Below are 72,089 nucleotides of genomic sequence, written 5' to 3'. Positions count from 1 at the left end.
ATTGAAAGTTGAACTGAATTCAAAATGTTACTTGGGTAAAAGCAGTATCAAGTATAGAAAAATGTATAAAAGAATCACGATGCATAAAAGCACATTTCAAAGTGTTATCATAGAATATTTGGTTTAATGACCATATTCTACAAGTAATAAACCATTAGTTGAGAGTTTTTCCTCAATAACCCTCTAATTAGTGCTTATTTATTGCAAGTAAGGAAGTTGTTGGACATGAGTTTTGGTCTTAATATGCTCTGCTCAATATGGGCCTAATAAGGCAGTAGTAGCACAAGAATAGTAATTCTCCCATAATAACACTTAACAAATATGATCTATTCTTATGTAACAAGACATGAAACTATACAGTAAGTGTTAATTGTGTCTAAAGAACTCAAAATTAGGTATTTATATCTACTAATGGCTTATTACTGGTAGAATATGGTGCTGTAGAATAAGGCATTATAATAAGTGTTTTATAATTACCAATAATGTCACGATCTGTCTTTATGGTGTCTTGTCTTGTCTTGTTTCATGTTTTATTTTGAAAGGTCTTCACCTCCTGTCTTGCCTGTTTCTGTCTGCGTTGTGTCTTGTTTGGATTTGTCTGTGGTTCCCTGTCGTTAGTTTCCCTGGTGTGTCTGATTACCCGTGTTGTGGAAATATAATTATCATAAGACGCCAATTAGTAACATACAGGACAAAACCTTGATGTCTGTTTACCTTCTTTAAGGACACAGGCGGCTTAGCCAATAATGTTATTGTTCCCATTCTGTGACCGGTCAATACTGGGATACAGATGGTCTGTGTTGTGGGTACACTGGGACACTTCCTTCTCTGTATTTGTGGACTCCAAGGTAAAATCTTCGAGGTCATAAGTGTCCGAGGCAAGTAGCTCAGTGTTCCCACACTGTTTAGGCTATCTCCTCAAATATGTTGTTTACTCTCTGCGAAACCAGTTAGATGGGCTGGCAAGAGAGAGGCTCTCCAGAATTGACGTGGCAACTCTACCGTGAAGTCAGAAACCTCTGACTCTTGGACTTGTGATGTGAATCCTCCGGCCGTTAACTCCAAATAAACCATCATGTGTTTGACATCAAAGCTACTGCTCTTCCCGTGTCTCCTTCCTGAGTCGGTGACTCCCACTGCATAGCTACACAGAAGTTTCCGTTACAAATTGGCGTTGTCGGCAGGATGCCAACAGATCTTCAGATTGTGGTAAGTGTGATTTTCAAATCTACTTTGGACATTGCCTTATCAGAATCTGTGATTGACGGTATCCTAAAATTACCTGTGAAACTGATCGGCTGCGTTTCCTTTTGGTTAATGAACATTTGGGGATGATAAACCCAGGGGATCAGTGTGGACTCAGTCCTGGCTTATTTCCTCTGTGTATGCTGCTCGGGACGGAAGTGCCATACAGGCATACACAGCTCATGTTTAGAGATACCTTAAGGAAAGGGCATCAGTGAAGTGGAGCTTCTGTGTGAATTGAAAGCAATGTAAAAGATTTGTATTGGACAAATCGCCGGATTTTGAGGGTCTTAGTGGCTAAACATAGCAGTTGAAAATAAGCAGCCAGATATTTGCTGCTATCACCTCTCTGTAAAAACACGGCTCCAGCTGCAGCCTTGCGTGTGTGTGTAAAACCTCACCGTGTGTGTGTGGGGCTGGAGCAGTGCAGGCTGAGAGGAAGAAAGTCACAGCTTATTGCCTATAGGTTTTAACTCACGGCACCGCCGTCCTTCAAACGGGACGGTCTAAAAGCACTCGTTGTTTAGGACCGCTTTTCTCATGGTTAGACGGGCCAGCGCGAAGTGCGTGCATCACCCGATGCGCCACGGCTCTCTGGAGCAGGTGGCGGTCAGGAGTGCATACATACAATTATAGGCTAATTGATCAGAGGTGTGTAGTGGCAAGCAAGCATAGGCAAACTGTGTTTCACCTTGAGGTGAACTCGATGGCGAGTGTATATAGGCTGGTCGTACGGACTACAGTCAACTGAGCTGTTGTTTGGAGAGAAAGGGCAGGGAAAAAGTCTGTGGGCTCCGATCGGGGGGGCACAGCGCCACTAGAAACAGATAGCCTAGTGGTTGTCGCAAGAGGATAAGCTAGTTATCGTTCTTGGACGGCTTTCAGGCACCGATAAATCACTTGTATGCAAGGGTGAGGCGTGAGAAGACGCCGCACTGGAGAGAATTCCCCCCCCCCCTCTAAGATCTCTAAAATCCGGACTAAATTGAGCTGAAGAGCTTTGCTGTCGCGCTGGTGTTTATTACGAGTTCATGTTTTGTTTGTCTGATTGTTTGTATGGGGGTCTATATTGGTTTGTCCCGCCGTCTTGTGTATGTTTTGTAACAATAATTAATCAGTCCATAGACAGGGTAAAATGAACTAAACTTTAATTATCTCACCAAAAGTAAATGACCTGAGAAATAAAAAAAGTGTTTTTATGTCCTGCCTCTGAGTGCAGGGGAAAATGTAAACAAGAAGCCCACTGTTCAGGGTGAGCGCTAGGTGTAAGAAGAAAATAAGATTATATTGCTTTAAGAATCCATTCTTAAATGGTATTGCTGGTATGTTAAGATATCTTTGTGACCTTGTATAAACCCTATGCCCGTCCTGCGCCCCGAGACCCTCAGAGACCTGCCTGAGGAGATCAGGGTTGCAAAATCTGGTTTTAGGTCAATGTTGTATTATTTGTTTCATTTATTCTTAATCTATATATTGTATAGTAATAATGAATAAAAACGTAATGTATTGAACACATTCCGAAACAAAGCAGATAAGCAGAACAAGACTCAGACATAATACTAATTGTTGTTGAAACCTTTTGCGCTGTTGCAGCAAAATGGAAACTGTGTTAATTATTCTGTTCCAACTGGCCACTGGAATCAGGGAATTAATATAAGTTGAAGTTCAATTACAGTTTTAAAAATAGTTTAACATTCTTTATTAAACTGCTTCAAATTATTTGTAGTATCAACCAATTGGTCTCCAGAGACAATACTAAAATTAAAATAGTTGTTAAACTACTGACAAGTTTTCTGAAACCGAGCTTATGAACAACAGAGTAAAGGTTGCTGGTTAAGCCAGGATCAATATATTTGTTGAAGTTTTTATTGTGTGCATAATAAATGTGTTAAATTAATTGAGCAATTATTTAAAAGTATAATGTTGCAATTTCTTTAAAATAGGTAATTACAGTTACAAAATAGGTGTTGTTTTCCAAGGGCCTCTCTTTCACAGGCACTTTGAATCATAACACTTCCAAGTCCTACAGAGATCAGTATCACTTTGTGTTGCAAGCCAAATCCAGGGGTTCTACTCGAGCCCAATTTTAAATACCATAAAGAAAAGTATTGAACCCAGCTCGAGCTAAATGTCAAATGTATTTAATTAATGTGCAAGTGTTTTGATTTATTTAAAATGTTCCAGTCTAGCTTCCTTCGAGTTTAATATAAACAACAGATTGGTTCTCATAACATTCTCACTGCTGTGCTGTCCCAAATGTTTTAAACCTTGGGCAGACAAGCACACACACACACACACACACTTTGGATGAGTAATCACTTCATCCAAATTGTAAATTGTTGCCTTCTTTAAAGTTATTAGTAATTCAAGATTAATTATTAAATTAAATTAGGTACATAACAATAAACAAAATAACTTTGACTTGATAATTTTGTTCACAACATTAGACCTTGTCCTCTAATCTCTACTAGAATAAGATAAGTGTGCATGTTTGGGTTTTAACACTCCTGTGATGTACCTAATCTTCTTATCCTTTTCATTACAGAGCTGGGGAAATGGTGTATTGCTTAGATTCTGACCCGTGGAAAGTCCAATTATGACTGACTTTAGTTCTAATGTTAATTTGATTTCAACCCATAAGGAATTATTTAGATTAACTCAACATTTCACATGATGGATTAGTGCTCCACATTTTCCCCACTAATTTGTTGTGCAATTAGGCCAATGGTAAAGAGAGACATTGATGACCTTGTGTCCCTTTTGTTGGTACGTGGTTCCATTCTGTCTATGGCCTTGGACGATTTCACTAAGAATCACCCAGTTCTGACAGTCCGGCTGAGTGCAGTCACAGAGATGCTATGGCTGCTCTACATGAAATGACATTAATGGTCTGGTCTGAGAATGGACACCATTACCTGCTTCCAGAGACAATGCCGCTCCTCAAACTGAACAATACTGTCTCACGTGGGCCACTCCCCCCACCAAGCCATGAACTGAAAGAACACCTGGAAGCCTCCCGGTCACACCAGCACCAACCCTTGGGTCAGTCAGATGGGACTAACGGCTTAATTTAGGGCATTTGGTTCAGAAATATGACTCTCGTTACCGCAGAGTGGGTTGTTTTTTTAAGGCTATTCATACTGCTATGCAGAGGATGCCTGTAGGTTGGCAAGCTGTTAAAAGCCCCTACTATTTTTTTAAATAGGCCTAAATGTCAGGAGCCTCTTAATGTCTAGTTCTACATGTATTCACATTATATGGACAATGTTTCCACCTGGTGAAACTGAAGGCTGCACGGTACTCAGGCTACAATACGACCATTCTGTTCTGCTCTAACAATTCAATTGATAGATTCTACATCAAAACAATTAGCTTTTATTGTTTCCAATGATAACGTCATTTTAAGTGGAGGAATGAAAACCAGTTTTCAAATGTAAGGTTTTGAATGTGTTTGACATTTCTCAGTAAAAACACCCTCAGACAACCACTATCATTCATGCTATGCCTTCAGTAGTGACTCAGATGTTAAGGGGAAGAAGCTTTTCCTCCCAAATCAGATATGCTTTGTTTTTTTAACAAAGGTATACAGTTCCTGCATAATATATGTTTCTCACAATTATTTGTTTTTTTGTAAGCTGCACACAGGTGATACTGAGTCTTCTCGAGTAATAGATTACACCATGCTTAAATAGACTCCTAAGTTATTATTTCATATGTGACATATGTAAGAAAGGGGAGGGAAGAGTCAATTATATTGAGTAATTGATTTTATATTGGAACATTTATTTCTCAAACCTGTTTTATGGAAGAGGAAAATATTTCTGATAAACTAATATGTTATCAAACGGTAAATGGTGAATTAATATAACATTTAGAATCATTGAGAAGGGGTGATATCCGCAGGGACTAGCTCACCTTTAAATTACAATAACATTTCTCTACTTTGGACTGATGAGTTTATGATTCTTGCATGTTAAATGACTAACACAAACCTTACATTTATGCATGTGCATGTCTCAGGAAGGCTCCCAAATAATTCTGAGGGGCCTATCCTATTTTTGTATTTAAATGATAATGTGCTAATCCATTACCTTGAGTTGTCTGCACTCAGGAAAACATCCCTATCAAGTGTTAACCCAATAACTACAGTAGGACAGCTCTGAAGGCCAAGGGTCAGAGAGAGAGCTACGTGGGTCCACGCCAGCCACTGCAAGGTCCTAGTCACCAACAAAAGTAGATGACAACAAGTGATGTGTCCTAATCACCAACAAAAGTAGATGACAACAAGTGATGTGTCCTAATCACCAACTTGCACCACACTTGCACTACATACACCAAAACACACTACACACAAGGTGTCACAAGCGAGTGCCAGCTGAGCGGTTCCATATGCCCTCTGGTTCCTCGTTTGTGTTACCGGTGTGCGGAGTCTGACTGTCCGTGTCACAAAATCGACCGAAGGAATACACACACACACCCCATGGAGCATTCCCACCTCGTGATGACGGCTCGCCTGGGAAAACGACAACGCAACCGTGAGCAATACAACTGGCCTGGCCCAGTGATGTGGGGTTTAGCTCGCCACAAGATTACGTTTGGTTGTGCGGCGACAAGCTCTATCAAGTTCTGGCTCCCCTCTGGATAGGTACATGCACTCTAGTGGATTGGAATCCAGCAATCAGGCTTAACAACACTACTCTTTAATGTATTATCCATGCATAGAAAGACCTACAATGATGTTTCAAGTACTGGATTAATTTCAGTTTTGGCCCAAAACAAATATTTATAATATTTCATATAACAATTATGTAGCATATTTGATCCTCAAATTAGAGAAGTATAATTTAAAGAAATTGATATTCTCAACATTAGATAAACACAGAAGAATCCTTTCCAAGTACCATAAGTAGCTCACGTAAGTATGGCTAATAGGAATAATTGATAGACTTCATTTGGTACAGATCAGTGGTAGCATTCACAAAATGTAATAATTCAAGGTTTAAAAATGTTTAATCCTTCCTTTCCAGGTTTTTACAAACGTCTTTGAATATTTGCCTAACTTTTCCTTTTCAGATTTTGAACAATGTACTTGACTAAAATGAATGTATTGATTTCACTAAGTGCCTTACTCTTGACTAAAGCGTATTTAAGTAAACGTAAAAGTAATCCTAAAATTGAGGACACTGCACTTTTGCAGATTACAGATTGATCAAATCACCATTGTGAATTCTATACTCTAACTGTGAATGTTTATCTGGATCTCTTACGATCCTGAGTTTTAACATGCTTTTGACTAGTGATTGCCTTGAAGTAAATCTTTAAAGCGGCAAGCTGGTTTTGTTTTATAGTTTGATGAATGAAATTAACTAATGGTAAATGATAAAAGATATTAGTTTAAAAACAAATATTTAGCCATTGTGCACCTGTGTTTTATGTGTGTTCATTATTAGGCTTTTGACAAAGGATGATCAAACACTGATGAGAGATGATTTTTCTATTATGATTGGCTGTATCAATCATTGTGATTGAATGTTTCAATCTTAATGTGATTGTTATTGATGTAATTGATGTTGTGTAAGTCCACACTCAAATCTGAAGATTCCCATTGATTTAAGTATTGAACTAAATATTATTAGACTAAGGGTTTTAGATTATCAAAATTGATAAAAAGAAAGAAACTTTAGATTATCAAAATTGATAAAAAGGAAGAAACTGTTGTGGAATATTTTCCAAGGCCCATAACTTTGACCCAGTGTATCAGTTCAAACTGCCCTGACTGAGCACAGGCACCTGTAACCTTGGCTGCTGTGCTCTCAGTGTTTTGTCTCCCTGTTCCTGCCTGTTGGCGTCAGCTGATAGAGGTGTTATCATTCTATCTTGTTATGCAGCATGTTGATGATGCTCTCTGAACTAGCTAAATACATGGGTCTGGGGTAGAGTTCTTCAGAATTGACGTGGCAACTCTACCGTGAAGTCAGAACCTCTGACTCTTGGACTTGTGATGTGAATCCTCCGGCCGTTAACTCCAAATAAACCATCATGTGTTTGACATCAAAGCTACTGCTCTTCCCGTGTCTCCTTCCTGAGTCGGTGACTCCCACTGCATAGCTACACAGAAGTTTCCTCTACAGTATGGATAAAGCAGGAGGATGTCATTATAATATAAGAAGCAGACTTTGTTCACAAACTGTTATGCTAGCTGTTAAAGAAATCAATACACAGCTTTGTGTTAATGTGGGCATTTACTTTAACCAGTTTAGCCCTGAGCCTGTTTTTCAGGTATCATGCTCGAAAATGACATTCCCAGAACAAATGACCATATCTTCCCTTCTAAAAGGGTTAAATTAATAATCGTTTTTCTCAAAGTAATGATAAACCTGTGAATTGGATGTAGAAAAGTCAGAATCAATACAGATGTTTTTTTATTTTAAAGAAAATTAAGATTGAACATGGTAAAAAACTGTAAATTATAGTGTCCGTCCAAAAACTGTTTTTACTTATAGTGAGAACTACCCTTGAATGATGGTAAGGTATAATAACAGCTTTAGGAATCCAAAGTACAACATATAATAAGTACCCTGTATCAAGATTGATGCAAAACAAGTGACATTTGACCTTTTTAGAGAGGTTTAGCAAAAAAAAACGTGGAAATGGGGGTTTTATGGAACCCATTGTTCGATTTTGGTGATTGACATCTCTTTCTGACCGTTAGAGCCAATAGAATCAAAGGAGAATCTCCCCACTCACACACATGATAAAACAAAAAGGTGGGGGCTACGCGCACCCAGTTTTGCACCAGAGTAAAGCTGTCTCTGACATCTGAAAACCGAAAAGCAGGTTTATTGCTCATGGATTATCAGAAATCATTTCAAAGGAACACAGACACATTGGATTAACCTATGGATTAACTTCAGCAGCGTTTTTATCGTTTTAATGCCATTGAAGACCACTTTTGACCAGACTACCACACAGGTGAGCCATGTTAGCGTTTTTAGCTACCTAGCGCCATATGTTTTGATGTCTGTTCTTGTTATTATCTCCGAGAGTTCGTATAATTGAGTGATAATGAAGGGTACCCCTCGATTCTGTGTCACCTCACGATGTGAAACGATCAGTGGTGACTGGTCATTAGGGGCAGGTGGGGCACAGCCCCACCTAGTGTCAGCAGAAAGTATTAAAATAATGATTACAACAAAATGCAAAAAATAAATTAAAAAATATATAAAATATATTTTAAGATCATGTTTAATCATCTGATTCGTCTCATTGCTGTTTTAGTATGTGTTCTTCTAATTAGTGTCTACAGTGTGTGCCTATTGATCTGTTTAGAGCCATGTGGGACAAAAGCCATGTGGGACAAAACCCGATCCTGCCCCTCCCTCTCTCTGTCTAAGTGAACGGTGACTGCAAAAACTACACTGCGCATGCTCAGAGTATTTTCCTATTTAATGTGTGTGGCAAAAAATAATGACCATCGGGGCATAGAGCTGCCATCCCCACCCAACACACTCTCACTCCCTAAGCGTCCAGGAGCGACGTTTGGTCAGTGTCCGTGGCGTCCAGTTGTGACGCTCCTAGGCTCCTTCAGCGTCATAAAGGGACGCAAATAGCTTTCAACTGATTGCAATGTATTCCCATCTGCGGCGGGATTTGACGCTCATGGAAGCACGACATTCGTTTGTGTCGGCTGCCCTTAAAGGCAATGTGAGCGTCCATTCCCATTGGATAACGGAGAATTGTACACCCGGAAGTAAGTATTCCTCTTACTGTCGATTGATTTTACAGTGATATCTGCACTACTCATTGACTAAAAAACACCAGATTATCCTTGTTAATTACACAACATTGATTGGTTTAAATTGTGTGCAATGCTTTTGTATTTTTCCCCTTCGATTCGGAGAAACAAATATTTTTTCGGAGTAAAGGATGGCAGAAGACACTACACTACCCAGAATCCCCAGCTATCGTTTGGACTACACCATGTGCTCTGTTTGACAAACCCCATTTTTTTCACTATTCATTCCAATGGCTGGCGTCTATGTCACGTGATCTTCAAATTTCTCCCTGCAGAAAAAAAAAACATGGCCGAACTTCGTTTTATTCTCGGTGGAAAATGCCAATTTTAAAGTTAGTTTGGCCATTAACATGCGTTTTGATGTCATTTGATGCGAGAAATATGAGTTGTTATTTCAGATTATGTGTGCAGTGGATGTCCATGATCTTTAGTTTGCTAGTTATTACGAAGATTACTTCAGGAAATCGCGACGTTTTCATTGTTACCAAGGTGGTTGCTAGGGACGCTGCTATCGATATTATTTCTGTTATGTTGTGTAACTGTTTAATGGTGTTATCTTTATTGCTACCCCCTTCCCCGTCAATGTATAGTGTTGGTCCACAGCGCAAACATATTAGTTTAACAAAATCCGCATCTAAAGATAGCCTACATTATTTTCCCCTGTGCAATTCCAGTCTCACATCTCACAGCACATCGTCATTAACAAATACCGGAAACAGACCGATAACATTTAAAAAAAATTAAATAATACTTTATTCCGAGTGTGCTTGCTTTTCTCTTTGAAAGTCATCACATAACGGCATTGTAATACACGGTTCGGCTGCATTAAATATTACATATCTGCCGTAGTTCTGTATTTATAGAGCCCTGATGAGAAGACTTCTAGACAAACATGAGGAACTGAAAACGTGACGTGGATCATAAATATATCAGCCATTAAACAACATCTTACATTTCTTTTCACACAATACGTCTCCTTGCAGTATCAACACTAATTCGGCTGACTTTTATATTTGATCCAATTTGTAGATAGGCTGTATTTACACCATAAAGGTGCACAGCTGATATAAAGGGACACCTAGTGGTTAAAGCATGTTATTGAATTTCATTATTTTTATTATTAGATATTAATAGGATCCCTATAAAGTATATTCATTACTCGTTATTCTCTACTAATAGTTAATTAAAGACTGTATATAATGACTATTTTGCACATCCCTTTCAAGATTTTCTAAGGTTTATTGACATATCATATAGGCCTACACAACTATGGTGTAGTTCTGCATTGAATGAAAAACTTGGGTCGCAGGTTCCTCAATAGTGCATTACAAGACATCTATCAATATTTGTGTATACCTCCAGCAATGTTAACTATGTTGAAGCACGTATTTTAACTGATATTATACATAATGTATTATACTCTTATAAGATGTATGTAGATATTTCATCTCCGGCCTTGTCAGGTATTGAACAATCAATAAATAAAGAACACAGAATTGTTAAATATAAAACACAGAATTTGTGTGATTATACTAAATGATTTAAAAATAAACACCACTGCATATTTACAACTGTTACACATGCTGATGTAACACAAATGTTCCAACTTGGGATCAATAGAGTATATCTTATCTTAAGCTGATCGATGGCTACTGCCATATTTGCAAAATTTGCCTCTGAACCTTGACAAGTGCATGTTTCAGGCTTATCAATTAATGTAATGTAATGTTATCAATTAACAATAGGGGTCACAAACATAAGACCAGCTGTTAAATAAAGCTCTTCTGACCTTAGCTGGCATGTGTGTATATATATTAATGCTGCCCATTATGGGCACAAGCCATTTTCACCCATTTATTAATTATATGTTTTAAATTTGAGTGTTTCCTATCCCCTAAACCTCCAGGGATGTACACAGTTTAATACTGGCAACTTCTTATTATGGGAAATACGAAAACGTCTTTTAAAACTACAACTCCCAGTAGAGACGTGCCATAGATAGAGAACATGTTGCGAAACAGAATAGCCAGCATGTGTAGTTCTGGGGATGGGGTGGGGGAGGGTGGGACGCGGTGGACCCGTTCAAATCCTATGGTTCAAATCCAGTTTTGGACAGTCTGCCGTGCATGGTTCCATCCCATTTCAAGTGCTGTTCGAGAATGGGCGTAACCCTCGGAGCACACTCTCCAATCACAGAGCTTGAGGACTATCACGGGGTTTGTCAAACAGAGCACATGGTGTAGTCCAAACGATAGCTGGGGATTCTGGGTAGTGTAGTGTCTTCTGCCATCCTTTACTCAGAAAAAACATTTGTTTCTCCGAATCGAAGGGGAAAAATACAAAAGCATTGCACACAATTTAAACCAATCAATGTTGTATAATTAACAAGGATAATCTGGTGTTTTTTAGTCGATGAGTAGTGCAGATATCACTGTAAAATCAATCGACAGTAAGAGGAATACTTACTTCCGGATGTACAATTCTCTGTTATCCAATGGGAATGGACGCTCACATTGCCTTTAAGGGCAGCTGACACAAACGAATGCCGTGCTTCCATGAGCGTCAAATCCCGCCGCAGATGGGAATACATTGCAATCAGTTGAAAGCTATTTGCGTCCCTTTATGACGCTGAAGGAGCCTAGGAGCGTCACAACTGGACGCCACGGACACTGACCAAACGTCGCTCCTGGACGCTTAGGGAATGAGAGTGTGTTGCCCCACCATACGTCATCTCACATCATTCAGAGCTGATTGGCTGTAAGTACGTGTGCCGCGAAAAGTGTGGTGTGTGAAGAGGAGGAGAGAGAGCTGCAGTGAGGCGTCCTAAAACCAGGAAGTAAGCTGCGCATGGCTTCCCTCCACAAAAAAGCAATGACATTTCTCCATAGGATTTTAGAAAATAGCTCAAAATAAGAAATGTGGGAAACGTAGCTGTTAGATAAATGCACGTTTTGTTCAGCCGGATAATATCCACATGTCTACCCTACTTTTATAATTTTCGAATCATAAATCTATTGATTAGATTTATGATAGACTTTTGAAACTACAAGAAGATAAGGAGGACTTTTACAAAAAAGTAATAGAGATTTGTGTCCAGAAGGATAGGCAAATGGACTTCATCTTCAAGTCAAGTCAAGCCCACAATTTTATTGAAAATGGGATCTTACTAAGAGAGAACAATTCAATATTTAAATGATACAATTACATTTTTTGGGTATCCTTCTGTTGAACTGTCTGTTTAAAATTAATTGAAGCATCAGACAAAAAAAAGCTTTTGAAAATAATTTGATTTAGGTCAAAATATAATATTTGTAAACCTGAAGAGTCAGTGCCAGTGCCTCACCAGCCATGAACCTCACTGCAGAAGCTTATATATAGACATCTGAGTTTTTTGTGCCCCACCACTTTTGTACATATAGAAACGCCACTGGAAACGATGGGTTGGATGTGCAGCAAAGATAAATAATAAGGTTTTGTGAGTGAATTTTGGTGCAGTCATCTGTTAGCATTTTTCGCTCGTTGCTAATTCAGAGGCTCAGCGTTAGCATGGTGAGTTTTAAAAAAAAAAATTTTTTTTATATGATCAGTTAGATGAGTTTCTTCCCGTTATATGGATATAAAACATTCATAGTTTATTAAATGAACATGCCCTCATACACTATTTCCTGCAAGATGTTGCAGGAGGGCCCCCAGTACCGGGGTCTCTCAGGCTTAACAGGTTAATAATGTTAACAGCGTGTTCCAGTTCCTGCCAATATCCAGCAACTTGGCACAGCCATTGAAGAGGAGTGGACCAACATTCCACAGGCCACAATCAACAACCTGATCAACTCTATGCGAAGGAGATGTGTTGCACTGCGTGAGGCAAATGGTGGTCACGCCAGATTCTGACTGGTTTTCGGACCCCCCCAGACCCCCCAATAAAGCAAAACTGCATGTTTCAGAGTGGCCTTTTATTGTGGCCAGCCTAAGGCATACCTGTGCAATAATCATGCTGTCTAATCAGCATCTTGATATGCCACACCTGTGAGGTGGGATGGATTATCTCGGCAAAGGAGAAGTGCTCACTATCACAGATTTTTTTTGATTTGTGAACAATATTTGAGAGAAATGGTTATTTTGTGTATATAGAAAATGTTTTAGATCTTTGAGTTCATCTCATGAAAAATGGGAGCAAAAACAAAAGTGTTGCATTTATATTTGTATTCAGTGTACATATGGATACTGTCAACAATGCTCTCACAAAGGACTTCACATCTTGCTTGGACAGTTTTGGATTACAGCAACATATCGATTTTCCGACTCATTCCAAAGGACATATTCTGGACTTTTTTTGTTGTTGTCTTTATTAGGATCCCCATTAGCACTAGCATGAGCATTGGCTATTCTTCCTGGGGTCCTCACACACTCAAAACATACATAAACATACATACAACAAAATTAAAACAAAACAAAACAGCTCATAATTTCATGCAATTTACAGTGAAATGAAGTGAAAACTAAAATGGTCATCCAATTATTGCCATCATAAGGCCAAACAAAAGTAAATACAAATAGGCGTACATAAAAATATATGCATACATAGCCACAGGCACAGTTCAAATGTACTTTGTAATACTTAAATAATTTTTTAGCAACCTTTTGAAATGTACTTGAGAATTTTCCTGAATGATGTGAACCGGTAAAGAGTTCCAGCTGATCATGGCTCTGTACATGACTGTTTTCTGTCCCATATTTGATTTAGATTTGGGTAATACAAACCTTCCTTCTATTGTATGTCGTGTTTGATAGTTATGTTGTGCATATTGCGCTATAAACCTTTGTGATAATATATCTGGTGAGTGAGTCACTGTAATATTTCTGACAAAATGTAATAAAATATAAGTTGACCTCTGTCTGACAGTTAACCATTTCAGTGTCTCCAGCATTTCAGTGACTCTGGTTCTGTAGGAGCACTGCAGTGCACATCGTGCTGCCTTATTTTGTGCTACTTGTAGTTTGTTTAAATCTTTTTCAGCAGCACTAGACCATATAACCAAACAATAATCAAGCTGCGACAGAACCAAAGCATCCAAAACTTGTCTACTGACATCCATAGGCAAATATTTTACAATTATTTTTACAAGTGACACACCCCTTCCCATTTTACATACAACATTATCAATTTGTTTAGACCAAGATAATTTATGATCCAGGGTTATACCCAGGGTCGGCTCTAGAACAAATCGAATGGGGGGGCAATAATTTACCAAGGGGGGGCACACACTGCCGTCAACAACCAACACACAAACACAAACGCAACTTCAATTAAAAAAAACATGCTGTAAAGTCTATTGTCTTTCACACACATTGCAGGGTGTATGTGCTATTTTATAGCGCACCTATGACTTGTGCATACATGCACGGTTGTGGCACAACCACCAAAACAGAAACATATGGACATAGGCCACCATATAAAAAGTGTGCAAATGTATTTAGTATCCTATCCATGTTTTAGGTGGGGGTGGACCTAACCTCCTCTAGGAGGGCATGCTCCTCCGGGAAGATTATTTTTAAAATATTGAAGTTAAATGCATCAATCTGGTGCACTTTGAGAGCAAAATGAAGAGATCTATGGATTTTCATTTATTCTCTTATTTTTTAATAACTATAATGATCATATAAAGGTGTTCTTCGCAAATACTTGTTTACATAAATGGTGACCAAACCGTTTGAGACCCACTGAGATAACTTACACTAAAGTGAACTATCTAAACACTGAGAGAGTCCTTACCTCACTGAGCTGAGGTTATAGGATCCTCTCTGATGTCTGACAGGAGAGAACTCTCCTCCACCTTGGTGTAGAAACAGCTCTTTATATCCGTTAGCATAGCTAGCTAACCAGATGCTAACAACAACATTCCACGTTACCGCTCGCGCACTCACAAAATGCACTCGTGCCACACACACACAGAGCCGAGCTTGAATGAAACACAGAGACCCAGAAGTAGGCTACTTGTACTGTATATCATATTATTTTTGATGGCTTTATCAGTGTAACAGATTAACAGATCGCCACCGGGCTTTCATCTAAACACACAGCTACGTAATGATAACAACAAAAAAGTCGGAGGTCAAGCAACACACCAATCAGAGAGCAGCAGTGAGCACACCTCAGGCTGTGTTTTATATTTGTATTCTTTATTTCTGACGTATTTCACACAAAAACCATTTAGTGGAAACGTTTTCACTTATATGATTTTTTTTTTTTTTTAAACGGCAAAGTGGCAAGGCTTGCCCACCCTGCGTTGGGGGGGGGGGGCACAGTGACTCATTTGGGGGGGCATGGCCCGCGAATGAACCCCCATGACGCCGACCCTGGTTATACCTAGAAATGTTGTCTCCTTGACCTGTTCAATTTCAATATGGTTTAAATGTAGTTGCAATTTTGGTTCACCTTTTAACATATGATTTCATCCTATTAATAACGATTTTGTTTTTCCCGCATTAAGTACCAACTTATTATTTATGACCCACTCTGATATCAGTAGTAGATCTTTATTCATAACATTTGTCAACTCTCTTGTAGTTGATGCTGCATAATATATTGTTGAGTCATCTGCATACATTACAATTTTAGCTTTTTCTAACACTAATGGTAGGTCATTTGTAAAAATAGAAAATAAAAGTAGTCCCAAACAACTACCCTGAGGTACTCCACAAGTGACTGTTTTCATCTTTGAGAGACTTCCATTAAAAAAAAACAGTTTGACTTCGATTTGTCAGGTAACTTTCTAACCACTTCAGCGTTTCAAAATGAAAATCATAATGTTCCAGCTTGTGTAACAACAAAGAATGGTCAATGACATCAAAAGCAGAACTAAAATCGAGTAGTACTGCACCCACTAACTTCCTATTATCTAGTTCGCCCTTCCAGTCATCTGTCATTTGTGTTAAAGCGGTGCATGTGGAATGGCCAGGTCTGTAAGCATGTTGATACACAGTATTAAGTTACCTTCAAAGTATTTTTGTATTTGATTGAAAATGATTCTCTCCATTATCTTTGCTAATGCTGGTAATAAACGTATTGGACGGCTATTTGTACCAGAAAATGGTCCAGCTGGATTTTTTGCAAGTGGAATAATTGTTGCTATTTTCCATGCCTGTGGGCAAATACATTTGCCCACAGGCATGTGGACTTGATCTGCTGTTCTGGTGTCACTCCTCTTAAATGTGCTGCAACTGATCTTCCCATTTCTGATCACTCATTAATATCCTTTACTGTCACCTTAACACTGTCCAAACCAAATCTGTCACACGTTATTTCCTTCCGCAACATCAATGATATTAATTTAACTACTACACTCTCCAGTGGCATTGACAACCTCCCCAGCATAAATTGTTCATCCCTGCCTGATGAACTGGTTTCTCATTACAATAACAATCTTCATAAACTGCTCAATACCCTGGCTCCTTTAACCTGTTAAACCAGACAGACCCCGGTTCCGGGGGCCTCCTGCAACATCTTGCAGGAAATAGTGTCTGAGGGCATGTTCATTTAATAAACTATGAATGTTTTATATCCATGTAACGGAAAGAAACTCATCTAACTGATCATTTTCAACAAAAAAAAACACAATGCTAACGCTGAGCCTCTGAATTAGCAACGAGCGAAAAACGCTAAGAGATGACTGCACCAAAATTCACTCACAAAACCTTATTATTTATCTTTGCTGCATATCTCAACCCATCGTTTCACATCGTGAGGGGACACAGAATCGATGGTTATCCTCATTATCACTCAATCATACGAACTCTCGGAGATAATAACAAGAACATACATCAAAATATATGGAGCTAGTTAGCCAAAAACGGCAAAATGGCTCACCACTTTTGACCAGACTACCACACAGGGTAGTCTGGTCAAAAGTGGTCTTCAATAGCATTAAAATGATAACAACGCTGCTGAAGTTAATCCATAGGTTAATCCAATGTGTCTGTGTCACTTTGAATTATTTCTGATAATCCATGAGCAATAAATCTGCTTTTCGGTTTTGAGATGTCAGACCTAGAGACAGCTTCTCTCTGGAGCAAAACTCCGTGCAAGAAGACGCTATTTATTTTTTTAACATGAGTGTGTGCGGGACGATTTCCCTTGGATTCTATTGGCTCTAACGGTCAGAAAGAGATGTCACATGTCAAAATTGAAGAAGGGGGGCCAGAGATAAGGAAAATCCACCCAAATGGCCCCAGAAGAGGTTATTTTTGCTAAATCTATCTAAAAAGGTCAAATATCACTTGTTTTGCATCAATCTTGACACAGGGTACTTATTATATGTTCTACTTTGGATTCCTAAAGCTTTTAGTCTACTAACCTATCATCCAAGGTTAGTTTTCACTATAAGTACAACATATCTTTTGTACGGACACTATAATTTACAGTTTTTTACCATGTTCAATCTGAATTTTCTTTAAAATAAAAAACATCTATATTGATTCTGACTTTTCTACATCCAACTCACAGGTTTATCATTACTCTGAGAAAAAAAGATTATTAATGTAACCCTTTTAGAAGGGAAGATATGGTCATTTGTTCTGGGAATGTCATTTTCGAGCCTGAGACCTGAAAAACAGGCTTAGGGCTAAACTGGTTAAAAACCCGGTCTGTTTCCTTCACCCATTCTGCTCCTTGGTTTACACCTGAACTACGCCAACTCAAAACAAAAGGCCGTCGATTGGAATGCCTCTGCAAAAAAACTGGACTTGTCGTTCACAAAGAGATGTACAATAACCACATTCTCCACTACAAGGACACTCTCTCTACATCCAAATCATCATACTACGCAGTTCTCATCAGCTCTGGCGAAGGGAACACAAGGGTCCTGTTCTCTACAGTGAAGAACATTCTACGACCACCGGACTCTCTTGCACCTCATCAGTATTCAACTGCCTACTGTAACTCCCTCATGTCATTTTTTAATGACAAAATAGAAAACATTCACCAGCAACTAACTCCTAACACCACCTGCAGTATATCTCTCCCTGTTTTCACCAACCATCTCTCTCATTCTCTTTCAAGTTTCACACTTCCCTCTGCTGTTGTAATATCTGACCTCATCAGTAAATCCAAGCCACCTGTCAGTTAGACCCTCTTCCTACCCCCCTGGTAAAAGCCTGTCTACCTTCATTGTCCTCCCTTATAACTGTCATCATACACTCCTCCCTCACCTCTGGTCTTGTTCCCTCACTTTTCAAATCAGCCGCCATCACGCCCATACTGAAGAAACCTGGTGCAGACCCCAACAATTTTAATAACTACCGTCCCATATCTAACCTATAATTTCTCTCAAAAATCCTGGAAAAAACTGTTGCATCCCAAATCCATACCCAATTGTCTGACAATAACCTGTACGAACAATTTCAATCTGGTTTCCGCCCCCATCACAGCACAGAAACAGCACTGGTGAAAATCACTAACGACCTCCTCATGGCAGCTGACTCCGGACTATTAACTATCCTCATCCTCCTTGATCTTAGTGCAGCTTTTGACACCATTTCCCACAGCATCCTCATTGACAGACTGACCTCCATCGGGATCACTGACACACCCCTCCTCTGGTTTAAATCCTATCTCTCTGGCCGCACTCAGTTCATCCAACTCAAAACCTTCAAATCACAGCCACTTCCAGTCACGACCGGTGTTCTCCAGGGCTCTGTCCTGGGGCCTCTTCTTTTTATCATATATTTACTTCCTCTTGGCAATATCTTCCGTAAACACACCATCCACTTTCATTGCTACGCGGATGACACCCAGCTCTACTTGTCCTCCAAACCAACCACCATCCTCCCTCCATCCTCCCTGTCTGACTGCTTACAGGACATCAAATCCTGGTTTTCCTCTAACTTTCTCAAACTTAACGACAGTAAAACCGAGGTTCTCCTCATTGGCACAAAATCCACCCTAACCTAACCTGACAGTTTCTCCATTACTATAGACAACTCTTCAGTCTCCCCCTCACCTCAGGTTAAGAGTCTGGGTGTCATCCTCGACGGCACACTTTCATTCAAATCTCACATCAGTAATATCACTCGGTCAGCCTATTTCCATCTACGCAACATCAACCGCCTCCGCCCGTCCCTTAACCCTAAGACCACCGCCATTCTTGTTCACACCCTGGTCACTTCCCGCATCGACTACTGCAACTCCCTTCTCTTTGGTCTCCCTCTCAAATCCATCCACAGACTTCAACTGGTTCAGAACTCTGCCGCCCGCATCATCACCAGAACCCCCTCCATTAACCACATCACTCCTGTTCTTCAGCAACTTCACTGGCTCCCCGTCAAATCCCGTATCGTTTTTAAGATTCTGCTCCTCGCCTTTGAGGCCATCCATAACCTCACTCCTCTGTACCTCTCCGACCTCCTGCACATCAACACACACCCATCCGCACACTCAGATCTTCTGCTTCCCTCAGCCTCACTACACCCCCCCTTCCGTTTAACCACCATGGGTCTAGAGCCTTCAGCCGCTATGCACCCCGCCTCTGGAACTCCCTCCCACCTGACATCCGCAACACTGACTCTCTCCCCATTTTCAAATCACGCCTCAAAATACATCTCTTCACACTCGCATATCCACCCTGATCATTATCCATCACACATCCTCTGTTTTTATTTATTTGGTTATTTGATTGATTTATATACTGCATTATATATAAATCAGTCACATGCTGAGTCAGTCCATAGTTATCAAGAACACAAAACAGTTATTTAGCCCCTCTGTCCTGGGGGTTGTCAACATGGATGTTAAAATCATCAACAATGCTAGACGGTCAAAGTCAATACACACCAGTGACGTGCGGTGAGGTTCATGGCTGGTGAGTCACTGACTCTTTCAGAGTCAGATTTACAAATATTATATTTTGACCTTAATCGAAATGTTCGGTTATTTTCAAAAGCTTTTTTAGTCTGATGCTTCGATTAATTTTAAACAGACTGTTTACAAAAGGATACCCCAAATCTAAATATTGGATTGTTCTTTCTTAGTAAGATCCCATGTTCATTACAATTGTGGTCTTACCTTGACTTGAAGATGAAGTCCATGCTATCCTTCTGGACAACAATCTCCATTACATTTTTGTAAAAGTCCTCTTTATCTCCCTCTAGTTTCAAAACAAAAGTCTAGTTTGTTGTTACCGTCTCTGCGTAGAATAACAGTAGCAACAAGAACATGTGGGCTCACGTGCGCCCCCTTCAGTGCGGCAGAGGTTATGGCTGCCTCTCCAGGTGCTTTTATCATTGCCGTTTTATGGTGAGACCAGCGAGCCTACATATCATATATACGTGAAATAAGTTATTTAGAGACTATGGATGGCGAGGATAAATGTAATAAAGGGATCTACAAACATTACATTGGTGACATACAGTGAGATGGTAACAGGCATGCGCTTAGGGCCCGCTTTCCAGCCAGTTTCTGTGGGGTGACGCATTCTGAGGTGAGGCAGAGCTCAGCTGTGCCTCACCTCACCCCACAGTAACGGGCCGGCCACACTACAAGCGTAAAATTCGCTTCCAACGCCCCAAGATTTACGCTTGTGGCGTTTCTTCGAGCCCCGCGACCAACAACCAATCAGAATCTCCATGTGAATCTCCCGCCCCGGACATACAAAGTGAAAAACCCCGGTTCTTCTCCACTATTGCTAAAATGGATGCCGGTGTTGTAGCAAGGGTAAGCAGGGTAACTCGTGTGTGTGCAAGGTTGCATTTAGTGTATACATTGTCTCGCATGAGGCCGTGTAGTGTGCGTCGATTCTGGTACACCCGATACTCCGAAAGCGTCTACAAAGGGGGGAATACCACCTTCTCGTCCAGGAGCTCCGTCTCGATGACCGCCTTTTTCAGAGGTACTTCAGGATGAGCAAGGAGGTGTTCGACGAGTTGCTCGGAAAGGTGGGCCCACTGATTACAAAGGTGGACACCCATCTGCGTATGTCAATCGGCCCCGCCGAGCGACTCGCCATCTGCCTACGGTACGTTTTGTGTATTTCTACTTCTTTAATCTGACTCTGTATAGAAGGAGAGAGAATGCACGAATGATGACTGAAGTCTGTGATTTAGTTCAGATGGGTAACATTAATTAAGATATCTAGGTCTACACAGTATTGCTCCCCTGTGTACATGGCATGTGTGTCTGTGTCTGTGATCAATGTGTGTGTGGGGATCTGTGTGTCTGTCTGTGTTCAATGTGTGTGTCTGTGTTCAGTGTGTCTGTGTTCAATGTGTGTGTCTGTTCAATGTGTGTGTCTGTGTTCAATGTGTGTGTCTGTGTTCAATGTGTGTGTCTGTTCAATGTGTGTGTGTGTCTGTGTTCAATGTGTGTGTCTGTGTTCAATGTGTGTGTCTGTTCAATGTGTGTGTCTGTGTTCAATGTGTGGAGGGGGGGATCTGTGGTCTGTGTGTGTGTGGGGTCTGAATAAATATATTTTGTAATCATGTATATATCTTTTTTTCTCAGGTACCTGGCAACTGGTGACTCGTACGCGACGATAGCCTTCAGCTATCGGGTCGGGCGTTCTACAGTGGCAGTCATTGTCAAGGAGGTTGCGGGGGCCATCTGGACCGCCCTGGTCGAGGAGTGCATGCCGGTACCACAGGTGGAGGATTGGAGAGTCATCGCTGCTGGGTTCCAGGAGCGCTGGGAGTTTCCCAACTGTGTTGGTGCCATAGATGGGAAGCACGTCGTTATCCAGGCTCCAGCAAATGCAGGTTCCCTCTACTTTAATTATAAGTCCACCCACTCCTTGGTACTGCTGGCTGTGGTGGATGCTGAGTACCTGTTCAGGGTAGTGGATGTTGGAGGCTTTGGGAGGAGCAGCGACAGTGGGAGCCTGCGGAATTCTGCATTTGGAGGGAGCCTCCGAGACGGCAGTCTGCAGCTACCACCTGACACCGTCATCGCAGGATCAGAGCGGCGGGGCCCTCTCCCCCATGTCTTCGTTGGAGATGAGGCATTTCCGCTGCTGGACAACCTTCTGCGTCCATTACCTGGACGTCACCTCACCCGTGAAAGGAGGTTATTTAACTACCGCCTCAGCCGTGCCAGGTTGGTGGTTGAATGTGCGTTTGGCATCCTCTCAACCCAGTGGAGAATGCTCAGGCGTGTCATCACCACCAGCCCCGAGGTGACGGAGTTTTGTGTGAAGGCTGCCTGTGTGTTGCATAACTTCCTCCGCAGGAAGACCATTGATATGCCATCACGCACACCTATCGCAAGGTCCACGGATGAAGTTACTCCAACCCTGTGTGATGCACCGAGGATGGGCTCCAACAATGCCACACGGCGATCCATCCAACAGCGGGAGACCTTCTGCTCCTACTTCAACGAGGAGGGGGCAGTGCGATGGCAGGCAAATGTGGTATAGGCCCATATTTGTCTCCAAACCAAAAAGCTCTTTTAAGAGCTACCCATTTTCTTTAAAAAGCAAATATTCCAAATGAGCCATTTTAAAATCAACCATTCCTAATAAACATGTTTCTTGAATTGATATCATGATATAACTAACAACCTTTTTCCTTCAGCCCTGTTTTTAGTGATAAACCACTCATAATTTTCATCAGGGTTTCACCTGAATAATTACAGAAGACAGCACATTATATATCGACATACAAGAAGCTCCTGGTATGTTGTAACTGACAAACCACATGAACAAGTCAAGACACAGTATAGCCATAACATACTTTTAAATAACTTTTATTTATGTGATGTGATGAGTGATGAGTGTAAAAAGATGTAATGTGGATCAGTATCAGTATCAGTATCTAATTAATTATTAATGTCCATTTCTGTGGCCTCCAGGAACGCCTCTTGTAGCTTCATTTTCAGTCTCATGCTGCTCGTCCTGCTCAGCTTTTGCATTGCAGGCCAGAGACTCCTTAAAAAAAAGGAGGTCCTCGTCTTCCACCTCCACCACTGGTGGTGGTGGTGGCATGGCCAGCATCGGGCCTACGGCCGACAGCAGGTTCTCCTCAAAAGGGGACATCTCCCTTCCCCTGCTCTTCTTCCCCCGGAATGCTGGCACACTGGCCGGCACACCGTCTGGCACACTGGCCGGCACACTGGCCGGCTGACTGGCCGGCTGACTGCTACCTGGCTCTGGCTGGCTTTCCAGACTGTCATCCAGGCTGTCACCCATAGAGTCTTCCTCTTCTTCTGCTCCGGTGGGTGGAGGCAGGGGTTGCCGGGGGAAATTGCTGGACGTCTCACGGTCCAGCATGAAGGGCTTTAAAAAGCTCATTACTGCCGCGAGACGGCAGGGCTTAGAAGCCCCTGCCCCGCTACTTTTCCCTTCCTTCTCCAGGATCCTCTCCCTGCGGGACTTCCAACGCTTTTTGCACACTTCGTCTAATAAAATGAAAATGAAAGAATACAGTTAATTTCTTGAATTTCAGAAAATGATTGCTCCATTAATGAAAACCAAATCCCTTTCAATTGCATACAAGGTTTTACATGTCACACTTTATCAGAATCAAAAACAGGTTTATTGCCAGGTAGCTTTGCACATACTAGGAATTTGACTTGATGTCATGGTGCATATATACAAAACAAGAAATCTAATATAAAACACAACATGTATTGTACAGTTAAATTGCAAAAAGATAAAAATTAAATAAAGCAGTAATTTACATGAAATAGAATGCTAAGAATTAATTTTTGCATATATATATAACTAAGAAATGTGAAAGGAGTATGACATTGTGTGCATTAATGTAATGCAATATAGTCTATGATGTGGCAGCGGATGATTAACATGTATGTGATTAATGTCTATGGCGCTATTTTATGCTAAATATACCGGCTATGTTTCATTAGCTATGTTAACATGAAGTAAACTGGATATAAAATCCCCAAACAGGCGAAAACCTACCAGTTTCCCCCACTGTCTCTGCCACCTCCTTCCATGCCTGGTTCCTCTGGTTTCTATCCCGGTAGGTGAACAGGGTCACATCAAATAATACAGGGTGATTCGCTACCGCTACGATTATAACCTCGTCCATTTTATTTCAAATATAGACATGAACGGCGGGATATCTCAGGATATCTCTCCCAGCGTATGCGCGGTTTTTGATTGGCTACGGCTTGAGCTGTCAGATTTTCTGAAACGGGATTTGATTGGCTTACGCTCACTTGTCAGGAACCGAGAGAGCGTTTCGTGCGTAAAAAGTTCAACATTGTTCAACTTTTTACGCGCGAGACGCTCTCAAAGTTACGCTTGCCTTCCCGTGATGCAGTTCGGCGAAAACGTGAGCGGACGTGACGTCACCCCATTCAAAGTGAATGGGCAGACGCGCTAGAGGCGTAATTTTACGCCTGAAACGCTTGTAGTGTGGAGGGCCCGTAACTGGCTTGAGCGCGCTCACAAAATAAGTGCCCGCGCTACATTAGTGCCCGCGCTCTAGCAAGTTACTGTGGGCTTACGTGAGGCAGAGCTCGTCCCTGCCTCACTCCTCTTCGCTCCCATGTAGTTGTAGCGGAGCTCGGCCAATTTGCTGATTTTGACTATAAAAAGCGATTGGAATCATACAGAAATCACAACACAGATCAGTGGAGACATTTTATTATTATTACTATTTCGTTTTTCTTTAGTTGTTTTTCCGTTACATTGGAGTATGACAGGTGAGGCTCTGCCTCCCCTGCCTCCCCTGACTGCACATCGCTGATACACACTATAGACAGCAGTTCAGTAAAGTCATCAAAAAAGCTTGCACAGTATTTGGGTGGTCTATAGATATTTAGGAACAGAGCTCGAGAGGAGCATTTCAGCTGAAGGGCCACATATTCAAACGAAGCAAAGTTCCCATAAGATGTCTTCCTGCATTGAATGGAATCATTGAACAAAATATCAACTCCACCCCCTTTCTTATGCATTCTTTCCTGACTCATAAAACTAAAGTTGGGAGGGGTTGATTCGATAAGAACAGCTGCACTGTTATTTTGTTCAATCCATGTTTCTGTTAAAAACATAACATTGAGATTGTGCTCAGTGATTAAATCATTGATTAAAAACGTTTTACCTGCCAAAGACCTGACAGTTAATAAAGCTAGTTTAAGTTTGTTAAATACACTATTAGTCAAATTTTTTGTGGCAAGCTGTGGCTGACATGGAATCACTGCTAAATTTGATAAACTCACACAAACTTTTGAGCGCTTCCTGTTTCTAAGCTGATTCACCGCTCTTAATCTATTACCTATCAACACAGATGTCGGCAAAGCTACTAGCAGGCAGGGCCCCGGCATGTCCTGGAAAGAGTTGATAGTGCCATACGCCCTTGAGCCTGGACCCAGCATATATCAGTCAGTGTTTGCGTTTTTTACACACACACTCTTATCAGGCTTCGGAGACAGCAGTCTTGAAGGGGGGGAGGACGTTTTGGTCCGGATGATTGTGGTAGGCATGGTGACGGGGGTGTTGGTGCACGTCCAGGGGGAGGAGGTGGTTGACGTAGGCACCGAGACGGGGGCGCGTCTCTGCTTTGGTGATTTTAATGGGCGTCGTTGAGGAGCGGGGGTAAAGGACATGCTGCCAGCCCTGCATATCGCCTTAGTTTGGTTATTGAACTCCAGGAAGGAATCGGTGCCAACCCTCTGTATCTCCTTCATGTGTTCAGCGATCTCCAGGATGGTGGGCGAGGGTGAAAAGGTGAACGGAGAGTAGAGATAGCTGTGGGGTGAAGGAAGAGTATCCTCAGAGGTGATAGGGGGGGGTGAGGGGGGGTGAAGGGCGGTGGAGACTTCTCCATTCCATAATCAAGACATTCCTCAGGCGGGTGCAGTGATAGATTTTCAAGGTTTTCTGAGCGATGTGTTGTGTCTTTCTCTTGTTTTGATTCCTCTTGTTGCTTGTCCTTAGCAGAGGGAACAGATTGATGACGCAGGCAGTTGAATACGTTAGAGATAAACAATTTTACTCCTGACTTGTTCAGGAAAGCTCCATTTGCCTTAAAAGATGTCTGCGGTCCCAGAAAATGTTAAAGTTGTCAATAAAATTGACAGAATGGTCAGTACAGGCAGTTGAAAGCCAGGTGTTCAGTGCAAACAATCTGCTGAATCTCTCCACTCCTCTTCTGACTGGTGGTAGAGGGCCACTGATGAAGACCTCTGCATTTAGAGATTTGACAGTTTCCAACAGACATTTAAAGTCTTCTTTCAGCAATTCTGACTGTTGTTTCATAACATCATTTGTTCCAATATGCAGTACCACATTCTTCACAGTCGGATGTTCAGCCCCAATATGCAAGATCTTCTCAGCCAAGTCAGAGACCATATCCTTGGGAAAACAGAGTACTTTGGTGTTGTTCTTACTACACAGACTTTTTACATCTCTTACAGCAGAATCACCCACAATCAGAGTTTCAGGCCCAGTCGTTAGCTTTCCCTCTAACCTTTTACTTTTGAAGTAGCTATTGGTCCTTACCCTGCTGTGTGAAGAGGACAGGTTATTCAGGTCATCAGATCTCCGGTTCTCGGTCAGTGGATCGTATCTGTTCTGGATTGGCACATTCGGTGGTTTAGGAGGATTGTTTGTAGTTCTCTCTTTAGCAGCTGTCCACGACTGTTTCCTAGAATGAATAGGGGTTGAAGAGGTGCTCTTCCTGGGTGATAACAATGCAGGCCAGCCGGTCGCATCACAGATTTCAGAGCGCTGGGCTCTGCCTGTTGTTCGTCCTCTCAAATCCCATGGAAATTATTTACTCTTCTGCCTTGCACCCAGAGATTTCGAGGGAGGACTACCACTTGTAGATTTGTTACCTGTCGATTTATTACCCGGTACACAGCCCTCCTGTTCTTGGAATCCTTGTAGCTGCTAAACTAGCTTTGAGTTAGCATGCCTTTGTCTATTATTTTGCAACACTGGTAAAGTGGTGTAATTCCAACCTAGTCCATTCACTTCCAAATTAACTTCCAACCGTTGCATTTTCATTTCCAACACGGCCATCTTCTGTTGAAGTTTGTGGAAGTCATCTGTAGAGAACGGAGGCATTTTGCTGCTAACTAGCTTAAGCTAAATAGCATGCTGTACCAGGCTTTAGTTGTTGCTATGCCACGCTACTGTAAGACTGAGGTCGTCGTAAAAATATTGAAATATGGCTGGAACCCTCCATCTATTTACGAAGAATAACTGTCCCAGTGATAAGTTAATGTCCAGGAGCCGCTGCTCGAAGTTTTCAGAAAAAGAAAAATAGAAAAACAGCATAAAAAAAGTAAGCAGAGGCAAGAGCATGCAGAAACGCGTCTGCACTGTAAGAAGGCTGGGAGGAGTGAATGCTTGCATAGTATGGCTAAGAGGTAGTACCCATAGAGTCCAGTAGAGGGTGGAGCCTGTGTAAGATATAACTAAATCACACAGGTCAGAAGGGATTCATTTGGAGTGCAGTCCAGTGACAGGTGATGGACTGTGAACACGCCAGCAATAAAGGACATCCCTGTGTCGCTCTCTCTCTTTCGCCTCCTGTCTGCACCGGTTAAAATAGAAGATCCCTTAATAATGTGTTGATGAGAGGTACGGGTCTGTATAGGTCCGCCTGTTGCTAACCTATGAACCACAACATTAAAATGCTCCTACGTGTATTCATGAGACATAAAAACAGAATCATAATATCTATAATAAAACAACACAATGAAAGGAGCTATTATGCATAATGACACAGCTTACCTCCTTACCTCTCATCAATTCCAACTAAGGCTCCAGTGGGGACCTTGCTCCCTGCGTGTGCCTCTCCACCTCTGTTTCTTACTCTCTTACTTGCTACCCTTTTCCCTCAACCTATCCTAAGGGAGTGCTTGTTCTTCCTTCTGTCTGTCTGTGTCTGTGTATTCTCATGTTCCGATTAACCCAGCCTCCCCCTAATGTTCTTGTTTTGTGTCTATATCTACGCCGGGATCCGGAGTCAAGGCTGATCCTGTTTGCTGTGGTCCTGTACCCTGCATCCCCTATCCTGAGTTCTGGATTAAGTCGTGGACTTTGAGTCGTGGCTGAACCAGTCTCTGCGTTCCTGCCTGGGTCTCATCATGTTGCTTCCCTGATGGCTCCCATAGGATTGTTGTTGACATCTTCGTGGATTCATCTTCTTATTACAGACACATGCATTTCCAAACATTTGGACTACCTATGTTGTAAATGTATTATCTCTTCGATTTACACACGGCATCTATTGCACGTCTGTCCGTCCTGGGAGAGGGATCCCTCCTCTGTTGCTCTCCCTGAGGTTTCTCCCATGTTCCCTTTAAACTGTGGGTTTTCTCCAGAAGTTTTTCTTGTACGATGTGAGGGTCTAAGGACAGAGGGTGTCGTATTCTCATACTGATATTCTGTACAAACTGTGCTGTTGTATTTGCTGTAAAGTGTCTTTACTGTAGGGTATTTTTTATTATATGTACAGCACTTTGGCTCGACGAAAAATCGTTTAAAAATGTGTTATATAAATAACACTTGATTTGATTTTGATTACTGGAACTGAAAGTACAATTCAGTATACTTTCAATGCAGTATGTTTAGATCAAAGTGTTTCTGCGTTGGGGAGGAGAGTAGAGCTGTGTTGTGTTTGGAGGAGGGACTTCATCATTTAAAGAAGTAAGAAGTTTCCAGTAAAGAAAGACAGTCAGTGGTAAACCATCAGAGTCTCAGCATGAAAGTCTCTCACACTTTGATCTGCTTCTTCCTCCTCTTCTGTGAGTACTTCTCTTTATTTTCATGTAAGTAATTGAATAATTCTCCTTTAAAGTATTTATTGAGTTAATGCAAGGCTCCAGCAGTAAGAGATGTTCAAATATTTCAAAGTTAGGCTTTTTTGTAGCTTCAAAAGTATGTTTCACTTCCTCAAACAAAGTGTACATCATCATTAAACCCAGTTATTATCTGCATACTGAACGAGTAAAACTAAGTCACAACGACTGGTTATTTTTTCAAATAATGTACATGCTTGATTTGACTGCTAATGATTGTTTTCATAATCATTTAATCTGCAAAATATTTTCTTGATTCATTTATTAATCTTTTGATTTGTATTCTTGCTATATACACATGCCGCTAATGTTTACTTTTTATTATATTTGTATCTGATTATATATTTTTAAACATTTTTTTGCTTTGGGATAAATAAAGTATATATCTATCTAATTGTTTTGTCGAAGTGGTGTGGACATAAAAAAAAGAAGATGATGTACTATTAGGATTTGCATTAAAGGTGGGGTAGGTAAGTTTGAGAAACCGGCTCGAGATACACTTCTTGTCATATTCCATGGAATGCTCTTAACATCCCGATAGCAATGAATATTTTAAGTGCTTTGACAAAAAATCCATAAAAAAAATTCATCTGTCGAAGCCGTAATACTGTACTGTAAAAAGCACGACCAATCATCTGAGCCGGCCCAGCTAAAGTAACTGGATGGCCTACCTGCCTGTCAGCCTTCCATCTGGGCACAAACTTATCTCGTGCGCTCATTGGTCATGTGCGCGTTCGTGTGTGTTGGAGGAGGGGCTCTGTAAGGAAGTGGCAGATTTTCTCCGGTTGTGTATTTTCAAATTCTTGCGCACTCAAGCTGGTTTCTCCGAAATTACCTACCCCACCTTTAATGTAACGCTTAAAATAAGAGATGGAGACTTCATGTAGTCTTTGTGTCTAAAGAAGTGTTTTGATCAGACTGCAGGATCTTACAGGAAGTACTAACCACTACTAATGATGGTTCATCTTTTCTTCAGCTCTGCAGGGAAACACTGGTCTCGCCAGTGCCCAACTCTCTTTCTATTCAGTAACTGAAGGAGAAGATGTCAGAGTTGTATGCTCCATTCCTTCTTATATAGGCAGGGAGTTCTTCTGTAAGGAAAAATGTGAAGAAGAAGACATTCTCATTGAAACAACTGATGCCAAAGCTTATCAGAGAGGAAGATACAGCATTGATCATAAACCGAAAGATTTTGTTGTGACCATCACTCAGCTGACCAAGTCTGACTCAGGAAAGTACGGGTGTGGTTCGACTGCATCTTCTTCAAGGAATGCATCCACGTGTATTGAAATCATTGTTGTGGACGGTGAGTTTCTACTAAAAACTGAATGTTCTTCCTTGTCTAAATAGTTGTACCTTTTCACCTACTTTTTGTTTCAATTGTAATGCTTTATTGTCATGTGCACATAGCTACAGTTTAGATGTGGCAAAGAAAAACTGAAGTGCAACATGAATATTTACCTCATCTTAATTCTACATCTCTTCTGAAAGTAACGGATAAACCAAAACTGACACAAGTGTATTTGAATATTATTGTAAAGAACACACTTTGTTATTTCAAGTGATATTTTAGTGATGGAGAATTGAATACCAGGAGCAGGAGCATATTGGTTTGTTGTGTGTTTTCCATTGCTGAATGTAGTACAGTCTATGAGGCAGCTCTCTGTTCTGTTGAAAAGTAAGACAATTAGTAATAGATTGAGATCAATAGACGATATTAAAACAGCTGAACTGGTCGTTGGCTGCGGTCGGGGCTTTAAAGGAATACATTAACCCCCAAATTACAATTTTTTGATTAATGAATAATAACTCATGTTTTGAGCACAGTGTAAAATAATGATTTGCTAAATCTCCTTGGAAAATATTTAGTTAAAAAGCTGTTTCATTAAATCGCCACACCTCATCCCTCAGTGACTGGATCAAGTTTGAAAAACACAAAGTTATAAATAATGAAACTACAACTTGTAAACTACAAATAGTAACGATTGATTGTTTTTGTTTTTCAACAGCAAAACTTGTTGCCGATCCTTCTGCAGAAAAAACAATCGATGCTAGAACTGCTGAAAATATTGTAGTTGAATGCTCCTTTACTCGCTCTGGGACCAGGAGGTACCTCTGCAAGGAAGAATGTGAAGGAGACATTCTTGTTGAAACGACTAGTGACACGTATACTAAAAAAGACAGATACAGCATCAGACATGTTAAAGGAGGATTTGTGTTTGTGAGCATCGACCAGCTGACCCAGTCTGACTCAGGATGGTACAGGTGTGGTCTGGACAGACCTGACTCTAAAGATCCATACCAGAGGTTTAGGCTCATCGTCACTGATGGTGAGTTTCTGCTTGATAATGAAAATGTTTGTTCATGTCTCTGAAGACAGTTTTCACTGACAGCTGCTGATGCTTTCAACTCTCAATTTAAAAGAGTTCAGCCGACACACACCCTGTGTCTAGGAGGGTCTAATTTCTCTCATCAGGACTTCTTGCTTGTTTTTGATCACAGCTCTGACCACTTCTCCTCCTTCATCATCCATCTCATCAGCATCCTCAACAACAACAAATCAAAGTGAAAGTTCCACAACTACACCAGCCTCCTCTAAAACTACAGAGCACCCTGAAGAAACTAAAGGTACATCCACAAACTGTGCTTACTAGATAACGTTTCAACAACTTCTGAGACATGAAAGAGCATGAGAATGTCCAAATGTTCACAAAAGTACATTTTAAAATGCTGAACCTCCTAATCAGGTTCACAGTGTTGAAAAGATTTACTTTATTTTGACAATATAAGGCAAATGCTTTTGACCTGTTGTCTTCACCTAAAGATAACCTGTCCCCCCCCTAAAAAACAAAATGGATTATGGGTACTCTGAGTCTTAGATGTCATTGTTTACATTTAACTCTTCAAACAACGACAGGTGTGATCCTGTATGTATCTCTGACTCTGGTCGTCCTGGTCATCGTGTCATCACTGTCTGTGCTGGTATTCTGCAGGAAGAGGATTTGTAAAGCCAAAAGTGAGGAACCAGGTAACACACACACACACACACACACACACACACACACACACACACACACACACACACACACACACACACACACACACACACACACACACACACACACACAAAACCAGATTGGGTGAACGGATATTCATTTACATCATTAAAAATAACCCAACTGCTGCTCAGTCTAAAGGTTTTGTTATCACTGGTTCTTGTAGAGCGATACTCTTTCAGTTGTTGCTAGGAAACAGGTGCTAGATTTATGCTTTGTCAGTTGCAACATCACAAACATACAACATATAGTCTAGTAGTATCTATGCAACTGCACAATAATACAATTCAAAAACAACAACCTACATTTAAATCTATATCACACCTGACTGCAAATCAGTCCGCCATTTCTAAAAAATAAGCTTTTCACAAACACATACAAATAGAGAGAGCTACAGTAAGAGGATAGCTTCCTCTATTTTTGGAGACTCAGTGAATCAGATCGGAGGATTTTTTTTAATTCAATATGCATTTTAGAAACATGTAAAGCCATACAGTAGCTTGTTATTATTTTCATTGAAACTTTATTTTATATACTTATTCAATTGTCTTTAGTAATTGAAATTTGGCAGGATGGTTAATGATTAAATATACTGTATATTCTGTTATTTACAAACTCAAAACACATCTATTTATCTTGTTTTACTCTGATTTTAATGGTTGGCCTAAATATTGGTTCAAATGGGGAATGTGTGATTTCATGTTTGAAAATCTGTTCTGAGTATTTTTCTCAAAGTACTGTTGTGTTTTTCAGAACCTCGTGAGGAAACACAATGTGCTTCTGCACCAGAGGTGAGTTTGAGAAAATCTAAGCATCATATTAATACATTCTTCTGTAGACCCACTAAGCGTACTGTGACGACCCCTGCTTTGCTATCTCCTGTTGTGTGTGTGTTTGCCCTTTAATGTTCTCCCTTTGTCTGTCAGCATTGATTGAGGACACCTGGCTGCTGGTACCGGAGGGTTAAAAGCACTGGCGTAGCCACCATAGGGCCAGGGTGGGCCCAGGCTCATTGGCCCACCCTGAGAAATCTTTGGTGTCATTAAAAAAAAAAAAATTTTTTTTTATTATTATTATAAAAAAATGATTTTATTATTATTATAAAAAAATGTATTCACCCATTGAGAATATCCAAGAATTCAAAGTGAAATTCAAGTGAACAAATATCGAGTTTAATTAATGTTGTAGGCCTATGTGTTTTGTCCTCTGAACCGAACTCATTTACGGTAAAAATAAAAACTGAGTGTGGGTTCCGGCGTGCGCCATAATAACGTGAGAGAGGCAGAGAGCTGCCTGCAAAATAAATGATGGCTCAAGTTCACTAATGAACTTTGGTTTTAAAAAAAAAAAAAAAAACAGACTCCAAGAAGAGCCCCCACTGCCCTCATCTAGCAGCGATCTATACGATCATTTTCTGATAACGATGAAATAGCCCCGCCTCCCTCTCCCCACGTCTCCCTCTCCCCACCTCTCCTGCTGCTGGGCTGTCAGAAGAAAACAAATGTTAACGGAAACTCTGCCGCACGGTTCGCTCGTCCTTTGGAAGAGGCGGAGAGGTGGGTGTTTTCATCTGCTGGTGGACAGTCCGGAGAGATATACACAGGGTTGGGTTGTAACGGAATACATGTAACGGCGTTACGTAATCAGAATACAAAAATCAAGTGTATTCAGCTGGCGTTAGATTTGAAAAACGAGTAATCTGATTACAGTTACTTTCGTAAACCTGAAGTGAATACATTTTGGAATACTTATTGGAATTATTGGTGGAAAAGTTTCCTCACAAAATGTAATATTCATTACCGGCAAAACTGTGTGCACACTGCACAGCGTGTCTGTGTGCGAGAGAGAGATGCAGAGGCCCCGCCCCCGCACGCTTTTTAAATATATTGAAAGTTAGAAACGGAGATGGTTCGATAAAATGTGCAAGATAACGTTTATGTAGCATTTCTTTATTGTCGAAATGATGACATTTATAACGGGATCAAATCAAAGTGAATGGCCTGCTGCTGCTGAATGCATGGGGCAAGTGACTGGAAAAAGTTGTTAAAGTTATTACATCGTTTCAGTAAATAATAATGATAATTCATTCTATTTAGGGGCGCTTTTCAAAGCACCCAAGGACACCTTACAATTCATAACATATTATAAGGAAAGGTTTTAAGACAGTACAAAGAATGCAGTCCGGGTGATGTTTTTTATGTGGGGTGCAGATGAGAGAGCTGTCCAGAATGACACCAAGATGTTGTGTTTGTGCTCTTGATAATAAAACAGTAAAATAAGTGTCTCCTGTTCCCCAAAACATACCCATCTGTTATGGAAAAAGAAAGTATTCCAAAAGTATTCTAAAAGTAATCTGCCACCGGTACCGGCGGGGATTGTTGTTAGCTTCTGTTACGCAGAAGAAAAATCTGGCCCACCCTATTTTTTACAGGCCCACCCTAAAGTACATTTCTGCCTACGCTACTGGTTAAAAGGCCTGAGCCAGACTCTCGATGTCTCTCCGCGGAGGACCTGTTTTGGGAGAGAAGCCTTTTCGTTTATGCTTTTGCCTTGCCTGTTAGTTTTGTTTTACATTGAGTTGTGGTTAATAAATATCTTTTCATATATCTTGTCCTTTTGTTATGGCCAAGAGTCAGGTCGTGGCCCAACATCTATGTGAGATCTCCTGGGGAAATCTCTTCAATTCACCCTTACGCCAAATAAACACAACCAAATTGATACAAAACCGATGATTACTACAATGTTGTCTTTACAGCTAGTTTACAAAATACACCAACAAAAGTTATACACTTTTAACTTAGGGATCACAAAACCTTCGCTCGGTATAGGCTACATTTTTGCACCTGTTGCTGCTTCCTATTCATATTTACTGAGATGCCAGGTTTGATTCATTTCGGACAATGTCTGCAGTAATATAATATGTGTAAATATGAATAAAAGACCTAAACAAACACAACTTTTTTTTGTTTTGATGACGTAACTTCACAACCAAGTCCAGTTGCTTGTTTTGTTCTGTTGTTAAAGACACATTTAATCAAGCAATGTTTTTTTCTCCAGGCTGAAGACGACCCGAGTCAACACACCTACTCTGAGATCATACTTGTCAGCGTCGGCTCGTCCCACAGCGGTTTCCACGGTGACGCTGAGTGTGTTATCTACTCTGTTCCTCGGGTGGAAGCTAGCTCTGATGAGCCCCCTCTGTACTCTACTGTTAACGACCCCCAATAACTCTCACAGTCTGGCAGAAGAAGCTGGTGTGGATTAAGCAGCCGCATAAATATTCTGACACAGAGAGATGTTTGTGGGAATATGTACAATTATCTAACCATTTACTTATTTCAAACCTGCTTTGAATGACCTGCTCATGTGATGATAAGTCCAGTTCTGCTCTAGTTCACAAACGTGCCGCTTCAACAGTTTGCTTCAGGTCAAAGCTGGTTGCACTTATTGTACGTCCCTTTGGATAAAAGCCTCAGCTAAACGATATGTAGTTTAATGTAAAAAGCTCTTTTATGGCTTCAATTTATTTATAAAGTTCATTTTATTACACTTGATATGGTATTAAAGTTATCTCTGTAAGATAGACTGTTCTAGTCAAGTTATCAGATTAGCATAAGATATGTTGCTTCGAATTAGCTTTGACTATTAAATTAACTATTTTGGTTTAAAGAGTTCATTTACAGAAATGTTTAATTATAGCGGAATATAAATAAATAGATATGAAACTATAGATGTGGTCAGTGCGGGTTTCAAGATGCCACTCATACTGTTGCGTAATGTGTCAGACTTTTAACCTGTTTGTATTGTTTATATATTTGGATTTGCACCTTTTTTATAGGGTTTTATTTTTTATATTTAATTGTATATTAGCAATTGTCCTGCTCTGTACTGCATCTGCTGCACAATAGACCTTCTACGTATACAAATACAAATAAAAGTTATCTTAAATTATTTCTGAAATGTGTTTGACAATAATTTAATAATTTAAATGTTAACAGTAAAAGATATTATTTTACTGCATTAAGTTGCAAAGTTTTAAAGTGAAACCATACGTGATACACATGCAGGTGTTAGAGGAGAGTCAAGCTGTGAGTGTTTTATTTTAAGCAGGGACTCCATCGTTTAGAGAAGTGAAAACATGTTGGTTTGCCGGTGAAAGAAAGAGACAGCGTTCAACCATCAGAGACTCGAACATGGACGTCTGCCACAGTTTGATCTTCTTCGTTCTCAGTGAGTACACTTTGTAGTTCTGTCATTTCTCTATAATGTCATCTTCCTTTCTGTATTTAATGTTAAACTCCCCAGCTGTATGATCATCAGCTGTTTGTTTGTTTGTGTGGGTAAAGGTGTGACCAGCCATGAGTATGAGTCACATTATTTGTATTTAATATAAAAAACGTATGAGCATATTCCTAATGTATCTGTAATCAACAACTTTTTTTGAACCACTCAAATCTATTCAACAAAAAATGGTGCTGTAATATATACGCTTTTCAGCATACAATATTAATTAAAGTGAAGTACAGTGCATATATCCCTTATACCCCTTCACAGAAATAAAGTATGCTTTTAAATAAGGTTTAATGAGATGATGGAATCAAAGCTGAACTGTATCACATAAAAAAGGCACATGCTGAAAACCCAACCCCAGAAGGGGGGTCTGGGGGGATTCTCCCCCAGGAGATTTTTAGAAATACTAACATATAAACTACTCATTCTGGTACACTCTGAGAAGAAAATAAATACATCTATTACTACCTGACATATTCATAATATGTTATGCCATTGTTTGTGTTTCACTTTGTTCTGAGGCTGAACCTGCTGCTCCTCACAGAGAGAAGAGCAAAGAGGAGAGAGTCTGTGTGTAAGGAAGTGCAGTTTTCCCTCCTTCTGCTTCTCTTTTTGTTTCATGTTTGTTTGTATCTGTCTGTCTTCCTGGCTGGGCATGGCTGATCTACTTTCAGTTCCCGCCAATTCACCTCCGCAGCTGCTACTCATTATCCTGATTCATCTACTCACCCACACCTGCTTATATACCCGGCTTCCTCATCCAGTATTCACCAGTTCGTCGTCAAAGATACACTGGTAACACGTATTGATTGCTAGAAAGCTAACCTAGTTTCCAAGTCAAGTTATATTCTTAAACCTGTATTTCTCTGCCCAGAATCCGTCTACTCCTCTGCCTGCCACGTCCAGCCAACACCACCTCGTTATCTTCACTACCAGCTCCAGCCTGCTCACTCAATTCAACTGATTCCCCGGCTCATCTCACCCGTGTTCCGCTGCGAATCTCCGAACCCCGGCTTCAGCCTGCTCTCTCCGACATCCTCCGGATCTTCAACTACGGACCTCCACTCTCCCCCTCGTAGTTATTCCCAGATCCGGATTATTAATTCCACATCAGTATTGTTTGAATTTTGAGTTGGAAATTAAATTATTTTTGCTTCCATACTCACGTCTCCTCCCTTCCGTGTTTGTATTGAGGGTTCAGCCTGTAAGCGCTCTTTGAGCTTAACAGTACGAACTGGTCACTATGAACCCCTCAAACACTGGATCGGATCCCTCCGCTGTTCAGCACGCTCTGACTCATCAGGGAAATCTTCTTGGCCAACATGAACAGTTAATCCAAGCTTTGGTGGAAAGCAATCTTTCCATGACTCAAAGCATCACAAACCTTTCTGCCCAGATCTCAACCCTGACATCTTCCGCTGCAATCCCTGCCACCTCAAATCCTCCTCCTGTATCCACTCCATGCCGGGATCATTTTTCAATGCAATAAGGTATTTCGTCAGCGTCCCTTGACCTTTCCCTCGGATGTAACCAAGATTAATTATGTTTTGAATTTGCTTCGTGGCAAAGCATTAAACTGGGCTGAAGCACTGAGTTCATCTGTGGATTATGACACCCTTTCCTTTAGAGTTTTTTTCTGAACAGTTGTCCATTGTTTTTGATCACCCTGACTACTCCGGCTCTGCTGCTAATCGTCTGCTAACACTACAACAAGGGAATCGAACCGTGGCGGATTACTCTATCGAGTTCCGCACACTGGCGGCAGAGGCCCGTTGGGACGAGGCGGCTCTAAGGGCAATTTTTGTTAAAGGGTTGAAGGATCAACTGAAGGATGAGCTGGCTGCACGAGATGAGCCTGCAGACCTCCAAGCCTTAATTACCTTGGTGTCTCGCCTCGACAGCCGGTTGCGGGAGCGCCGTGCGGAGAAAGCGCAACGTTCTCCTTTTGCTTTTCCAAGTAAACCGAGCTACTCACCCAGATTTGCATCTTCTGTTTCCACACCCTCTGGATTCACCTCGCGTGCCTCCTTTGGCTAAGGAGGAACCGATGCAGTTGGGACGTACCGGACTATCTCCTGAGGAACACCTTCGACGTATGAGGTTGGGTGAGTGCCTGTATTGTGGCAAGTTTGGGCATCTCATTGCTGGTTGTCCTGTTCGCCCAAACACAGAAGCTCGTCAGTAAGTTTGGGAGTCCTGACGAGCTCACTTTCCCCATCTATTGTTGCCCCATCCCTGCGCCGATTTCTCATTCCTGCCAGACTCTGTACAAACTCTCAGACCTTGCCCCTCTCTGCCCTCATTGACTCAGGCGCTGAAGATAGTTTTGTAGACCTTGCCAACCAGCTGGGACTTAAGTTGGAATCCTTACAGGATCCTATGACTGCTTATGCCTTAAACCAGGGGTGGGGAACCTTTTTCCTCTCAAGGGCCATTTCAATTTTTTCAACATCCTCCGAGGGCCGTACAAATTATTGACATCTGCTTAAAAATCACAGCCCATTCATTTGGCCTTTCTTTCATGCTGTACAAAGAAAAAAGCAACCTCTTAATCCAGATATCTTGCCATGACTCGCGTATGCATGCACGTGCACGGTTGTGGCATGACCACCAAACAGAAAAATATGGACACAAGATGTGTGCAAATGTACTTAGTTTCCTATCCATGTGGACATGATTTAAGTGGGGGGGGGGACCTAACCTCCTCTAGGGGGGGTCCGGGGGCATGCTCCCCCGGGAAGATTTTTTCTTAAATATTGAAGTTGAAAGCATCAATCTGGTGCACTTTGAGAGCAACATTAAGAGATCTATGGATACATCATATGAAACAGAACTAAGCAGATTTACTTTTTCTTTATGGATATTTTACAAATCACTCTCCTTTCAAACTGTATTCTTGTTTATTAATAAGAACTTTTTTTTACTGTCATATTGTATTTTATACCTGTTTACTTTATTCTCTTGTTTTTTGATAACTATAATGATCATATAAAGATGTGCCTTTACCTCACTGGTTGGAGAAAAAGCTTCTTATATTCGTTAGCATAGCTAGCTAACCAGATGCTAATAACAACAAAGTTATTGACTGTATGATCAGTATGACAGATGAACAGATCGCGACTGGGCTTTCAACTAAGACACAGCCACGCAAAAACTGCAGCATGTGTACGGCGCTGGGTACTGCCATTGTTGAAGTCCCGGAGCGGCGTTCTGGTGCTCTCCGTCAGAACTACACCCCTGTCAGACGAGACATATACCACGTGATGACACGTTCGGCTCGTGTTGTGTTCAAGGACCATTACCGTTGTCAGGAAAAACAGGCACTCGCTTGTTTAATTATTTTGCAGTCTAGATTTCTTTAATTTTTTTCTTTTTTGCGTGTGTTTATAAATTACGTCGAGGGCCATACCAAATGCTCTCGCGGGCCGTATACAGCCCGGGGGCCGGAGGTTCCCCACCCCTGCCTTAAACGGTCAACGCATCTCTAGAGTAACTCAGCAGTCACAACCTGTTACTCTGATTATTTCAGGAAATCACAGAGAACAAATCCAACTTAAGGTTATTTCCTCTCCAACTACTCCTTTGGTACTTGGTTACCCTTGGCTTCGCACCCACAATCCTCATATTGATTGGGCTGGAGGAAGGATCATTGAATGGAATCAGAAGTGTCACCTTAACTGTCTACAGTCAGCTGTGCCTCCAGTTCCTGTTAACCCGTTACCTGCTCCATGTGTCTCTCCAGATGTAGATTTATCCGGCGTTCCTAACGTTTACCACAACCTGGGTGAGGTCTTCTGCAAGGATAAGGCTCTCTCTCTCCCTCCTCACCGTCCATATGATTGTTCCATTGTTTTGCTTCCTGGGGCTCCGTTACCCACCAGCAAGCTCTATAATCTGTCCCGGCCTGAGAGAGAGGCCATGGAGAAATATATCAGTGATTCCCTGGCTTCTGGAATAATTCGTCCTTCTTCCTCCCCTCTGGGTGCGGGGTTTTTCTAAGTGGACAAGACAGATAAATCTCTTCGACCCTGTATTGACTTCCGTGGGTTAAATAACATCACAGTTAAGAATAAGTACCCACTTCCCTTGATCAACTCTGCTTTTGAGCCACTCCAAGGTGCCACCATCTTCTCAAAACTCGATCTCAGAAATGCCTATCACTTGGTTCGTATCCGTCAAGGTGATGAGTGGAAGACTGCCTTTAACACCCCCCTTGGCCACTTTGAGTATCTCGTCATGCTCTTTGGACTATCAAATGCCCCAGCAGTTTTTCAGTCCCTGGTAAATGATGTCTTGCGTGATTATCTCAACCAGTTTGTCTTTTTGTCGCTGCTTTTAATTGAACTATTCAGACTGCACTGTAACTTTTATCCATGTATTTTTTCTTTTAATGTTTATTTTATTAGCTTTTCTTTTTAATGACTGATTTTAAATGCCATTTTCTTAATGTCTTTCATTTTTTGTAAAGCACTTTGAATTGCCTTGTGTTGAAAAGTGCTATATAAATAAACTTGCCTTGCCTTGCCTTGCCTTGCCTTGCCTTTGTGTACATCGACGATATTCTGATCTTCTCCAAGAGCCTGGAGGAACACCAAAGACACGTCAGTCTGGTTCTTCAGAGGCTGCTTGAGAACAAGCTCTACGTCAAGGCAGAAAAGTGTGAGTTTCACCAGGAACGGGTCAGTTTCCTTGGATACATCATCCGGCAAGGCAGGTTGGAGGCGGATCCAGGGAAGATTCTCGCAGTCTCAGAGTGGCCAGTCCCCACTTCTCGGAAGGAGTTGCAAAGGTTCCTGGGGTTTGCCAACTTCTATCGCCGGTTCATCAAGGATTATAGCAAGGTTGCTGCTCCACTCTCCAGTCTCACCTCTATCAAGATCAAGTTCTCCTGGACCCCTGAAGCTAACAATGCTTTTCTTAGACTTAAGTCTCTGTTCACTTCAGCCCCCATTCTCATCCAGCCTGACTCAAGCAGACAATTTGTGGTCGAAGTTGACGCCTCTGACATCGGAGTTGGCGCTGTTCTGTCTCAGACTTCCGGGCCAAACAACAAGCTTCATCCTTGTGCTTTCTTCTCTCGCCGTCTCTCCCCAGTTCTGCTCTGGCGAAGGCTGAAGCACTGAGAGATGCTGCAGAGGCTACTGCAGAGGCAATGGCATTGGGCCCTTTGGCCTCAGCATCAAAAACGCTCCATTCAGCTCGTGCATGACCCAATCCTGCAGATGCGGAAACTCCGGCCTTGGGGATACGCTTACCAGGTTTATCCTCAAGTCCAACTGCATACTTGTCAGTACCTGCATAGGCACCTTTAGCAAAAGCTTTGCGAGGCCGGTCAAACGTGTTGATCATCTCCACTATTCCAGATGGATTATAGGTAACTGCATGGACAAAGAGACATGCATTTAATCTTTATGTTATATAGACTAAACACATATTGAAATATAAGTTCAGATGCTCTTTACGCTCTTAGCGTTACATTATTTTTTATAAATGTTAACACGTCATAGCTTTTTGGAGTAAAAACTACATTTGACTGAGAACTATTGAAAAATAAAGAGTGATTCGTTATTTACGTATTAAGGCAAGTACATCTTTCAAACTCCACAAAGTCACATGACATTTTTTTTACATTTCAAAATGTCCAGATTAATAGACTTAAAGGTGGGGTAGGTAAGTTTGAGAAACCGGCTCGAGATACACTTTTTGTTATATTCCATGGAATGCTCTTAACATCCAGATAGCAATGAATATCTGAAGTGCTTTGACAAAAAATCCATAAAAAAGGCATCTGTGGAAGCCGTAGCGCTGTAAAAAGCACGACCAATCACCTACCTGCCTCTCAGCTATCCATCTGTGCACAAACTTATCTACAGTAGTGCCCTCGTCATGTGCGCGTTCGTGTGTGTGTTGGCTCTGTAAGGAAGTGGCAGATTTTTTCCGGTTGTGTATTTTCAAATTCTAACGCACTCGAGCTGGTTTCTCCAAAATTACCTACCCCACCTTTAATTATTTGTATGTCTCCGATTAAATGCAATGTTCTTTGTGCAGTGAGTAGTGCTCTTGAATGCAGCTCAACCCTGTGCTCCCTTGAGACGAAGATCAGCGCACTAATGGACTGAGCCTCCTCCTCTCTCTGTGGTGGGTAGGGCACTTGAGCCTGTCACTGGCCTCACCCCACCTTAGTTTTTTTCTTTTTTTCTTGTACAGACTTTTAATGTTCCATCAGTCCTTTATCCCCTTTTAACCCTCCTATTGTCTTCGTTTCCCCCCCCTTACTTTGGTGTTCGTGTTCAAATTTGACCGGTTCTGTTTTAACTGCTATTACATTAACACAACAACCATTAATCATCACCAAATTTCATTTAACATCCTTTCAGACTGTAAATATTGTATCAGACTACTGGTATACACGAACAACTGCAGTAAATATACAAAGAATAGAACTGAACATGTATTGCGTGTGCCAGGTGTGATTCACATGGGGGGATGGGCACATAAGGGACACACACACATCTAGAGTGTGTGTGTGTGTGTGTGTGTGTGTGTGTGTGTGTGTGTGTGTGTGTGTGTGTGTGTGTGTGTGTGTGTGTGTGTGTGTGTGTGTGTGTGTGTGTGTGTGTGTGTGTGTGTGTGTGTGTGTGTGTGTGTGTGTGTGTGTGTGTGTGTGTGTGTGTGTGTGTGTGTGTGTGTGTGTGTGTGTGTGTGTGTGTGTGTTTTATCTGATTCGGATGGTTACTAATTCCTTTTCTTTATGGCGGTCATGTGTGACCAGGAACACCATGGGTTTTACAAAGTTGACTAAATCATCCAAAATGCAATGAAAGTTGTGATCAGCAATTGTATATATTCAAATGTCTACTGTGAAGGATATCATAAAGCCTTAATGCAATCGAATGTAAAACAATAAAGTTATGATTGATGAAAGTAGTAAATCGGTTAGATTTGACCTGAAGACAAAAGGAGGGTTAAACACCCAATTTAGTAGGATTAACACTCAAACACATCAGCCCGCCACATTCGTTTGACTAAAGTTAGAAATCAACTAACAGTTAATCCTAAATATAGTATATTTCTTTGAGTGAAGAATGCACTTAAAGACGATGTTGCGTACCTGCCATCCTCACGGTTTATTATTCTCTCTGAAAAACAAAGAGGAAATGTTGGCAGCAGATTAGAGATAGTGTTTCTCTGTGGGAACCATCTCAACTGGAAACATAATGGTAGTCAAGGAAATTAAAATATTAGATTAGGTGAAAAAATGTAGTATTCAGTTCTGAATTAGATGCAAACGTATAAATCACAAATTGGTTTAAATCATGAGCTATAAATCCTATAAAGCATGTATACATGTTATTTGCATAATAAACTTTTCTAAATAGATAACTTACCTGAAGGAGTCTGCTCGATGTGAAGGAGCTCTGTGTCAACGAGTGAGCAAGAAGTTAACTGAGAGCATGAAACCAATAAAAAAAAAAATTAGGTGTGTGGGGTCATAATTAACCGTCCACCATCCGAAACACAGATATAAAAAATATTGAAAAAGAAACATAAAAACAGATAGAAAACAGTCATAGTATGATTCCTGAAAACAAAATGTAGGTTCTTTTTTTTCAAGCAATATAGCCCAACTGACCTTCCTATATTTAGTTTTTGACTATAATAAAATGAGTCTATCTCCTCCTTGTGTAACAGAAAACAAAAGAGAAAACTAAAAGGGTGGATTCATGTGTTCAATGGTTAATGATTTGCTTAACAAAGACACACAACATGTTACAAATCAAACCACCCATGATGGTCATAATTCTCTCCTGAGTGAAATGTATAAAAAGGAAAAGCTGAGTAACTTAAACCTAGTGCATTATAGAGAACATTGACTTTCATGTATTCGCTTTTATTTTATTAATTTTTTGTAATTATCTTTCAAATTCAAGACATGTATAGGGAAAGTTGAATGTTAATGTTGCATGATGTTGACTATAACACATGACCTTTAACCTTTGATATTATCCCTAACACTAAATAAGAACACTTTTGCTTCCTAATGTTGGACAGTACTTTAAAATAAGTACATTCAAGGGAACCTGTTATGATATTTGGGGGCTTTCCCTTTACTGTAGTGTGTTCTATAGGTTTTTGAGCATGTCAATGTTCTGTAAAGTTCCTAAAGTTCCCCCCCTGCCTGAAACACCTCCACTGGACTTCTTGGTTTACTTATGTAACACAGTGACCTAATTATGTAACACGGGTGCTCCTATTGGCTGGCGCTCCAACACATTGTACATTGTAGGAGTCGGGAGGGCTGATAATTTATTCCGGCAAATTACTCAGACCTACTAATTGACCTAACAGAAGATAGCTAATATCAAGTATACATTATTTCTCTGATTCATTAAGAGATGTTTCAGTTAAAAACAACTTCCCCATGGATTTTTTCAAGGGGTTCCTGCATTCCATATTCCTCTGGAATTTCTATAGCCAGCAAGTGGATTGATTCTCCTCTAACTCAGTTGGCCTCTAACGGCAGAAAGCACTGGGCCATAATTTACTCTTATCAGTTTAACGACCTGCCAGCCCTACACCTCCATGCTGTGTGAAAACCAGCAAAAAAGAGGAAGGGGGAGATGTGCTCAAAACAAATCTAATTTAAATGAATACTGCTGTAGGGTGTAGGCATATAACAATTAAAAATAACTGAAGAGAAGAATAATAATGCAAAAATAAAAACAATGAGGTATTCTCCATTCAGGCTCTAATGATCCATATACTAATGGACAGAGTTTCGTCTTGCTTCTTTCTTTGCATAATGCACTAAAGAGTCTAACTTGCACTTGAGCTATTGCTTGTTACTCAGATTTAAATTCACTCTTTTGCTCTATCGAATATCCCTTGGTACAGAATTTACCAAGACACATTCTAAATACTTGCGGGAAGATCCCACAAAAAGCCATCCTCTCCTGTGGAAGAAAGCACATAAACTGCCACGTGTGTGCGCTAAACATGTCATGTGATGTGAGACTGATAGCATCATTAGTGGATGGGTAGGCCGCAGTCATATTCCTATCTGGATTCTAAACTCAGTTGGCTCGGGTGAACCGGTCCTCTCTTCTGGAGTGAAACTACGTTTCCAGAGATTGAGGACACTACATCCAAACCTTCTAATTTAGTTTTAAGCTCACCTCTTTCTGGACTTCGCCCCTTTCTAGTCACCCATACACGATTCCTGAACTTAAACGGAAAAGGTGTGATAGTTAGATATGACCTGACCTTTGCCCTAGGTAGCTTTTCCATACATAGGAATATTCAGCCTTGTCAAATTGATTGGAATGTCCCAATTTGTTTTACAGTTGTTTATGATCCACTCTTTGGCTGCTCTAACACCTGAGACATATGGTAATGACCAGATAAGTATGCTCCCATTATCCTGTAAGAGTGACAAAACTAGGTAATTTTTAAAGACACTGTGTTCCCTGTTGCTCTGGTCAGAGGATATACATGTTTAGGACTCCCTCCATTATCACAGATCACAAGGAAATACTTGTTCCCACTGGGAGTGCGGGTTGGAAAAGGACCTGCTATGTCAGCACTACAACTGTTATTTTATGAAAATGTTCAGGTTGAACTTTCTTGAACCCATCTACCTCATACACATTGATGACATGTTGATCCGTGTGTGTTGTAAGTGCAGTCGTAGTTTTGGTATGAGGATTTTATTGTTGAGACAATATTTTCTCATCCGAATCAGGCGCACATGACGCAAACTGCTGTGTAATTCACGGACAACCTGCGGAGCTTCTACAGGAGGCACGTGAATACTTCCACCATTTTTCCATATACTAGGAAATATGGCAGTCAGGTGGTTAACTCGTCCCCTGCTTTGAGCAAGTGCATCAACTTCAGTCAAAATCTATCTTACTTGTGTGGCTATGAACATGATTCCACTGAATGAACATGCCTGCTCTTAACTCTGCAATAAGACTCCATTGATGGGCATGTGTCAGCGCTTTCACATTGGTAAACTGCCTTTGTTCCCAAGAATTAAGCTCTTCTTTAGATAGATAGATAGATAGATCTTTAATTTTGTCATTGTACAGGTACAACGAAATTACAATAAACCCAAGGTGCCAACACGCAACAACAAGACAATATAAAAATAACAAGACAATATAAAAACAACAAGACACTATAAAAACAATAAGAACAATACATGGGACTTGAAATATACATGATAGGGAATATGTACATAAATAAATAAGAAATTAAATTGCACGATTCCCCTCGTATTGCACGGAAGACTTATATAATTTAAATATTAGCAGCGTTTAGTGCACATATGGCCCTGGGAAAAAAACTGAACTTGAGTCTGTTTGTCCGGGAAGACATGGTACGGAAACGCCTGCCTGAGCGCAGCCGTACAAAGTGCTCGTTACCCGGGTGGTGTGGGTCCTTAAGGATTTTGACTGCCTTCTTAAGGCAACGAGAGCTGTACAGTACCTCCATGGAGGGGAGGGGGCAACCGATGATCTTCTGGGCCGAGTTGATGACCCTTTGGAGCGCACACCTCTCTGCGGCTGTGCAGCTGAGGAACCACACGCAGATGCAGTAGGTGAGGATGCTTTCCACGGCGCAGCGGTAGAATGACACAAGCAGGTCCTGTCTGAGGTGGTAATTCCTGAGTATTCTCAGGAAGTAGAGTCTCTGCTGTGCCCTCTTGACGGTTGCTGTGGTGTTGGTCCTCCAGGACAGGTCCTCCGCCAGGTGAACACCCAGGAAGGACCTGTCGGACCAACACCTTTACCTGCTTTGTAACAATAATCACTATCAGTAACAATACGGATGTGTGTTATTTTACGTTTTTTAGCAAAAAGAAGACCCTCAACTGTGCTGTACCCGGAATCACACCTTTTTCCTTGCAAAGTAATTCACCTGAATTAGTTTTCATTATAAAAGCCCAAGTAGCTGCTTGGTCACCTTAGTTATTTTGGGAGAAGCGGTTTTCTGTAAGGGTTTCATTGTTCCCCTTTGTAATGAAAGGATAACTTTTTGAATCTCCCTCTTTTCTTAACAACTGGAGGCTATTTGAAATCTGACTTGGTTAAGAGCTGATTTATTCATTGGTGAGAGCAAAACTCTTCCCCTTGGCGTGATGGGGGTGGGTAGCCTGCTTTGGGAGAGTTCCTTACAATCTCCAGATCTTCCTCTCTGTGTTGAGGCCATAAAACCTTTTAATGGGTCGCTCTGTGGTCTGTTTAGATTTAGATGTTCTTCCTCTCCAGAGGTCATGCCTGTCTCTGACCCTGTGTGCTGCGTTTGTCTGCAGCACCTCAGGAGCAGAGAAAGGGGGAGGTCTTTTTCCAAAGTGTAAGCTCCCTTATGAGCAACATAGCACCACATTTAACTCTCCCTGACTTGTTTGTAAAGCCTTCTTTAAGGCCTGAATTGAGTCTTCTGTTGTGTAACCGAAAATCCCATTTCCAAAAAGGGGTCAAGAGCAAATAGTTTAATAGATTTTGGTAAAGTATTTGAGCTTTAGCTTCGCGAAAAACCTCCTCATATTAGTTTTGAAGATATTGTTGGGGTTTGATATCTTCTGATAGTTCCCAAATAGGTTTAAATGGTACTTGCGACAGGTATTTGTGGGTCATCACCTCCTCGAGTGACAACCACATTGCCTTCTGACAGTCCTTATCATATTATCGCTCCGTGCTTGCATGCTAGGACCTATTCTCTTTGCCTGAGCTGCTGCTATTCCTCCTGCATGTTTTAGCTTCCTATTAGCAGGGTTCACTAACATGGTTAGTTGATCCAGTTTAAGATTTTCAATATCTGCCATTATTATTTCCAACATTCCTTTTACCTGAATATCATGTCTAACAATGTGTTCTTCTATGAGTATTAGATGGGTTACTCATAAATGGCGTTTGTGAGCTATCATCCGGGTGGAGGTAGGGTCTCAGACATTATACCACCTGCTTGTTGCTCTCGGTCTAAACGGTAGTCTAACAGGAACGTATTTAGGTTGCGGTATGCCCGTGGGTCTGGGCTAAGCTGACCAGGGGGGGCAGAAGGTCCGGATCTAGCTTCTGTGTAATCCCTCCGGACCCCACTCCGGAGTTCTTGTAGTTTAACTCTGTAAAAGTATGACTTCTCACAGAGCCCCACAGTTGGGCGCCATGTAGGAGTCGGGAGGGCTGATCATTTATTCTGGCAAATTACTCAGACCTACTAATTGACCTAACAGAAGTTATTGAGTCTATGTAAGTTTACTGCTTGGCTCAGATCCACCAACGTCAGCAAGATCTCACCTCTATTAACTCCTGAAGAACCAGCTTAAATTAACTGCTGTTTCAATTCAGACGACCCGCTAAATCTGTTTAAGCGATCCTGAAGGATTTTGATATCAGTAATGAGGTGTGGTGGCCCTACCTAAGAGTGAGTGTGGCAGTGTGCAATCTCACCTTTTAAGCAGGAGAGGAGAGCACAGATGTATTTTAAGTTGTCCCAATCCAAAAGGTGGGATCAGTTTATTTGAAGAAAAATGTATCCACACTTATACTGGGTTTCTACCTTCTCTCTTTACAACATGACAATCCTACAAAACATATCATGCTGTGGTCATGTTCTAATATGCAACCCTAAGTCACAGTTTTACATTACACTAAATTGTAACTTCAACTGCCCAATTCAGTTGTGCTATTTAAATCTCCTGATAGAATTTAGAGGCATCTCCTCATAAAAGACCGGTGATAATAAAAAGCACATTCAAACTGTCATTCACCAAATCAATTCACATCAATTCCATACCTATTTCCGCATGAATTCGGAGGACCTTTCCTCACAGGTGGCGGAAGACTAATGTTAGGATATTTTAACCTTGTCAATACTGTAAAGATGTACAATGAGAGTAATCAATAATGAAATGGTGAAAGCAAACAGAGTTGTCTTAGTAGTTCTTTATCCAAGCTTGAATGGTATAGGTCTTGCAAAGAGTGGACGCAGAGGCAAATGTGTGTGATTTATAGAGGACTGTTGCTGTGCAAAAGGAAAGAGATAACACCTTCTCCTAACTGTTATCTTACTATGCTCTCATAAGGAACAAGAGCCTCATTGTTCAAGTACGACCTTGGCAGGAAGCTACCGTGGGATACAACAGGTTGAGCTGACCAAACAATTTATCAGCATAATATCATCATTTTGGATCTGTGAGCTAACCACGCCCCGTTCATTTGCATATAAGAAATGGAAACGTGTCATTATGAAATAAAAGTCCCCTGAAATAAATAAACGTGTCATTATGAAATAAAAGTCCCATGAAATAAATACATCTGTATTTAAATGTACATGTATACATATTTATTGCCTCATTTATTTATTTCAGAATTTATTTCATAGGCATATTTATATATATATATATATATATATATGTATTTATTTAATTATTTATGTATTTATTTAATTTTGGCTTGAATGGCATTCCATAGTTGCTTCCAACTTCTCCTTCAAGGTGATGTCAGTGTTGTTTACAAGATGTTTCTGCTGCCACTAAGCGGTCAAATAAGTTATTGCCACAGAAATAGCCTGTTACAGTAAAGCGTCATGTTCTTTGCATTGTATTTTTGTTGTTGTTGTTGTTCCCATCTCTGACCACTCTACTGGAAATAAACAATGTGCTTACAGGTACAGTTAATAAAAAATGCAAGTTATACAATGAAAACATATCAGTTTCAGCGCTAGACACAAGAAGAAGCTACATCTTCATGATACATTTCGTGACAGGAGGGTTTTACGTTTGCATGAAGCAAGATTTTTTGCATTTTCACAAGACTTGTCTTTGTTTTAGAAGAATGTGTTAATCAGATCAGATCAAATTGTATTAATTGTCTCTTTTCTGTCCCTCTCCCCTCTAAGGTGTTTCCAAAGGGTTTTGGTTGTGTGTGGACCCGGTGGTTTTGCTATTGGCTGCTGTATTGCCACTCCACAAAAAGAGGACTAATCATCACTCTGATGGTGAGTAATCTATAACACTTTAAATAGTAACTCATTCAAGACAGAGAGAAATACTTGAGGCGTTGCATTGAGAGCACCAAGACTGAGGGGATTTCTATGTTCTCTTCCTCTCTGTTTGCTTTTAATTAAGTGCAAAAGCAATGCAGTTTCAAATAATGTTAACTCTCTTCAGATTCATCACTACCAGAAATCCCTTTCACAATTACACAGCTTTTTTGACATGTTTATTAAAAACATGTGGATTATATATGTACTGTACACTAAACGCTGCACTGATCAATATTCCTACATCATCAATGGCTCCCTTTTTCAAAGTGAAAACATTAACTCAGACTGACTAACACATAGAGATCTATAGCTCTAGTGTTTTGACAACTCTCAGGTCATTTCATTTTGCCACTGTACTGGTTTGGTTCACAGTTAAATTCATTATTATACATTTATCAGCTGTGTGCTAATGAATGCTCGTGTTGCTCTGTGTCTGCTGGAGCATAGATGTTTATATGCTAAAAATGATAATGCTTTAGTGTTGAGATTTTGGCATTTTGTACCCAAAACAACAAAAACAAACTATATTTTATTTTAATTTTATTTAGCCTTTATTTATACAGGTGAACATCTCATTGAGACACAGGGTCTCATTCTCAAGAGAGACCTGTTTAAACCCAGAATCAGCACTTTATTTATATATATGTATAATATCCTTATTCAGCCCAAAATCTTCAGAGTTCACTCCTTCATTAAAACAGCAGCTTAGGTCAGCTTAGGTTCACAGAAGTAGTGGACATTTTCACAGAGAAAATACGTTTCAAAATGTCTACAGAAACCTCTCATACCACATTGACACACTCCACACCTCTGTGTGCTCTCATATGTTCCAAACACTCATATTTTCACCACGACACAACAACAGCTTCCTCTTATGTATTCTCATTTTACATGTTGACAGCTTCTGCTTACATATCCCACAAATGCATTTCAAAGAAGGCCTCGACTGTGTTTCCGGTATGTCGTCAATTAGTCTAGGCCTATATATTATTTTTTTATGTCCAAGCCTCGAGTAATAAGGACCAAATCTACTGAATTCTCACTCAGATAAAACTAAAATATGATTATGTCTACAATCAGATAGAGGTTTCCAGTGAATGCACACAGAAGCATTTCTGTTGATTATATCTGTGCATGATATCATTACCGACTTCTTACCGCACTACACCAGTGATGAAACTAACCAAGTACATTAGCCAAGTTTTGTACTTAGAATATAAATTCATGTACCATTTCTGAAATGACTGAAATACATTTTAATAATTCACGCTATATGCTGTGATGCTTAATGTTACATTGATTATTTGTTTTTATTGAGGACAAACATACTTTATTATTGTATTATTTTGATTCAAAGATACTGCAGCAATGGACAATACTCTGTTCTTAAAAAACACATCATTTACAAAAAAACTTGGACTAACATTGAGCTGCCAAAAAAGTTCAAAATTACCAAAATGAGTTGAAGGAATTTGATGGCACTGTGAAGATAAACATGACGTGTATGCCACTTCATGTTACAAACAAACACAGTTCAAATGTCAATCTTCTCTAAATGTTCTAGTAAATGACTTGCAGTTATAAAAATAAACTAAAATAAGAAGGGAGGAGAGTTCAGGGTGTCGTGTGTTTGTGGGAGGGACTCCATCATTTAGAGAAGTGGACAGTTCCTGCTTTGGCAGCGAAGACGGAAGAAAGCAGCTTTAAATCATCAGCGCCTCAAACATGAACGCCCGTCACTCTCTGATCTGCTTCTTCTTCCTCAGTGAGTACGATCACTTACTGTTCCTGTAAATGTGTCTCTTTTTAAAGTTATTTTTCTTTCTTATATTTTTTTTAATTAACAGTCCGTTAAACTTTATAGTGGACGGTAAACGGCTCTCTGTTTCCTCACCTCTCGTATCAGTTTAACATGTCGTTGGTTTCTGTGGTTAACAGAGATGGGGACTCGAGTCTGAGACTCGGACTCGAGTCGCACTTAAGTCGCACACACAGAGACTTCAGACTTGACTTGGACTCCTGCTCAAAATACTTCGGACTCGACTTGGACTCGTGTTTTGGGACTCGTGAACAATCATTGTGTTTTCTATTTTTGGCGTATTAAAGGTGGGGTAGGTAAATTTGAGAAACCGGCTCGAGATCGCTAGAATCTGAAAATACACAACCGGAGAAAATCTGCCACTTCCTCACAGAGCCCCTCCTCCAACACACACGAACGAGCACATGACAAATGAGGGCACTAGATAAGTTTGTGCCCCGATGGAAGGCTGACAGGCAGGTAGGCCATCCAGTTACTTTAGCCGGGCCGGCTATCGGGATGTTAAGAGCATTCCATGGAATATAACAAAAAGTGTATCTCGAGCCGGTTTCTCAAACTTACCTACCCCACCTTTAACATTAATATCATGGTAACACCATGGCGACCGGCGGCACACCTGCAGCTGTACCGCTTGTAATTAGGTTCAACTATAAAAACTTCGAACAAAACGCCGGCTGCACCAACAAAAGTAGCGCACACTGCAAAGTCTGCAATATTAAAATCAAGGATGCTGGTGCAACAACGTCAAATGTCATCAGGCACTTGAAAACTCACCCGGAGAGGTCAGTCACATTAACGCATATGGACGGTTAGCAAACATGTTTAGCTCAGCATCAGCTATGTAATGTTAACTTAGCTTGCTTCTAGCTTTGTAACTGAATATTTGAAAAGATGAGTGAATGTTTGCTTGTCACACTTGTTTGCGTTGAGTGGCGTTGACATCCAACTCTTGACATGACATAAAAAAGGTCGGAAACGTTAATCATTACGTTCCGCTGCCACCATCTACTGGCTAACGTTAAACGTAGAAAAATACATAGTTACATACATACAGTGGCGGCGGGTCATTAGGGGCAGGTGGGGCACAGCCCCACCTAGTGTCAGAAGAAAGTATTACAAATAATGATTACAAAAAAATACTAAAAAATAAATAAAAAAACATATAAAATATATTTTAAGGTCATGTTTAATAATCTGATTCGTCTGTACATTTCTGTTTTAGTCTGTGTTCTTCTAATTAGTGTCTAGAGTGCCGTTTTGAGCTGTTTAGAGCCATGTGGGACAAAACCCGATCCTGCCCTTCCCTCTCACAGTCTAAGTGAACGGTGATTGTAAAAACTACACTGCGCATGCTCAGAGTATTTTTCTATTGAATGTGTGTGGCAAAAAAATAATGACCGTAGGGGCAGAGTGCTCCCATCCCCACCATACGTCATCTCACATAATTCAGAATTGATTGGCTGTAAGTACTCACGTGTGCAGTGCTGCGAAACGTCACGTGTAGTTTGAAGAGGAGACGAGAGAGCAGCATATAGCTAACATCACCAGCGATTAAAAGAAGTAAAAAACTGAAAGAAAATGAATGAAGTTGACCATTTACTGGAGCACACATTTGAGACACTTATCCCACCATCCACCGGATTTCCAAATGGTCCAGACTGCGGGCAAAGTTAAACGTGGGTTTAACGCTGAGTGGTTTGCTAAAAAGAAATGGCTAACGGCGAGCATCCAGAAGAATTCCCTCTTTTGCTTTCCTTGCCTGCTTTTTGGTGAAGATCAAGGTACTTGGTCGAGGACAGGTTACAAGGATTTAAAGCATCTTTCGGAGAGGACAATGAAGCATGAGAGCAGCAACAGTCATTTGGAAAATGCCGTAAAATTGGGATTACTTGGAAGGGTGAATGTTGCAGCTCAGATTGACAGCGCCTACAGACGTGGCATTGATTCTCATAATAGGAAGGTGGAAGAAAACAGGTACGTGCTTGGTCGGATCATCACCTGTATTAAACTGTGTGGGAAATGTGAGACAGCACTGCGGGGGCCACAACGAGTCGGCGGACTCTCTGAATCCAGGGATATTCAGGTCAATTTTCGAGACAATGTGTGAGGCTTCAACGGCACTACGAAGCTCAGCTTGTTTTCAAAGGGACATCAAGCACCATACAGAATGAACTCTTGGACTGCATGTATGATGTGTACAGGGAGGAAATAGCCAAGCAAGTGGACAACACATCATTTGTTGCCGTTCAGGCCGACGAGACAACCGATGTCTCCTGTAAATTGCAAATGGTGATTGTGCTGCGATACATTATGCCTGACCTCACAGTTACAGAGCGTTTTTTGGAGTTTGTGGAAGTAAAGGACAAAACTGGTGTAGGTCTCTCTAACAGCATCAAGGCTGTTCTGGAACCCCTGAAGCTGAAAGAAAAGCTAATCGCTCAGACCTATGACGGGGCGGCCGTCATGAGCGGTAACGTGCGCGGGGTACAGACGGTGATGAAGGAGACGTACCCAAACGCTCAGTTTGTTCACTGCTACGCCCACCAACTGAACCTGACCCTGCAGCAACTGTGTTCAGCAAGGATGAGCATCCTGAAGGGGTTTTTTGCAGATCGAACTGCTTTTTCCACTTTTTTCTCCGGTGCTCCAAAACGTGTTGCAGCTCTTGCAGAGGCAACACAGAGACGCATCCCACGGCCACCGGCTGTGAGATGGAACTTTAAAAGCAGAACTGTGAACGCGGTTTGAGAGACCCGAGATGCACTACTTCAGTGTATGAAGCATATACGCGCACAACCAGGATGGGATGCGGTCACCATAAGTGAGGCATACGGCCTGTCAAAGAAACTGCGGGAACCGAGCATTTATGCAGCTCCTGGAGTTTTTTTCGTTGCTTATGCCAGAAGTGGATGTTCTATACAACACTCTGCAAAAACGAAGCATCGATGCACCTGGGATCAACAGCGCGCTCTGCCGTTTCAAGGAAAATGTTCAGAAAATGAGGCAGAAAACTGATGCATTGGCCGCCACTGCTCATGATGGAACAGACGAGCCAGGCCGACGAGTCAGCAGCACAGCGCCGGTGATGAAGGAGGCTTGTGACACAGTCATCTCACAGGTGGAACAGAGGTTCTCACAGAGTGACCATTTGATCGCTGCAAAGCTTGTTGACAGCTCATTCTTCCCACAGCATGTCCTGTCATTTCCTACACCTGAGCTTGACTGCGCCGTGAAACTGTGGCCTGCGTTGGGAAACAAGGAGAAGTTGAAGTCTGAGCTGACCACGCTCTACCGCCACAGTGAGCTTCACACTGGAAACACTGCCCTGTCTCTGTTGAAATCCATTCACGAGAACAACTTGGAGGAAACGTTTGCTGAGACTGTTATTTTGGTCAAAATAATAGTGACAACTCCGATGACGACATCCGAGTCAGAGAGGAACTTTTCCACCCTCAAAAGGATAAAGACTTTCACTCGCAACACCATGGGACAAGCCGCGACTTAACGCATTGGCCATGCTTTCAATTGAAAGCCAGTTGATCCAGCAACTACAGGACTTCATCCCCAAAGTGATAGACACATTCTGTCAGAGGAAGGACCGCCGTGCCGCTTTTCTTTTCAAGTGAGCCTTCAGCTTTGGTAAGTTCATTTATGTCATATATTTTGTTGATCTTCTGTATTTTGCCTCTGCTGGATCGATTGATATTGTGACCTCGATGATGAGTGTCTGTGTTTTCCTTATATTTACAGTCTATGGTGTTTTAATGCTAAAGCATTACGGTTGTTGTTATTGTTAAGAATTACTTTGTGATGGTGACCTTTACTCCATGTATGAAGGTGCATTACTATGATATCCCCACGCTGTGTACGTAAATGTATGCGCTCACAGTGTTGCTCCTGTGGTCTTCAGTATGTAATTTGACACTCCCCCTCTCTCTCTCCTCCCCCCCTCTCTCTGTCCCCCCTCTCTCTCTCTCTCTCTCTCTCTCTCTCCCCCGACCTCTTTCTGCCCCCCCAGTTTTGTACACCTAGAAACGCCACTGCATACATAAATACATCTGTCGGTTTATAGGCAGGTTACAGGTTTATTGTTGACCACGTAACGTTAATGTTACAGGTTTATCGGGTTACCATTACACTGGGTTTGAGTGAGAGGATAGAGGAATATGTTTATTTATAGTAGACTTAAAAGATGTAATTAGAGACCCAGTGTAATTAAACAATACGGTTGCAGAGGTCACATTTTAACATTTTTGTCCACTGGCCAAATGGCTAGCCTAGTGAATGTTGAAATGTTACCAGCCACTCAATAGATTGCCATTGTTATTTGTGGCTGGTGCGTGCAACATACAGTACCAGCCACTTGCATGATTTACCAGCATTTGGCTGATAAATGGTGTTAATGGTAGATATCTCTTTTGGAACAGGTCATGTTTTAATATCACCAGTTCAGTATATTTCAGATAATATTGCAGCAATAGTTTTTTAGTTGCAAAGAACAAATGTTTTCTTTTAAGTACTTTTAACACAGTTTCCCTGCGGGGGATTAATAAAGTATTTGTGATACTGATTTCTGATTCTGAAGTGTTTTGCTTATAAGTTGTTTGCATTTAGCTAAAGTGTGATGTTTTTCCTCATATTGCATTGCAATAGCCTGTTTAAAGTGATCATATAACAAACAACTAATCAGTACTGATACTGTATGCTAATAGATATAGGAGTGATAATAATACAGTAAATGCTTTGAATGTCTTAGATATAGCTGTGCAGTATTCTTAACAGACTGGATAGCAGCAGACAATAGAAGGCTTATTACAACCAGAAGAAACATGAGACTTTTATTTTTTAGAGACTTGAGACTTGACTTGGACTCGTGACCAAAGACTTGAGACTTGATCAAGTCTCACCCCACAAAGACTTGAGACTTGACTTGGACTCGTGACCAAAGACTTGAGACTTGATCAAGTCTCACCCCACAAAGACTTGAGACTTGACTTGGACTCGTGACCAAAGACTTGAGACTTGACTTGGACTTGCAAAAAAAGACTTGTGAACATCTCTGGTGGTTACACAACAGGATGAAAGGGGTTTGAGTCTCTGTGGTGACATACGTACTTCTACTATAAGTAAAATAAGAAATACTTGGTAACATTCATACATTAAAACCCCATTTCAGATCACTTACTGTTCCTGTAAATGTGTTATTTTCCTTTCTTATCTTTTTTTTAATGATCAGTTCAATTGTTTCAGTTTAATTGATTTCCTTTCCAGAAATATTTGCTTATTATTGTCCTTCTTTAAAAAAAATAAAATGAATTGCAGTACTTTTTGAAGTAACAAAATGAAATTCAAGACCCTGGTCCTGTTTACCCTGTTGTTATTTATTAATATTGACCCGTTTTCTGAACATTATCCCTGACGTATTGTTTATGTTTGGGTTTGCACCTAATCATAATGTCAGATTTTTTATCTCATGTTATCTCTTTGTATTTGCACTCTTTACACTATGGATTGTAAATGCTGCAATTTCCCTCTGGGATAATAAAGTTTATCTTATATATTCATATTTCTGTTACAGACTGGTTGAGCTGGGCAGCTCCCAGTGTGACTCTGTGGCTCTGTTAATGATTTATGTAACTGAAATCAGACTACAGTGTATTACAGGAATCAGTCAATCAAAGTTGATTTATATAGGGGACTTTACAGTTTGTACAGACATGTAGAAACTGTTCAGGAATATAGTAACTATTGATTGCTCTTCTCTCCAACAGCACTGAGGGATGGAAACAGTGGGCTCACCAACGCACAAAACCTCGACCGTACAGAAACTGAAGGAGGAAACTTCAGAGTTTCATGCTCCTTTACTTTCTCTGGAGGAAGGAAGCTCTTCTGTAAGGGAAAATGTGAAGAAGGAAACATTCTGGTTGAAACGACTGGAGACTCCGAACAGAGGGGCCGATACAGCATCAGATATAACGAGGGGACTCTATTATCTTACGCAATTCTGTACGTGGGCATCACAAAACTGACCAAGTCTGACGCAGGACGGTACCAATGTGGTCTGGTCAGATCTGCACTTTTCCCTGACTCATACCAGGACATTGAGATCAGAATTACAGATGGTGAGTTTTCTACGGGGAGTTTTGGATTTATCTGTTCACTGACACCTGCTGATGTTTCAAATAACCCAATATGTTCAATATAACAATTATATTTTTAAATACAAAACAGTTAATCTGCTACACATCCGAAAATCACTACAAACATTACAGCTAATTTAAATATTGTTGCACAAAACATTAATTACCGTCTTCATTTAACTGAATGATTAGAACGTGGAATGGATTTCACCCAGACCTTTCAAGTATTACTAGTCAACAATTCAAAACTAAAGTAAAAACAATTATATTTGCAGATTACTCTAGCTATCAAATATTAGATATTCCCAGTATTATTTATGCATTTTCTTTTTTCCTTGCCTTAATTTTTATTTCATTTATTTATTTTTCTCCAGTTTTCATTAGTTTTCTTTATTTTGTTGTACTCTTTCATTTCTATACATTTTAACGAAATAAATGCCATTGTTATATTGATGCCAATGATGATGCACGGGAGGGCTACTCCCTATAAGCTATGCTTCAGCCATCCCGCTTCTACTAATTTTGTTCATTTGTGTGTATGAATTATACGTTTTTGTTTTTGTATGAATTTAGTAGAATAAATATTTTTTTTAAAAGTTTGAATTATTTATTTATATTTTGGATTTCCTTTTGTTTCACAGCTCCAACCTCTTCAAAACCAGAAGTGACTCTCCGACCTTTTCCAACATCAGCCCCATCAGCCTCCCCACTGACCACCACTCAGAGTCTGAGCTCCATACCTTCCTCAGCCTCCCCTGAACGCACCACGCAGCCTCCAGATGGTCACAGTACTTTTAGTTTGTTGTTGTTGTTTATGGACCAGGAAGTATCCGAGTAAACAAGGTGTTCTTCTGCTCTCAGGTGTGGTGCTGTACGTTGGTCTGATTCTGCTCGTCATGTTCATCGTACTATCGGTTGTGTTGCTGATATTCTGCAGGAAGAGAGCCAGGAAAGGTGAGGCGAAAGGAAACACACACGCATCACAACGGCCAAAACAAAGGGACCTTCAACTTATTTTGAACACACTGCTCTAAAAGTCAATAATGTTGCTCCATTGTTTCCCTCGTAACATCTGTGATAATATGACATAACTATTGACATTTAGATTTAAACATTTTGTGTTATTTGATTCAAGTCAACTTTAATACACTTTCTAAATAGCACACTTCTGTGATCTGAATAATATGTATTTAAATCTGAGCTTTTTTGACAAATGGTTGTATAGATCGTTTACTTAAAAATCACTCACTGATTCCGATTGTTTGTCCGTAAAACCTTTTCGTTTTATTTATTTGTTCTAAATGTTTCAACTTGACTGTTAAGATGAATCTTTTCTCAAAATGTATTGTTTAACAGGCTGAGTTTATCCCTGTGTCTGGATCCTCTCTGTTCATGGCACTTCAGTCCCACAGTCACATTTCTAATTAAAAAAAGACATGTCGTTGATGCTCCTGAAGACCTCATCTGTCATGTAACTAGGGCTCATTTAGTGTTTGCAGTACAGATATGAGGCTGTGGAGTTGAAGTGACATGGGGAGAGAAAAAGGGAATTCAGAAACTCCGCTAAACTCAATTTGAATCATTTAGAACAAGTACGAAGAGTCTTTTGGAAAAACAATGTTGATCAGTGGGTTGGTGTTATATACACACAGAGGTAGATTCAAAGCTCATTAATCGTTTGAGTCTGGTTGCTTTTTAACCCAAAATGGAGTTCAGCTCTGCCCAAAATCTTAAATGTTTTCTTATAAAGTTTTGTTTTTGAAGCTCATGAACTGCATTTCTTTCAGAACCTCCTATGGAAACTGAGTATATTTCTGATACAGAGGTGAGTTTGAGTAAATCTGGGATGTATTCATGTTTGTAAAACCAGCTGATATCAATACTAACCTGAATCCACAGACGAGTACAGCTTAGTCACTACAGCCACTTCTCAGAAGGAAGTAAGTCAGAAGTGTGGGAGGGGTTTAGGTTTTCAGCTACACACCCCCTAAATAAACTTGAGAGGTTTTAATTAAAAGGTGATGGATAAGATTTGTTCACACTTGACAAAAGCCTCTCTATCTCACACTGAAAGACGACAGACGATATGACAAATGAAAGTGTTTTTTATTGTACAGCAGAGGACATATTTTAAATTAAACACATTTGGTTTTAAACTAACTTAATCTACTTACATCTATGAACAATGTGTTCATCAAGAGATAAAACTAACAGAAAACAGAAAGAGGAACAAGGCTAGATCATATCTCAATAGACAAGCTTCCGTTGATCTTAATAGAAAGTCCTCGGACTGAATGTAGAGGTGTGAGGGAGGGAGGAGGAAAAAGTGGCGTATAAAAAAAAAACAGATTTTCGGGTTGATAAAGCAAAAATAGATTTGTACATAAAACCAAAAACATAAGCAGTACACATCCTGAAATGATGATCATGTGACAAATAACGATGTATTTGTTTTCTTGCAGGCTAAAGATGACCCGGGTAATCTCAACTACTCGGAGGTGGATTTCTCAAAAAATGGTGCTGCCCCGCTCCACAGCGCCCCCTGTGGCGACACAGATAACGTCCTGTACTCTGATCCTCGGGTAGCACAGAGCTCCGACGTTAGCCACGCAGAAGACGCTTCACTTGCTCTTTACTCCACTATTTCTTTACATCAGATGTAGCTTCAAATCTGTTATTTCCAAATGTACTTTCTCAGTGACGGACAGGCGAACACAAAGTTGTGTCATTACGCATTTCAAATGTATCTGGTAAATAACTTAAAGGTCTCCTATCATGCAAAATGCACTTTTTAATGTCCTTTAGGTTACTCACAAAGTGTCAGAAAATGAAACCCTCTCTCTTTTCCTCCGTACCCACATCTCTAAAAACGGGGGTACAACGGAGCTGATCCAGATTTGCGTCCGATATGACATAATATCGGAAATGTGGACCCACAGCCCTTTCAGAAACATTACTATCAGAAAAAATGCACGACGTGTTTTGGACGTAAAATGGTCTTTGTTTACATTAGCATCGCTAACGCTACTGGAGAGAGTATGTGTAAAAAAGCAGGAAATAAAAAGGAACTCACCTTGTGGTATAACCGGCAAGAAAGAAAGCCTTTGAGCTCCATACTGTTTCAGAAATAATCCTTGATGTGGTTTGGAACATGATGGCATTTAATCACGGCAGCTTTTCTTCTGAGCAGGCATTAGCTCCCCCTCTTCTTCTTTTTTTTTTTCAAGCTAAGGACCCCGAATCAGCGTTTCTCTAACAGCTGAAACAGAGGGGTATGAGGGATTTCTAAAATGCGTGATCTCTTTGATATTTTGAGCAAAACCCATCATAGACATGTTTTTATATATGTGTATATATCTGAGACCCATAATATATGCCTAAAAATAGCATGATAGGAGATCTTTAAAAGAACTAAAGTTATTAGAGTTTAGTTAACCTTTTTGATTTTGTTTGAAAATATAATACCAAACGTTGTCAAAAAAGTAAATGTATTTAGTTTTAAAATGTAAAGTATCAGATATTTTTATAAGTTAATGTGTTTCTCTGCATCTGAAGACTTTAGTATATCTTGTTACTGCAGTCAAATGTTGTATTTATTCTGTCTTTTTCATAACTATATTTAATGTGTTTAGTTGATGGCTCTGAGCATTGTCAGATTACTGTCAGATTAATAGCATTTACACATAAATACATAAATGTATATTTTGTTGAAGCTTAGAAAACCTGTAGATTAAATAATAGAAAATGGACACTCTGGACTCAATGATGGCAAAATGGTTATTATGACAGCTATACGAATAATTGTACACACATGTAAAATTGTTACTGCATTAAGTTACAACCAAGTCCAGTTTTAATGTAAATCCACACTTGAATATAATGGCATGAAAAAGTAGAGTGTTTGGAGTAGGACTCGCATCATTTAGAGAAGTAAAGCAGTTCCTGAAGACAGAAGAGAAGCAGCAGTAAACCATCAGAGACTCAAACATGAACGTCCGGCACACTTTGATCTGCTTCCTCCTCCTCAGTGAGTATCAGTCTCTCTTTTGTTTTACTGTTATTGAGCTTTATTTTCTTTATATAATAACAATCAGTCATCTAAAATGTTCACTGCATTGTCTTGTCATCATCTCATATCATGCTCAGAGTTAGTACGAGTGCCTTTTTTAAAATGCAGATTATTACAGGTATTAGTTATATCCTCAAATAAAAGCAATTGGTAATTTGCAGTCAACTATTGTTCTTTTGGTTTTATAGTTGCCTTTTCTGTTGAAGAGTCAAGTTATTTTTCTGTCGCTTCAGCCCGAATAACTAGCTTTGTGATACAAATATGAGTTCACTTTATTTGAAGCAGCTAAAGAGGAAGAACTGCAGCAGTACACATCTTTTAGCGGTCTGTTCACAAACTGAGAGCTGTTGTTTTATAAATGCATTTTAAGCATTTCACATACTTCATCACAATAAAAACTTTTTTAAGTTTCTAATGAACATTAAACCGTCTATTTTGTTAAAGATCTCTTCTGCTTTTTAAATTTGATCTAATATATTCATATTTCTGTTGGATTGAGTTATAACAGACTGCATGAACCGGGCAGCTCCCAGTAGGATCAATGAATGATTAATGCAGTGGTTCTCAAAGTGGGGGGGCGCACAAAAAAATCATAAATTGAAAAATTATTGATTCGAAAATCATATGATACAGTACTATTACGTCTGGGTCTCTGTGTTTCATTAAAGCTCGGCTTTGTGTGTGTGTGTAGAACGAGCCATTTTGTGTGCGCGAGCGAGAGAGAGCGAGAGAGAGCGCACCGGTACCGGAAATCGTTGTTGTTAGCTTCTGGTGCTAGCGAGCTACGCTAACGGATATAAGGAGTCTTTTCAACAACAAAGTGGAGGAGAGTCCTCTCCTGTCAGACTGAGAGACTCAGTGAGCTAAAGGACTCTTTCAGTGTTATCTCAGTGGGTCTCAAACGTTTTGGTCACCATTAATGTAAACAATTATTTCCGAGGCACACGTTTATATGATCATTATAGTTATAAAAAAATAAGAGAATAAATGAAAAACAGGTATGAAATACTATATGGCAGTAAAACAAGAATCAAGTTTAAAAGGGTGATTAGTAAAATATCCATAAAGAAAAAGTAAATCTGTTAACAGTTCTGTTTCAAATGGGTGTTGAGAGAGGTATCCATAGATCTCTTCATGTTGCTCTCAAAGTGCACCAGATTGATGCATTTAACTTCAATATTTAAAAATATATGTGAGGTCCACACATCACCTGTAAAAATAGCACTTTACCCCTGCTTACACCTATATGCCGTGAGCTGATTATCGAGCCTTCATTGAAACAGTTGCGGGTATATTGTGTATGTGCGTGGGGATTGTTGCAGTAGAACATTCCACTGTAGCGCCCGGTGCATTAATGGGAAACCCTAAATGTTTGAGCACCCTCTATGAAACGTCAAGCTACCCCACAGCACCCCCAAAAGAAGTCGCTGGTGCTGCCACTGAGCCTGACTATTTGTGTTGGGGGGGCCCGACTTTTTTTTTTCTCCTGACAGAAAAAGTTTGAGAACCACTGGATTAATGTAACTGTGAAATCAGACTGCAGTGTATTACAGGAATAAAGTAACTATTGACCGAACATCTTTTCAACAGCACTGAGGGATGGAAACAGTGGGCTCCTCAACGCACAAAACCTCGACCGTACAGAAACTGAAGGAGGAAACTTCAGAGTTTCATGCTCCTTTACTTTCTCTGGAGGAAGGAAGCTCTTCTGTAAGGGAAAATGTGAAGAAGGAAACATTCTGGTTGAAACGACTGGAGACTCCGAACAGAGGGGCCGATACAGCATCAGATATAACGAAGGGACTCTATTATCTTACGCAATTCTATACGTGGGCATCACAAAGCTGACCAAGTCTGACGCAGGACGGTACCAATGTGGTCTGGACAGATCTTTCCTCGACTCATACCAGGACATTGAGATCAGAGTTACAGATGGTGAGTTTCTACGGGGAGTTTTATGGCACTTCAGTTCCACAGTTACATCTCTGTGTTGCTCCTGAACACATCATTAGTCATGCAACCATTGACATTAGGTGTTGTCTTGAGATGTATGAGCAGTTAAAATAATTTGATCTGATATCCCTTACCTGCGTTGTCTACAGATCCTCCTGTGGAACCTGAGTATGGTGTTGAGGTAAGATGGACATTTATCATGGACATTTCAGATATACTATATTTTCTGAAACCAGCTCATAACAAAACAAATCTGTTCTCACTTCCTGCAGGCTAACCAAGTTTATGAAGACGTCAGAGGGAGCGGTTCTCCACCTGTATTAATATCTACCATTTACTCCTACGCCAAATATACCAAACTAAACGGAGTCGAAACCACCGACGAGTACAGCTTCGTCACTGCAGCCACTTCTCAGAAGAAAGTACGTGTGGGAGGGTTTTAGGTTTTAAGCTTCACACATTTTAGAGGTTATAATTGATAGGTGATGGTTTCGATTTGTTCACAAGCTGTTTCTGCACCTCAAACACAAATACAGCAGTTGAAAAATATGAATTGACATTTTTGTTTGTATTACGCTTTATGACATGGCCTTAAGGAGAGGAAGTATTTCTGCAGTGGCAAGAAAGAGAAGATTGGGGACATTTGCTTAAAGATGTGTTTTCAAACAAACTTTACCTCAAACGTTTCATATTTAAAAGGAAAAGCAGGTTTTACAAAAAAACAAAAACAAAGAAAGATCTATGTGTACTTTTACATCAAGACAGAAGAGTACCATGAAACAGAAACCAGTTTGTGATCAAACCCCAAGCCTCAAGCTTCCGTTGATTTGAACAGGAAGTCCTCGGACTGAACGTGAAGGTGTGAGGGGATGTACAGAAATACAGATAGTTTCCATGAAACAATATAGATTTGCAGGTAAAAACTGAATACATGAAGCATTCTCACATCCTGGAAATATGCTCACAGAACATGTCGGTAAACTAAAGAACAAGCTCAAGTGATAAAGTATACTTTGTTTTCTTGCAGACTAAAGATGACCCGATTAATATCAACTACTCTGAGGTGGATTCTTCCAACAGTGGTGCTGCCTCGCTCCACAGCGCCCCCTGTGGTGATGCAGATAACATCCTCCTAGGGGTGGAAGCGCGCTCTGATGTTAGCCACGCTTCACCTCCTCCGTGCTCCACTGTCAATTCAGATGTAGCTGTAACTGTTAATGTAATTTATCCGTGGGAATCAACAGTAAACTATCATTCAAAGCTCATATTAGTTGATTGGTGATCTATTTAAAAAATATTCTTCTACAGTGTGTTAGAAAATGTAACACCAAACAGCACTAACATGTTAAGGTTTAAAAAAGTTAACATCAAAGATAAATGATTATTTGTATAATTACATTTTATCTGCAGAAATGTATATATTTTGTATTGCAGTTAGATTTTATATTTATTCTGTATTTATTGCATATTCATATATAGTTGGTGTGATATGGGGATACCACTAGTCATCATGAGAACAATCAAATCAAGTTTTATTTATATAGCACATTTATAAACGATTTTTGGTCGAGCCAAAGTGCTGTACATATAATAAAAATAGCCTACAGTAGAGACACTTTACAGCAAATACAACAGCACAGATTGTTCAGAATATCAGTATGAGAAAAACGACACCCTCTGTCCTTAGACCCTCACAGAAAAACCCACAGTTTAAGGGGAACATGGGAGAAACCTCAGGCAGAGCAAGAGAGGAGGGATCCCTCTCCCAGGACGGACAGACGTGCAATAGATGCCGCGTGTAAATCGAAGAGATAATACATTTTACAGCATATAGACCGAATGTTAGGAAATGCATGTGTCTGTAATAAGAAGATGAATCCACGAGGATGTCAGCTACAATCCTGTGGAAGCCATCAGGGAAGCAGCATGACGAGACCCAAGGCAGGACTGCAGAGACAGGTTCAGCCACGACCCGAAGTCCACGACTTAATCCAGAACGCAGGATAGAGGATCCAAGACACAGGACTACAGCAAGAGGATCAGCCTCGACTCCGGATCCCGGCGTAGATATAGATACAAAACAAGAAAAAAGATTTGGCTGGGTTAATCGGAACAAGAGAATACACAGACACAGACAGAGAGGGAAAAGGTCATTGGATAAAAGTTATTCTTGATAACCCTCTAGAAAGATCTCATGAACTTCCCCACTCTATCTATCAAGACCCGAGCAGTTCTACCAGAAGTCCAAGGTAAAGGCACAGGCCGGCGCATATCGCTCATGGAATCTCTCACCATATGAACTCTGACCCCTCAAGTGTACAAGTGAAGAGACACCATGTGTCAGCTCCGTTTAGAGTATAATTTCTTCTCTTCTCAGAGAAACAAGGGTATGAAAAGAATAGTAATAGCTGTAGCGGCCAAAATCATATAGAAATGAAACAGACAATTAACTTAAAATAATAAGCGCTGAGGCGCTAGTTAACTAAATGATGATTTGACATTGGCCGTTTTCCGGCAGCAATAACGATTATTATTGTGTCTGCACAACTCACTGAATAATCTTTGTGATTCAAAAGGTTTAACTAAATCAATGAGTTTTAGTTTGTATCATGCAGCGATTTAAGGGTCATTCCAGAATTGGAGGACAATTTAGACATTGACACTTTTGAAAAATGAACCTTTTATTTTATATATTTTTGTTATGTAATTGAGAAAAACAGATATTAAACCATCAGAAAAAGTGATTGGCCCAGCTCAGGCATCAAAGGTATAGTTTTTATTAGATGTTGTATTGGTTGTGTGCCATGCTTTGTTCAACCCTGTTACCAATACTCTTTAAACTGATAAAAGTACATTTCAAAATATTGTTAAATAAAATCATTTTCTATTATGTAATAAAGAAAGTCACATTCAAGTTAAATACTCATGTTATTTAGGATAAAACTTGTTTTATATTAATTTAAGTAGCTTTTTAAATCTGTCTTCCCCAACTTTTCAATAGTCACACGTTTCTTTTTACACATTTCTGTATTTAATTAAAAATATTTGCTCAAATACATTATATATACAATTACTCAAACTATTAAAAGGACAATAGTTGTAACCCTTGGGAGCTGAGAAAATAATTTAAGGTTATTTTAACCCTTCTCTTGCGTTTCGGGTCAAAAGTGACCGAATGACTTTTATTTTCATCATAAATATTGTGTTTTTCATCCAATTGCCTCAATACCTTATGGTATCCTCCACACTAAGCCTCTGAACATATACACTTGATGATCACCACTTGCATTGAATTTTGAGTGATTTATTCAACAGTGAAACACCCTTGACGTTTTCGGTCAGATTTGACCGCCATAGAAAATGAATGGGTTTGAGTGTATTATGTTCATCCTGCAGATGGAAAACATCTATATACACACACACATGTTACGGGAACCTCTCCCTTTCTCGCGCTGTATGATACAATGTATCATACCTTCTCACAGGTGCGAGCTCTGTGCCCCTCGAGAAACACAAACCTCTCACTTTCTCGCGCTAAGTGCGCCTCCCTTACTGGCTCTCAAGCAGTTATATTTGTGCCTTGCTCACATTTGACTCATTGACACAATGAGCAGGCGTCCAATTAGGCTATGTTCTGGGCGAGGGGCTCTGGACACATTTTTGAACCAGATGAAGAGGAGATTGAGGAAGATGTCTCAGAAATGGAAGACAACAGTGATCCAGACTATGAGCCTACAACAGACCAGGAAGAGGCCCCTGAGGGAGAGGCCCCTGAGATAGAGGCCCCTGAGGGAGAGGCCCCTGAGATAGAGGCCCCTGAGGGAGAGGCCCCTGAGATAGAGGCCCCTGAGGGAGAGGCCCCTGAGATAGAAGCCCCTGAGGGAGAGGAGGGAGAGGCCCCTGAGATAGAAGCCCCTGAGGGAGAGGAGGGAGAGGCCCCTGAGGGAGAGGAGGGAGAGGCCCCTGAGATAGAGGCCCCTCAGATAGAGGCCCCTAAGGGAGAGGCCCCTGAGATAGAGGCCCCTGGGGGAGAGGAGGGAGAGGCCCCTGAGATAGAGGCCCCTGAGGGAGAGGCCCCTGAGGGAGAGGAGGGAGAGGCCCCTGAGATAGAGGCCCCTCAGATAGAGGCCCCTAAGGGAGAGGCCCCTGAGATAGAGGCCCCTGAGGGAGAGGAGGGAGAGGCCCCTGAGATAGAGGCCCCTGAGGGAGAGGAGCCTGAGGTGACATTCCACAATTTTGCATTGCCAATCATGTGCGTGAACACACGTGAACACACGTGAGCACACACACGTTCTGTTATGGTATATTTCTCTTTCAATAAATGTTCATTGAGGAAAATATTATCAGTGCCTTATTTTATATTCATCACAGTGAATGCTGAACTTGATGGGCCCATCGGTGGGTCCGGACCATGGCATGAAACACTGGCTTGCTTGTATCAAATCAATACATCCCATACATAATTGGAACGGGAAGAATCTCAGCTACAACACTAACTAAAGCATTTCCATCTCCAGTAAACACAGCCTACATGGCAAGCATTTTCATAATATACAGTAATGTAAAATAAGCACTATCTTTGAACTTACTGCCAAAAATAATATGACATTCACCCCTGGTGTCATTCTGTCTGTCCTACCTTGATTCTACTTGCTTTGACTGTTCAAATGAGATGTCAACCATCAAAATTGGATAAGGGGTTCCAGAGATATCACTGTGCAAAACACACCGGTCAATTTTGACCGAAAATAGCATGGGAAGGGGGTATGACCTAACGCAAGAGAAGGGTTAATAGAAAATCATATAGTAACAGGGTTGAATGGCTACATTGCTTTGATTTATAGATCGTGGCATAAATGTGACAAATAAATACTCAGGATCACAGAAACGTTGTTTGATCATATTTTGTAGATATTTTTTAATAAAAGATTAACAGGATGAGTATCAATGATAAACATCAAACATGTCAACACAACAACAAACTTCATATTTCATATAAAATATTCAGTGGCAAATGTATAAACGGGCTGTTTGCCAAGTTTTAAACAAATGAGATTGTTCTCACTCATCATGTTGCCTGGGAACAGATTGTAACATTGATTAATTTAATTAATTTATTAATGTTCAGGGCTAAAATGTGTCATTTAAATTCTTTAGACGTTTAATTTATGCAGTTTTACTGATTAATATTACATTTTCTAGTGTAAACAGATAATTAACATTGGCTGATAACATCGGTGCTTCTTAAGATATTATTATATTATTTCATTTCATTTAGCTGATGCTTTTATCCAGAACGACCTGCAATAAGTAAAATACATGCTCTAATCACAGCATTGGAATAAAAACATTTTTTGTCCACAAAAAAAAGAGTCAGGAACTGACCAATCTTTTAAACTAAACATGAACTAATCAAGAATGTGATGGGTGCTGCAGTACACATTTTCACTTTTCGTGGCTGGCCAGAGTATCCCATACCTCCCTTGCAATGGCCATGTGGCGTGATGTGACGTTCTCTGGTGGAGGAATAAGGGTCAGCACATCCTGTAAGGGATACCAATGAAGATCTTCCTTGGACGGCCAGAAAAAACGGTTTGACCCCACTTTGTGCATACATTTGACCTGGCAGTGGGTCTCATTAACCTCTTGGATGATCCCTGGGTAGATGATGTGGTCGTACACCAAGGCACACCATTTCCCCACAACCTCTGGGCTGTGTCACTGCACCACTTCTGGTGTTATGTGGTTGGGGTCTTCAGTTGGGTCATCTGTGGCATTGAATGTGAATGACTTGGTTTTTTTGGCAATCACATTCAAGATTCCCATTTGAGGAAAACATGCAACTGACGTCGCGGTAGCAAATCTTACCAGGAGAAAGAGTGACAACCTGATGGATCCTCATTGTGGTTGGTACGGCTGGGATGTCAGATGGCATTTGTTTTACTGCATCCTCCACAGCTTGCTCTGGAATGTAAAACAACTTTACCTTAGATTTCCCCTCACTCAGAGCTTGGTATAGGGACAATGCCGTTGGGATAGCAAATCCTTGACTGACAAGCTTGTCTGCCCTTCTCTTTAATGTTCCGCCCACACCATCTGGGGCACCTTTCCCATGACTGGCTTCAAAGTAGTTCCATGTTCCTCTTGTGAACCCTTTCTTGTAGATCTCGGTGCAAAAGAGGTAAAAATTGCCACGCTGCTTGTACTGTGTGCAGGGACCGTCGCTAAAAATATGGATGGTTGACACATGCGGCCAATCCTCTCGAATTTCCTCCAGGATGGGCTCCAGGTGTTGCCAGATGGCAGGCGGCCCCTTCCGTCTGGATTCCGATATAGTGCAGAAGGAGGTAGGGGCAGACCCCCCCCCCCACATAGTAAACCCCAGTGTGCAAAGTGGCCTGTTGGTGTGATGCACCAAAATGGACAGCTTGCACTTCAGCGCTGTATTTGCAGCCGTAGTTCTCAGAGAAGTCAACATGGACTACACAATCATTTACAGGGAGGTTCAGCTTCAGGGCCCGTAAGAAAGCATATTGCTGCCTGAGATTGAAGAGATGGCGCCTGAAATTCTGAAGAAGAATGGCACATTTTTCAACCAGCTCTTCTTGGGAGCATTCAAATTATTTTTTTAGAGTTATTTTAGAGGATACTCCGGGATTATCTTTATGGTCTTTGTCCACAGTGGCCCACTGAATATAGGAGACACGATCAGTTGCTCGTAGTGGCTTGTAAGTTCGTATTCTTTTTTGCTCCATTTTTCACACTCCCCATACATGCAATGCTTGTCTGTAGTGTCACATGTGATGACTTCTGTAAGGCTCTCCAGATTATATGTATCAATTATGTGCATCTGATGAAGCTTTTTGGCAATGAAGCCTAGATTTTCATGTTGTTTACACATGCAAGTTTCACGATCCGCTAATGTTGGATGCACAATCCAGTAGGGGCGAAGTGTGCAGAACAGAGAGTATGACAGACGGTGGTTGGAGTGCTCAGCCAGGAACTTTTTTTCATTTGTCAATGTTTGTTTTCTTCCAGTTGTGATCCTGCTGACATCGTCACGTGAAAAGAACAACCTCACTGTTGATCTCAGCATGGCAGCTTTCCCCTTGTGTTTTTTCCGTTGGTACAAGCAGACATTTTCATTTGCCAGTTTCGTCCACCTCCTTCTTGAAAAACCAAAAACTTGCTGCGCCAATCTCTGCAGCCTGTATTTCTTTAAGATTTTGTTGGTGACAATTCCTGCAATGACTTGTCTGTCACTCTCTCTTCTTGAATGTGCATACTTGATACGCACTTCCTCAGCTACTGCTGTATGGAACAACAAGGTTCTCCTTAGTGATGATGTGCCCGAAATATTCTGAATTAACTTGTTGACTTTGGATCTTGGAGATGGATAGTCATTTTTCAGTCTTTGGAGGCGTTTCTTGTATTTGTCTGCCTTCTGTTTGGCTTTTTTGAACTTGTCCTGTACTTCCTGAAATTCTCTGTTTATTTTTGCTTTGGTAGCCTTCCTATTCCTTCTTCTAAGATCACGTTGCCTAAAAGAAACATAATACATAAACATACGTGTATTGTCACTTGACCATTTTACCTGCATGGACCTTTTCACAGTAAAACTTGCATTCCTCAATAACCTCAACTTATAAATATCCTAACCTTAAGGTCCCAGGTTGAGGGTCGACTGGAGGATCAGGGCTGACTGGGGGGGTGTTAATTCCCTCAAGTACCTCTTCCATGGCATTACTCCTCTGCTCTCTCCATTTTTTTCGCTGGGCACGCTGCTCTCTCTTACTTCTGTCTTTTTGCCTTTTCTTCTTTCCTGTCTCTACATCTTTGCTCCACTTCTCTCTCTCTCCTGTCTCTGCTGATCATTAGCATCACGTCTGGCACGATAGCGCCTTTGCTTTT

General features: G+C 40.7%; 4 protein-coding genes across 6 annotated transcripts; all 4 read left to right on the top strand.

The window, feature by feature from the left end:
• Positions 1–20,819: 20,819 nt before the first annotated feature.
• LOC117538597 (protein ANTAGONIST OF LIKE HETEROCHROMATIN PROTEIN 1-like) lies at positions 20,820–22,546 on the top strand. Its single transcript, XM_034204452.1, has 2 exons — positions 20,820–21,048; positions 21,534–22,546. Exons 1-2 carry the CDS (start codon positions 20,933–20,935, stop codon positions 22,438–22,440), a joined length of 1,023 nt encoding a protein of 340 aa, XP_034060343.1. The 5' UTR covers positions 20,820–20,932; the 3' UTR covers positions 22,441–22,546.
• A 6,121-nt stretch (positions 22,547–28,667) lies between these two features.
• Positions 28,668–35,806, top strand: LOC117538584 (CMRF35-like molecule 8). Of its 3 annotated transcripts, none has more exons than XM_034204431.1 (7): positions 28,668–28,745; positions 29,776–30,105; positions 30,809–31,129; positions 31,302–31,427; positions 31,717–31,827; positions 32,609–32,646; positions 34,913–35,806. In XM_034204431.1, the coding sequence occupies exons 1-7, from the start codon at positions 28,703–28,705 to the stop codon at positions 35,081–35,083; spliced, it is 1,140 nt and encodes a 379-aa protein (XP_034060322.1). In that variant the 5' UTR covers positions 28,668–28,702; the 3' UTR covers positions 35,084–35,806. The 3 variants fall into 3 exon arrangements, with proteins under 3 accessions (XP_034060322.1, XP_034060321.1, XP_034060320.1); XM_034204430.1 differs by having other exon boundaries at positions 28,691–28,769; positions 31,717–31,815; XM_034204429.1 differs by having other exon boundaries at positions 28,691–28,769.
• Positions 35,807–51,846: 16,040 nt separating this feature from the next.
• Positions 51,847–61,308, top strand: LOC117538590. The gene is made up of 6 exons (XM_034204445.1): positions 51,847–51,962; positions 57,788–58,138; positions 58,798–58,938; positions 59,018–59,110; positions 59,944–59,981; positions 60,619–61,308. Exons 1-6 carry the CDS (start codon positions 51,923–51,925, stop codon positions 60,817–60,819), a joined length of 864 nt encoding a protein of 287 aa, XP_034060336.1. The 5' UTR covers positions 51,847–51,922; the 3' UTR covers positions 60,820–61,308.
• A 38-nt stretch (positions 61,309–61,346) lies between these two features.
• On the top strand, positions 61,347–65,509 carry LOC117538592. Its single transcript, XM_034204446.1, has 5 exons — positions 61,347–62,183; positions 63,816–64,160; positions 64,328–64,359; positions 64,451–64,600; positions 65,206–65,509. Exons 1-5 carry the CDS (start codon positions 62,144–62,146, stop codon positions 65,458–65,460), a joined length of 822 nt encoding a protein of 273 aa, XP_034060337.1. The 5' UTR covers positions 61,347–62,143; the 3' UTR covers positions 65,461–65,509.
• Positions 65,510–72,089: the final 6,580 nt, after the last annotated feature.

This window comes from Gymnodraco acuticeps, unplaced genomic scaffold (genome assembly GCF_902827175.1).
Source record: "Gymnodraco acuticeps unplaced genomic scaffold, fGymAcu1.1, whole genome shotgun sequence".
Lineage (NCBI taxonomy): Eukaryota > Metazoa > Chordata > Actinopteri > Perciformes > Bathydraconidae > Gymnodraco > Gymnodraco acuticeps.
Note: the sequence above shows the minus strand (reverse complement) of the source record. Positions and strands in the feature narration are given on the sequence as shown.

Coding starts and splice junctions, on each gene's coding strand:
- LOC117538597 (XM_034204452.1), top strand. CDS start 20,933: ATGAGCAAGGAGGTGTTCGACGAGTTGCTCGGAAAGGTGGGCCCACTG. Junction 21,049..21,533: donor CGACTCGCCATCTGCCTACG/GTACGTTTTGTG, acceptor TTTTTTTCTCAG/GTACCTGGCAACTGGTGACT.
- LOC117538584 (XM_034204429.1), top strand. CDS start 28,703: ATGAAAGTCTCTCACACTTTGATCTGCTTCTTCCTCCTCTTCTGTGAG. Junction 30,106..30,808: donor TGAAATCATTGTTGTGGACG/GTGAGTTTCTAC, acceptor GTTTTTCAACAG/CAAAACTTGTTGCCGATCCT. Junction 32,647..34,912: donor AATGTGCTTCTGCACCAGAG/GTGAGTTTGAGA, acceptor TTTTTTCTCCAG/GCTGAAGACGACCCGAGTCA.
- LOC117538590 (XM_034204445.1), top strand. CDS start 51,923: ATGAACGCCCGTCACTCTCTGATCTGCTTCTTCTTCCTCA. Junction 58,939..59,017: donor CACCACGCAGCCTCCAGATG/GTCACAGTACTT, acceptor TTCTGCTCTCAG/GTGTGGTGCTGTACGTTGGT. Junction 59,982..60,618: donor AGTATATTTCTGATACAGAG/GTGAGTTTGAGT, acceptor GTTTTCTTGCAG/GCTAAAGATGACCCGGGTAA.
- LOC117538592 (XM_034204446.1), top strand. CDS start 62,144: ATGAACGTCCGGCACACTTTGATCTGCTTCCTCCTCCTCA. Junction 62,184..63,815: donor GATCTGCTTCCTCCTCCTCA/GTGAGTATCAGT, acceptor TCTTTTCAACAG/CACTGAGGGATGGAAACAGT. Junction 64,601..65,205: donor CAGCCACTTCTCAGAAGAAA/GTACGTGTGGGA, acceptor GTTTTCTTGCAG/ACTAAAGATGACCCGATTAA.